We start from the raw sequence: 72,089 nt of genomic DNA, 5'->3' as shown, positions 1-72,089 counted from the left end.
GGAGCACCAAATATTTTCCCTCTGCAAACAAGATGTGCGTAGAATATTACATGACTACATGGTTTCTAAGAACATGTACGACAAGCCATCATTTTCTCATAAAAATATAAATAATATATTGCATTGGAGAACCAATTAGGAGACCACACCGCCATTTATGTTGGCCCCTTCATCTTCTTGGACCATACATTGCACCAATCTGGAAAGTCCTAACACTGTAACACATGCATCCTTTTTCATGTCCTCCTTTCCCCCGCGACTAAGCTATGTCCTATGAAAGATCGAGACCCCAAAGGGTTGATATGATACACTTAGACACACGTGCGCACAATGAGAGAGAGAGAGGGGGAGGAAGGAAGGGAGCAACGGGGGGAATATACATGTTGGGGTGTGTGTGGTTGCAATCTTCTTAGTCTATGCCTCTATCTTTTCACTAGACATCCTAGGGCCGGGGGGGGGGGGTAGCGGCCCACCTCAGTGGTGCATGTAGCTCCACCAATGATTTTTTCCCTTACATAGTTGAACCTATGGATGGCACATCAGCGATTATTTCTCTGTGGATGCATCTCAACAATTCTTCTTGAGAAAACACCCCCTTCTCCATTGGTGAGAGAGTGATACGTCTCCGTCGTATCTATAATTTTTGATTGTTCCATGCCAATATTCTACAACTTTCATATACTTTTGGCAACTTTTTATACAATTTTTTGGGACTAACATATTGATCCAGTGCCCAGTGCCAGTTCCTGTTTGTTGCATGTTTTTTGTTTCACAGTAAATCCATATCAAACGGAGTCCAAACGTGATAAAAACTCATGGATATTTTTTTGGAATATATGTGATTTTTTGGAAGAAAAATCAACGCAAGACGATGCCCGAGGGGGCCACGAGGTAGGGGGTGCGCCCCAGGGGGTCAAGCGCGCCCTGGGAACTCATGGCCACCCCATAAGGCGGTTGATTCCCTTCTTTCGCCGCAAGAAAGCTAATATCCGGATAGAGACCGTGTTAAAATTTCAGCCCAATTGGAGTTAGGGATCTCCGGGAATATAAGAAACGGTGAAAGGGTAGAATCTGAGAAGGCAGAGACAGAGAGAGACAGAGAGACAGATCCAGTCTCGGAGGGGCTCTCCCCCCTCCCATGCCATGGAGGCCATGGACCAGAGGGAAAACCCTTCTCCCATCTAGGGAGAAGGTCAAGGAAGAAGAAGAAGAAGGGGGCTCTCTCCCCCTCTCTCCCGGTGGCACCGGAACACTGCTGGGGCCATCATCGTGCGACGGCAATCTACACCAACACCTCTGTCATCTTCACCAACATCTTCATCACCTTCCCCCATGTATCTACAACGGTCCACTCTCCCACAACCCGTTGTACCCTCTACTTGAACATGGTGCTTTATGCTTCATATTATTATCCAATGATGTGTTGTCATCCTATGATGTCTGAGTAGATTTTCGTTGTCCTATCGGTGATTGGTGAATTACTATGATTGATTTAATTTGCTTGTGGTTATGTTGCTGTCCTTTGGTGCCCATCATATGAGTGCGCGCGTGGATCACACCATAGGGTTAGTTGTATGTTGATAGGACTATGTATTGGAGGGCAAGAGTGACAGAAGCTTCAACCTAGCATAGAAATTGATGCACACGGGATTGAAGGGGGACCAATATATCTTAATGCTATGGTTGGGTTTTACCTTAATGAACGTTAGTAGTTGTGGACGCTTGCTAATAGTTCCAATCATAAGTGCATAGAATTCCAAGTCAGGGATGACATGCTAGCAGTGGCCTCTCCCACATAAAACTTGTTATCGGTCTAGTAAAGTAGTCAATTGCTTAGGGACAATTTCACAACTCCTACCACCACTCTCCACACTCGCTATACTAACTTTATTATTTCTTTATCTAAACAGCCCCTACTTTTTATTTACGCGCTCTTTATTATCTTGCAAATCTATTCAAAAACACCTACAAAGTACTTCTAGTTTCATACTTGTTCTAGGTAAAGCGAACGTTAAGCATGTGTAGAGTTGTATCGGTGGTCAATAGAACTTGAGGGAATATATGTTCTACCTTTAGCTCCTCGTTGGGTTCGACACTCTTACTTATCGAAAGATGCTACAATTGATCCCCTATATTTGTGGGTTATCAAGACCTTTTTCTGGCGCCGTTGTCGGGGAGCAATAGCGTGGGGTGAATATTCTCGTGTGTGCTTGTTTGCTTTATCACTAAGTAATTTTTATTTGTTGTTCTAAGTTGTTCTCTATCTTTAGTTATGGGTAGGAAACGCAAAATACCAAAAAAATAGTTGTAACTGCTACACCAATGGTTGAAGAACCACTCAAAATCTATCACACTCCTAAAGCTTTTTACTTGGATCATCTTCGATCCCTTTGTGCTCGTGCTGAAACCCCAACTAGCTTAGTTGAGGGCAAATCTTTAGAAGAGCATGCTTGTTATGTGCGATGCCGCTTATCTCAAAAAAGGGAACTTTTACTGGATCAAATTCATCGTTTGCAGTGCTATGCTTGGAATTTATGTGAAATATATGGTGTTACTTGTTGTTCTGAAAACCCTAAGAAACACCTTCCCTACCAATGTGAGTTTAGCGATAATGGAATCGTATCTTCGTATGCTAAGGGTGTTTATAATTACTATGATGTTCAACAAATTGAAGAATTTGTTGCTTTTAAGGGTGCTTATGAAATTGCTTCTTTGATTGAAAAGTATGATGCTATTCTTTACAAATCTGAAAATTTTGCCATACTTAAATATTGTTATGATAATTATGCTTCTAATGCCTATGTTAAACCATATACTGAGGACTCCTCCACTGTCCAAGAAGAGACTAATATTTTGCAGGAGTCTATGGAAGAAGAAATTAATGACATTGTGAGCTCATTGGATGAAAAAGATGAGGAGGAGAGCGAAGAACAAAAGGAGGAAGAGCGGATTGATCACCCATGCCCACCTTCTAATGAGAGTAACTCTTCAACTCATACATTGTTTAATTTCCCTTCGTGCTTACCGAAGGATGATTGCTATGATGACTGTTATGATCCCGTTGATTCTCTTGAAATATTCCTTTTGATGATGCTTGCTATGCTTGTGGCCAAGATGCCAATATGAATTATGCTTATGGAGATGAACTTGCTATAGTTCCTTATGTTAAACATGAAATTGTTGCTATTGCACCCACGCATGATAGTCCTATTATCTTTTTGAATTCTCCCAACTACACTATATCGGACAAGTTTACCCTTGTTAAGGATTATATTGATGGGTTGCAGTTTACTATTACACATGATGATTTCTATAGATATAATATGCATGTGCTTGCTGCTCCTACTTGCAATTATTATGAGAGAGGAACTGTATCTCCACCTCTCTATGTTTCCAACACGATAGAATTGCAAGGATCTATTTATACTATGCATTGGCCTTTACTTTGTGTGCATGAATTGTTCTTTTATGACATGCCTATGCATAGGAAGAGAGTTAGACTTCGTTGTTACATGATATATGTTACTTTGTGCTCACTAATAAATTACAAATTATGGTTAATTAAAATTGGCTTTAATATACCTTGGGATCCGGGTGGATTCATTACTTGAGCACTATAGGCCTAGCTTAATGGCTTTAAAGAAAGCGCTGCCAGAGAGACAACCCAGAAGTTTTAGAGAGTCATTTATTTCTATCGTGTGCTTTTATAAGGTTTAAAAATAAAAATAATGTGCCAAGATTTGCCTTTAGGATGTTTACAGTGCTTGTTGGTTTGTACGGTGCAGGACAGAAACTTTAGCTGTAGTGCGCGATTTTACATTTTTTTACTGGAACATCAAACGGTTCTGAAACTTTTTGCACTGTCTTTTTATACAAATTGTTTATTTTTCCTAATTTTGGTAGAATTTTTGGAGTACCAGAGGTATGGTGAACGTTCATATTACTACAGACTGTCCTGTTTAAGACAGATTCTGTTTTTGATGCATAGTTTGCTTGTTTTGATGAAACTATCGATTTATATCAGTGGATTAAGGCATGGAAAAGTTATATTACAGTAGCTATAATGAAAAAACAAAATATGAATTGGTTTTCAACAGTACTTAGAGTAGTGATTTGCTTTATTATACTAACGGATCTTACCGAGTTTTCTGTTGAGTTTTGTGTGGATGAAGTGTTCGAAGATCGAGGAGGTCTTGATGCGAGGAGAAGAAGGAGAGGCAATAGCTCAAGCTTATGGATGCCCAAGGCTCCCCAAGTAAATATTCAAGGAGACTCAAGCGTCTAAGCTTGGGGATGCCCAAGGCTCCCCAAGTAAATATTCAAGGAGACTCAAGCGTCTAAGCTTGGGGATGCCCCGGAAGGCATCTCATCTTTCTTCACCAAGTATCGATATGTTTTCGGTTTCGTTTCGCTCATGCGATATGTGCAATCTTGGAGCGTCTTTTGCATTTAGTTTTCATTTTTTTTCTTTTATGCACCATGCTGGTATGAGATAGTCCTTGGTTGATTTATAAAATGCTCATTGCACTTCACTTATATCTTTTGAGTACGGCTTTATAGAATGCTTCATGTGCTTCGCTTATATCATTTGAAGTTTGGATTGCCTGTTTCTCTTCACATAGAAAACCGCCATTTGTAGAATGCTCTTTTATTTCACTTATATTTGTTAGAGCGTGGGCATATCTTTTGTAGAAAGAATTAAACTCTCTTGCTTCACTTATATTCATTTAGAGAGATGACAGGAATTGGTCATTCACATGGTTAGTCATAAAATCCTACATAAAACTTGTAGATCACTTAATATGATATGTTTGATTCCTTACAATAATTTTGAGATATAAAGGTGGTGATATTAGAGTCGTGCTAGTTGAGTAATTGTGAAATTGAGAGATACTTGTGTTGAGGTTTGCAAGTCCCGTAGCATGCACGTATGGTGAACCGTTATTTAACGAAGTTGGAGCATGAGATATTTATTGATTGTCTTCCTTATGAGTGGCGGTTGGGGACGAGCGATGGTCTTTTCCTACTAATCTATCCCCCTAGGGGCATGCGTAGTAGTTCTTTGCTTCGAGGGCTAATAAACTTTTGCAATAAGTATATGAGTTCTTTATGACTAATGTGAGTCCATGAATTATACGCACTCTCACCCTTCCATCATTGCTAGCCTCTTCGGTACCGTGCATTACCCTTTCTCACCTCGAGAGTTGGTGCAAACTTCGCCGGCGCATCCAAACCCCGTGATACGATACGCTCTATCACACATAAGCCTCCTTATATCCTCCTCAAAACAGCCACCATACCTACCTATCATGGCATTTCCATAGCCATTCCGAGATATATTGCCATGCAACTTTCATCATCATCATATACATGACTTGAGCATTTATTGTCATATTGCTTTGCATGATCGTAAGATAGTTAGCATGATGTTTTCATGGCTTGCCCGTTTTTTGATGCCATTGCTACGCTAGATCATTGCACATCCCGGTACACCGCCGGAGGCATTCATATAGAGTCATACCTTTGTTCTAGCATCGAGTTGTAATATTGAGTTGTAAGTAAATAAAAGTGTGATGATCATCATTATTAGAGCATTGTCCCAGTGAGGAAAGGATGATGGAGATTATGATTCCCCCACAAGTCGGGATGAGACTCTGGACGAAAAAAATTAAAAAAAAAGAGAGAAAAAAGGGGGAAAAGAGAAAGGCCAAAAAAAGGAAGGCCCAAAAAAAATGAGAGAAAAGAGAGAAGGGGCAATGTATCCTTTTACCACACTTGTGCTTCAAAGTAGCACCATGTTCCTCATATAGAGAGTCTCTTGAGTTATCACTTTCATATACTAGTGGGAATTTTCATTATAGAACTTGGCTTGTATACTCCGATGATGGGCTTCCTCAAAGACCCGAGGTCTTCATGAGCAAGCAAGTTGGATGCACACCCACTTAGTTTCCAGTTTGAGCTTTCATACACTTATAGCTCTAGTGCATCCGTTGCATGGCAATCCCTACTACTCGCATTGACATTAATTGATGGGCATCTCCATAGCCCATTGATTAGCCGCGTTGATGTGAGACTTTCTTCCTTTTTGTCTTCTCCACACAACCTCTATCATCATATTCTATTTCACCCATAGTGCTATGTCCATGGCTTGCGCTCATGTATTGCGTGAGGGTTGAAAAGGCTGAAGCGCGTTAAAAAGTATGAACCAATTGCTCGGCTTGTCATCGGGGTTGTGCATGATTTGAATGCTTTATGTGATGAAGATGGAGCATAGCCAGACTATATGATTTTGTAGGGATGAGCTTTATTTGGCTATGTTATTTTGATAAGACATAATTGCTTGGTTAGTATGCTTGAAGTATTATTATCTTAATGTCAAATGATAGACTATTGCCTTGAATGACTCGTGTCTTAATATTCATGCCATGATTAGATATGTGATCAAGATTATGCTAGGTAGCATTCCACATCAAAAATTATCTTTTTTATCATTTACCTACTCGAGGACGAGCAGGAATTACGCTTGGGGATGCTGATACGTCTCTGTCGTATCTATAATTTTTGATTATTCCATGCAATATTCTACAACTTTCATATACTTTTGGCAACTTTTTATACTATTTTTGGGGATTAACATATTGATCCAGTGCCCAGTGCCAGTTCCTGTTTGTTGCATGTTTTTTGTTTCGCAGTAAATCCATATCAAACAGAGTCCAAACGGGATAAAAACTGTCGGGGATTTTTTTGGCATATATGTGATTTTTTGGAAGAAAAATCAACGCGAGACGATGCCCGAGGGGGCCACGAGGCAGGGGGCGCCCCCAGGGGGTTAGGCACGCCTTGGGCCCTCGTGGCCACCCTATAAGGCGGTTGATGCCCTTCTTTCGCTGCAAGAAAGCTAATATTCGGATAGAGATCATGTTAAAATTTCAGCCCAATCGGAGTTACGGATCTCCGGGAATATAAGAAACGGTGAAAGGGCGGAATCTGAGGAGGCAGAAACAGAGAGATACAGAGAGACAGATCCAATCTCGGAGGGGCTCTCGCCCCTCCCATGCCATGGAGGTCATGGACCAGAGGGGAAACCCTTCTCTCATCTAGGGAGAAGGTCAAGGAAGAAGAAGAAGAAGAAGAAGAAGGGGGCTCTCCCCCCTCTCTCCTGGTGGCACCGGAACACCGCCGGGGCCATCATCGTGCGACGACAATCTACACCAACACCTCCGTCATCTTCACCAACATCTTCATCACCTTCCCCCATCTATCTACAGCGGTCCACTCTCCCTCAACCCGTTGTACGCTCTACTTGAACATGGTGCTTTATGCTTCATATTATTATCCAATGATGTGTTGCCATCCTATGATGTCTGAGTAGATTTTCGTTGTCCTATCGGTGATTGGTGAATTACTATGATTGATTTAATTTGCTTGTGGTTATGTTGCTGTCCTTTGGTGCCCATCATATGAGCGCGCACGTGGATCACACCATAGGGTAAGTTGTATGTTGATAGGACTATGTATTGGAGGGCAAGAGTGACAGAAGCTTCAACCTAGCATAGAAATTGATGCATACGGGATTGAAGGGGGACCAATATATCTTAATGCTATGGTTGGGTTTTACCTTAATGAACGTTAGTAGTTGCGGACGCTTGCTAATAGTTCCAATCATAAGTGCATAGAATTCCAAGTCAGGGATGACATGCTAGCAGTGGCCTCTCCCACATAAAACTTGCTATCAGTCTAGTAAAGTAGTCAATTGCTTAGGGACAATTTTGCAACTCCTACCACCACTCTTCCGCACTCGCTATACTAACTTTATTGTTTCTTTATCTAAACATCCCCTACTTTTTATTTACGCGCTCTTTATTATCTTGCAAACATATTCAAAAACACCTACAAAGTACTTCTAGTTTCATACTTGTTCTAGGTAAAGCGAATGTTAAGCATGCGTAGAATTGTATCGGTGGTCGATAGAACTTGAGGGAATATTTGTTCTCACTTTAGCTCCTTGTCGGTGTCAAAACCAGCGGATCTCGGGTAGGGGGTCCCGAACTGTGCGTCTAAAGCGGATGGTAACAGGAGGCAGGGGACATGATGTTTTACCCAGGTTCGGGCCCTCTTGATGGAGGTAAAGCCCTACGTCCTGCTTGATTATTCTTGATAATATGAGTAGTACAAGAGTTCATCTACCACGAGATCGGAGAGGCTAAACCCTAGAAGCTAGCCTATAGTATGATTGTATGTTTTTCTACGGACTAAAACCCTCCGGTTTATATAGACACCGGAGGAGGCTAGGGTTACACAAGGTCGGTTACAAAGGAGGAGATATCCATATCCGTATTACCTAGTTTGCCTTCCACGCCAAGTAGAGTCCCATCCGGACACGGGACGAAGTCTTCAATCTTGTATCTTCATAGTCCAACAGTCCGGCCAAAGGATATAGTCCGGCTGTCCGGAGACCCCCTAATCCAGGACTCCCTCAGTAGCCCCTGAACCAAGCTTCAATGACGATGAGTCCGGCGTGCAGTGTTGTCTTCGACATTGCAAGGTGGGTTCCTCCCCCGAATACACCATGGAAGAGTTTGAATACAAGGATAGTGTCCGACCCTGCAAAAATAAGTTCCACATACCACCGTAGAGAGAATAACATTTCCACAAATCTAATCTGCTGACATGTTTTGGCAGCATGACATCACGCCACGGCCTAGTAATTATTTGAACCTTTTTTCTTTAACCAGCCCCGCACATAACGCGAGGCGGTTTCTTGACACGTCTTGTCAAAGCAGAGATTGTGTTCCCTTTATTACGGGATTCTCATTAATACGGACGTGGGTAACCCAACCGTGCCTAGGACTCCTAGATCTTAGGCAAGTCCCAAACGGCCACGAGGAGGACGCTTGATATTCACCCTCTTTATAAAGGGACAAGGCTTTTACTTTTTCCCTCTCGTGCTCAATTGAATCCTTCCCCCCGCCTCGAGTTCTAACACCCAAAGCCCAGGTCAGGTGCTTCGGACCTTCAATCATGTCCGGATCCAGCCTTCAAGGCCGGTGGATGCCTTCCTCCGTCATGGAGGAGGATATCAAGAAGTTGAGGGAGGCCAGATATCTGACCGCCGAAATTTCACATAGGCTGCCCGCCCGAGGGCAGGTCGTCCCTACTCCCGAACCCAACGAGAGCGTTGTGTTCGTCTCCCACTTCCTCCAAGGACTAGGCCTCGCTCTGGATCCCTTCGTTAGGGGTCCTATGTTCTATTACGGGCTGGATTTTCATGATCTGGCCCCGGATTCCCTTCTTCACATCTCGTCATTTATTGTCGTTTGTGAGGCCTTCCTCCGCATTACCCCTCACTTCGGCCTGTGGCTCAAGACCTTCGATGTGAAGCCGAAGATGGTCGAGGGGCAGTACGCAGCGTGCGGAGGTGCTCTAATAAGCAAAAATTGTTGACGCTCCATGGCCAAAGGGTTCCTTTCCAGAGGTGTCCGGATTGTGGCAACGAGAGTGGTTTTACGTCACAGCTCCCCGAAGTGCCAAGTGGGTAGCTGTCCCCACCTTTTGCTCGGGCCCTCCACCACAACTAATGTCATGGATCAGTAGGGGGCTGAGCTGGGGTCCAACCAAGGACGTGCCAATACTGCAGAGCCGTATTCGAGATCTCTTCGAGGGAGATTTCAGTCTGGTTATGGTAATGCAAGTTATGCTGGTTCGTCGAGTCCAGCCTTGCAAACGCCATCCCCTCCGCATGTGGGAATTCAACCCGGAAGGACCGTGCACTATTCAGAATTTCCTCGGCATGACGCACAAGGAGATGTACAAATCTTTCTTCGGACCCCAAATAGAGTGTTCGGACACTACCGAGGACGTGGGCCTGAGCAGCAACCACACTGCTGCCCAAGTAAGTAATCCCATGGCCGAACACACTGTCCTTTTATTTATCATGACATCATTCTGAAGAATCGCTCTTTGACCAGGACTGGATAACAAAGGCGAAGATGATCCGGTGTTCGGCCCCCTTCCTGAAGGCTTGGACAATCCGGTGCTGCAAAAGATGCTCGAGCCAGCACCTTGTCTGGTGCCCTCAAAGGAATATGAAGGGGGGAATAAAGAGGGCGGAAGTGGGCCTCCATCACTACCTATTCCAACCGAGGGAATGAGCGCCTCCGCGAGGGAGGATAACCAAGGGGAAGAATCTGACATTCTCTCTCCTCGGGGAAGGAAGAGGACTACCTCTGAAGATCCAGAAACCAAGGTTTCCAAACGGGAGAAGAAATCTCCGCCAGAGGGTCCTGCCTCGGAGGGTGTTCTTGCCGCACAATGTCCGCGCGGGGATCAGCCCTCTAACGAGCTGTAAGTAATCAAAAAGTACTTAATAGTGAAGATATCCTACCATACTTCTGAGGAAAATAACCGAAGCATTTATCTTGCAGCTTGGATCTTAGCCCTTCTCAGCAGAGCTCGTATTCGGAGGATATTCTTCCAGAGATGATGGAGAGCGAAACGCCTCCCCCTACCACACCGCCTCACGAGGCGGGCGACCCCGAGGTGTCGTCGCGGAGGGTTTCTCCTGATCTGGCAAGGCCAGAAGGTAATCCTACAGCCACCCGAAGTCCCCAGTATCCGGCTCTTGAAGAGAGCAATCAAAAGAGTCCGGCACCATCTGGTATGCGGTCGGACGTACTGAGGGATCTGCTAGAGCGAGCGACTATCTCAGAAGAGCAGCGTACGTTGATGGGTACAGTGATTGAAAGGATTTCGTCCACCGAAAGCGGGTTGCATGAAGCCTTTATGAGTCTACTGACGGGTTTTGAGGTACGTGAAATGATGTACATTATTGATAGTACCGCACATTTTGAGGTGTGCCCTGTGTAGATAGTAGCCCCTGAGACTCTGGTTGTCGTCGAGAGTGGCGGCAAACAAAGGATCGTAGTCCCAGGTAATAACCAGACCGCCTTTATGTGCAGGTGATTGAAGCTCCGGTGGCTAGCCGGACTGATGGGTTTGCCGAACTAAAGCGGCAACTGGATGCGGTAGATGTCGACATCGTGCTTGTTAACAGGCGGCTTGACGAGGCACGGGGTAGGTGATTTTTCTGGTGAATGTCACAAAGTAAGAGTAGCATGATGGCAGTATCTTTAATATGTTGTGACTGCAGATGGAGCTGCCGTCGTGGAGACCCTTCAGGCGGAGCTTGACCGAGCCAAGGAGCAAGCAAGGAGTAGTAATGCGGCCGCTTTAAAGGCGGTCAAGGAGTTAAGGGCCGAACAGGCCGCACATTGCGGGAGCAAAGAAAAAATTGCCAAGATGGTTGTGGAGTTAAAAGATGCTGCTGACCGTTACCGGCTTCTCGAAGAAGAAAACCGGGTGAAGGCGACGGACCTGGAGAAGGCTCGGGTGGCTGCCAAGGAGGCTCGCTCCAAAATTAGAGCGACGAAGGAGGAGTTGAATCAAGCTACGGATATTGTTTCTGGGAAGCCCTTCTTGTTGCGGACGAAGTTTGGAGATCCGAAATATGCTCCTCTGGACCGGCTATGGAGTTCTGCGGATGAGTACATGGATTCGGCTGCAAGTGTTGCGGATGCGACCGAGTACTTCAATGATCAGAAAGGTCCTGAAGTGGAGAAGCTGTTCTGGTCATAGTTTCACGCTCCAGTCCGTCCGCTGTTGCTGAATGAGCGATTGACCGGTTGGGCCGAGCTCCATAGATTATCCGGACTGGCCATGAGGTCTGTTGTGGATCATTTGTGGCCAGGAGGGCCAATGCCGAATAGCTACTTTAGCTTAGTGCAAAAATTCCTTGGCGCTGTGCCACACATCGATGTTGTAAAGAGGTCGGTGTGCATAGAAGGCTCGCGGATGGCCCTTGCCCGGGTCAAAACATACTGGGCGGAGCTGGATGCCACCACTGTTGCGGCACAGGGTTTGGCCATAGGCCGAGTGGCTGCCGAGCACTACTTTGAAGAAGTTCTTGAAGGCGCTCGTTCGATAGAGGCTCAGTGCTCGAAGAATATTATGTTTGAATGACATGTATTCCCATTGTAAAAACAATGTTTTATTGAATTTATCAAGGCTGTATTTATACTTTTGCCCAAAAGTGCTATGATGCCTCTTGTGCGTCCGTTTATGTATATATGTATATAACCTGAAAGATTGCGGTCGCCAGCTTCAGCCCCCACGCATATAATGCGAGGGTGTTCGCAGAAGACACATGTTCACACTTGATCCAACGTCTTGGTCCATTAAGGAGGTGATAGCGCAGTGAACTAGGCAACCAGACTATAATGCTTTAACACTTTCACTTAGCCAGAGGAGTTTGACAATGGGGCTACTATATAGCCCCTGGTGGCTCCGCACTCATCCGAATTCGGGGTGCGTACATGCCTGGCCGGGAAATGGTCCTTCGTTAAAGTGGAGGAATCCCGAAGATTCAGCTAGGTCATCGAGTGGTTGACCAGTCTCACGCTATATCATGACAGTCAGTTTTTGGCTTTCTCTACTGAGGTGCTCGTCCGGATGAACCAGGGCACAATCGCAGTAGTTCTCCTGGTGCCGCCTTAGCCAATAGAGCGGAACGTAAGGTAGCAAAACACAGGAGGCGGACAAACCCAACATTTGACCAAAGACATGATTCGGATCTGATGCATATAAGGCCAAACTCGCGACGCCGAACACTCCCTAAGGTATTCGGTCTTTATGGAGGAAACCGGGCTTAAGGAGTGCCCTTTGTAATAAGCCCCTGGTGTCCAGGTACGTGCAATATTCTGACGTGGACACATGCCAATACGTCAGCATCCTTCTCAATTGTATTGAGAATCCGAGGGATGTGTATCAACAAGAGACAGTAAAATAGGTTTACGCAGGGTCTTAATCTAAAAAGAATCCTTGGAACGGGTCCCTGCTGCACGTCTGCGCCTGTGTCTCCGTTGTGCCGTATCCTGGACGGGTGTAGCAGAATGGTCATCTGTAAAAGAGAGGAACTTAGTTGAAAAGTTGTCGTGCAAAAAGGTAGGTTATACTAAAGAAACTATATACAGTTCAAGATGAGTAAAGTTGAGCCTAACTGCCACTTGTTTGCGCGCGTTGAGCCCCTTGTATTGTAATAGGGGTATAGCCATCAAACCTATATCAATTACATATAGCTGCGCCGGACTCGTCTAACCGCGTCCGTGGTCTTAACGACCTGTCAGATGCTTTAGTTGGTGAGGCCGTTTAGTGTGCGGCTGCCAAGGCAGCCGCATGGTCTTCCGCGCACAAGGAGCGCTCAATTTTTCCATTTACTGTAATGATGCCGCATGGACTGGGCATCTTAAGCATGAGAGAAGCATAATGCGGTATTGCATTAAAGCGAGCGAAAGCTTCGCGTCCGAGTAGTGCTTGATAGCCACTTTGGAATGGAGCGATGTGGAAGGTTAACTTTTCGCTGCGGAAGTTATCGGGAAAGACGAATATAACCTCTAGTAGCAGGGAGCCCGTGCAATGGGCTTCTGGGTCTGGCGTTACTCCTTTAAAGGTAGTATTGCTATGGCTAATTTTTGCTGGGTCTATCCCCATGTTGCGGACCCTGTCTTGATATATCAGGTTTAAACTGCTGCCGCCGTCCATCAGGACTCGTGTGAAGTGGTATCCGTCAATTATTGGGTCTAATACCAAGGCAGCCCATCCTGCATGCCGGATACTTGCCGAGTAATCCCGATGGTCAAAGGTGATCGGTTGGGTCAACCCGTGGCAGAACTCTGCGGTGATAGGCCCTCAGGCATGTGTCTCTAGGAGTGCCGCTTTGTTTCTCCCCTTTGTCACGTGTAACACATTTATTGTTTTGACTTATGGTGGGAATTTCTTCTGTTCCCCAGTGCTTTGCTTGCGAGGCTCGTCCTCGTCTTCGCTTCGTGTATCCTGCCCCTTATGTTCGGCGTTGGGCTTGCCGGACTGCTTGAAGACCCAACATTCTCTATGGGTATGATTTGCAGGTTTATCGGGGGTGCTATGGATCTGACATATTTGGTACAGAATCTTGTTTAGGCTGGACAGTTCGTCTATGTTGTCTTTGAAGGGCAGCTTTTGCTGACCTGGCCGAGAGCTTCTGAATCTGGCATTTACCGTCGTGCTCTTCGACTGTCTTCTTTATTCCGGCGCTTTTTTGCTGCGTTGTGATTTCTCGTTTCCGTCCCTGACTTCGGATGTACTTGGGTCGCTGGTGCTGCATCGGGCTAACCAGCTGTCCTCGCCCGCACAAAAGCGGGTCATGAGGCTTGTTAATGCTGCCATTGTTCTCGGCTTTTCTTGGCCGAGGTGTCTGGCAAGCCATTCGTCTCGAACGCTGTGCTTGAAAGTTGCTAAGGCTTCGGCGTCTGGACAATTGACTATTTGGTTCTTTTTAGTGAGGAACCTGTTCCAAAGCTTTCGGGCTGACTCTCCGGGCTGTTGAGTTATATGACTTAAATCATCTGCATCCGGTGGTCGGACATAGGTCCCTTGAAAATTTGCCCGAAAAGCGTCTTCAAGCTCTTCCCAGCTTCCAATGGAGTTTTCGGGGAGGCTTTTAAGCCAGTGTCGAGCTGGCCCTTTGAGCTTGAGGGGTAAGTACTTGATGGCGTGGAGATCGTATCCTCGAGCCATATGGATATGGAGGATGTAATCCTCAATCCAGACCCTAGGGTATGTTGTTCCGTCATACGCCTCTATGTTTACGGGTTTGAATCCCTCTGGAAATTCGTGGTCCAGCACCTCATCGGTGAAACATAGGGGGTGTGCGGCACCCCTGTATTTGGGTGTACCGTGGTGTTCGGATGTTTGTTGTGTTGCATTGCATGCTGGAGCGCGCTTGCGTGGCCCGTATATGGATCTGGTTGCGCCGTCCTTTTGATGCGAGCCCTCGCGTTGACCACGTACTGGCTTATGTGCGGCATCGTTTGCCGCTCTATGTTGGCCCCGAGGTCGTCTATCCGACCGGATGGCCATTTTTTTTAATTGCAGGGGATCTAAGGCCTCCTCATCGAATTCAGGTAGCAACTTTCGCTTTGGGTAGCTCTTGGTGTGGCGATTACCGTTGTATGTCGCTGCAGTGTTGAGTACTTCACTCCATCTGATTCTGAGTGTGTCTTGTGCATCCCTAAGCCTTTGCTTCTGCTTTTTTAGACTCCTCCCAATGGCAACAAGCCTTTGATGGGCATTTTGTTGCTTCGGGTGCGTGTCCGGTGTGATGTCGTCCGGACTGTTATCTTTGACGGAGCCGGCTTGTTGGGTTTGATTCTCTGCGTTGCCGTGGTCAGGCAATGGTTCACCCTGCTCTATCGCTGGGTCTATATGATCATTGTTTCTGCCGAGGCGGGATTTGGAGCGGCGCTTACGCCGCCGCTTTGACTGCTTCTCGAGGGAACAACCCATCGCTGCGTCCTTTCGTTCCTCATCGTCGTTTTCTTTGGGCGTGTCCACCATGTATACATCAGATGATGAAGTGGGCGTCCAGTGCCCTGTGGGCAGTGGTTCCTGTTTGTCTCCTGCATTGTCATCCATACCGTCGATGTCTTCAGAGTCGAAGTCGAGCATGTCGGTCAAATCGTCGACAGTGGCTACTAAGTGGGTGGTGGGTGGGCGGCGAATTTCTTCGTCATCCACATCCCAATTCTGCCGGACATGGTTCGGCCAAGGCTCTCCTGACAGAGAGAGAGACCTTAATGAGTTCAGTATGTCGCCGAAGGGCGAGTGCTGAAAGATATCCGCGGAGGTAAACTCCATGATCGGCGCCTAGTTGGATTTGATAAGCACGGGCGCAGGCGGTTCGGAGTCTGTAGCCGGGGAAGAATCCAGTAGTTCGGCGTCATGGCTCCCGTGAAGGGTAAGATCGATCATCGGCTCGATCGCCGCTGAGAATACGGCCTCCGTGGCGGGGTCTATCCACCCGTCCATAGATGGCGCAATTGGCTCCGAATTGAGGGTTGGAGCGGTTGCCGGCGCGATCTCCTGAACACTGTCCGATGGTAGAGCTAAATCATGCTCATCGTGACCGTGTGGCACACTAGGCACAGGCTCGAATCCGTCGAAGATCAAGTCTCCACGGATATCGTCCGTGTAGTTTAAGCTTCCAAACCTGACCTGGTGGCCAGGGGCGTAACTCTCGATCTGCTCCAGATGGCTAAGCGAGTTGGCCCGCAGTGTGAAGCCACCGAATACAAAGATCAGTCCGGGGAGAAAAGTCTCACCCTGGACTGCATTGCTATCGATGATTGAAGGAGCCATCAAGCCTAATGATGACGACACAGAGGAACTCTCAATGAAAGCACCAATGTCGGTGTCAAAACCGGCGGATCTCAGGTAGGGGGTCCTAAACTGTGCGTCTAAGGCGGATGGTAACAGGAGGCAGTGGACACGATGTTTTACCCAGGTTCGGGCCCTCTTGATGGAGGTAAAACCCTACGTCCTGCTTGATTATTCTTGATAATATGAGTAGTACAAGAGTTCACCTACCACGAGATCGGAGAGGCTAAACCCTAGAAGCTACCCTATGGTATGATTGTATGTTTTTCTACGGACTAAAACCCTCTGGTTTATATAGACACCGGAGGAGGCTAGGGTTACACAAGGTCGGTTACAAAGGAGGAGATATCCATATCCGTATTGCCTAGCTTGCCTTCCACGCCAAGTAGAGTCCCATCCGGACACGGGACAAAGTCTTCAATCTCGTATCTTCATAGCCCAACAGTCCGGCCAAAGGATATAGTCCGGCTGTTCGGAGACCCCCTAATCCAGGACTCCCTCACTCCTCATTGGGTTCGACACTCTTACTTATCGAAAGAGGCTACAATTGATCCCCTATACTTGTGGGCTATCAGAGAGCCATCAGAACGTGCCTATATTTGCACTGCTCATTTTCTGAGAGAGAACCACCTACACATGTGTTGAGACCAAGACATTCCAATCCAACCATAAGAATCTTGATCTCTAGCCTTCCCCAAGTTGCTTTTCACTCAAATCATCTTTCCACCATAGCCAAATCTGTTAGAGAGGGAGTTAAGTGTTGGGGAGTGAGGGAGTCCTGGGTTAGGGGGTCTCCGGACAGCCGGACTATATCTTTTGGCCGGACTGTTGGACTATGAAGATACAAGATTGAAGACTTCGTCCCGTGTCCGGATGGGACTCTCCTTGGCATGGAAGGCAAGCTAGGCAATATGGATATGTAGATCTCCTCCCTTGTAACTGACTCTGTGTAACCCTAGCCCCCTCCGGTGTCTATATAAACTGGAGGGTTTAGTCTGTAGGACAACATACAATCATACCATAGGCTAGCTTCTAGGGTTTAGCCTCTACAATCTCGTGGTAGATCAAATCTTGTAATACTCATATCATCAAGAACAAACCAGCAGGACGTAGGGTATTACCTCCATCAAGAGGGCCCGAACCTGGGTAAACATTGTGTCCCCTGCCTCCTGTTACCATCCGCCTTAGACGCACAGTTCGGGACCCCCTACCCGAGATCCGCCGGTTTTGACACCGACATTGGTGCTTTCATTGAGAGTTCCACTGTGTCGTCACCATAAGGCTTGATGGCTCCTTCGATCATCGGTAGCGATGCGGTCCAGGGTGAGGTTTTCCTCCACGGACAGATCTTTGTATTCAGCGGCTTCGCACTGCGGGCCAATTCGCTTGGCCATCTGGAGCAAATCGAGAGCTACGCCCTTGGCCATCAGGTCAGATTCGGTAACTTAAACTACACTACCGATATCCGCGGATACTTGATCTTCGACAGATTCGAGCCCGTGTCAGGTGCGCCGCACAGTCACGACGAGCACGACGTAACTCTATCGTCGGACAGTGTTCGGGAGATCGCATCTGCAACTACTCCGGCCATCAATTCGGAGCAAATCGCGCCATCCGAGAGCGGAGGGATAGACCCCGCCATGGAGGCCACACTCTCAGTGGTTATAGAGCCGGATATTGACTTCACCCCTTCCGAGAGTCGTGTCGCCAAACCACTGGATTCACCTCCGGCCACGGACTCCGAGCCGCTTACATCTGTGCCCGTCGAATCTGACTGGGCGCCGATCATGGAGTTCACCTCCGCGGATATCTTTCAGCACTCGCCCTTCGGCGATGTGCTAAACTCATTGAGGTCTCTCTCCATGTCAGGAGAACCTTGGCCGAACTATGTCCATCTAGAATGGGATGCGGACGATGAAGAAATTCGCTGCCCACTCACCACCCACTTAGTAGCCATTGTCGACGATTTAACCGACATGCTCGACTTCGACTCCGGAGACATCGATGGTTTGGACGACGATGCAGGAGACGAGCAGGAACCACTGCCCATAGGGTGCTGGACCGCTACCTCATCATATGATATATACATGGTGGACACCCCTAAAGAAGGCAATGGCGACAAGACAGAGGAGGATGACCCCTCCAAGAAGCAACCCAAGCGCCGACGTCAGCGGCGCCGCTCCAAGTTCCGCCACAGCAAAAGTAGTGATACCGGCACAGGAGATAATAACACTCCGGATAGTGCCGAAGACAACCACAATCCCCTCCAGCATGATGTAGAGCCGGAGGATGAACAAGCCAGCCCTCCAGAGCAGGCATCAGATGGAGAACCGGAGGAGGACAATTACATGCCTCTCTCCGAAGACGAGGCGAGCCTCGGCGACGAAGAATTTATCGTGCCTGAGGACCCCGCCGAACAAGAGCGCTTCAAGCGCCGGCCTATGGCCACATCAAATAGCCTGAAGAAAAAGCAACAACGGCTTCAAGCTGATCAAGACTTGCTAGCAGACAGATGGACCGAAGTCCTTGCAGCCGAGGAATATGAACTCGAGCGTCCCTCCAAGAGTTACCCAAAACGTAGGTTGCTACCTCACCTCGAGGAGGAAGCATTGAAACCTCATTCACCAGTGTACGATACGGCTGACCGGCCACTGCGTGGCCGAGCCAGAGAGGCGTTTCAGCCTGAAGTTCAGCCTGCACCCCGCCGCCACTCAATCAAAAATACCAAGGCCCGGGGCAACACACGGGACCTGCGAGACGTATTGGACAGTAAGACAAAACTTGCAAGGTCAATATACAGGTCACGGGCACGCGCGCCAACACGGGACGATTATCGTCGCGCCGGATACACCAAAAGCAAATCCGGCCAGGCCGAATACAGAAGACAAGACTCATATGAACTGCGTCGGGATATAGCCCGGCACAGAGGCGCCGCACACCCCCTATGCTTCACTGATGAAGTTATGGATCACGAATTCCCGGAGGGTTTCAAACCCGTAAATATCGAATCATATGATGGTACAACAGATCCCGCTGTATGGATTGAGGATTTCCTCCTTCACATCCACATGGCTCGCGGTGATGATCTACATGCCATCAAGTAGCTCCCACTAAAACTCAAAGGACCAGCTCGGCATTGGCTGAATAGCTTGCCAGCAGACTCCGTCAGCAGTTGGGAGGATCTAGAAGACGCATTCCTTGACAACTTCCTGGGCACTTATGTGCGACCACCGGATGATGATGACTTGAGCCATATAACTCAGTAGCCAGGGGAATTGGCCAGACAATTCTGGACACGATTCCTGACTAAGAAAACCAAATTGTCGACTGTTCGGATGCAGAGGCCTTAGCGTCATTCAAGCATAACATCCGCGATGAGTGGCTTGCCCGGCACCTCGGCCAAGAGACGCCGAAGTCCATGGCAGCCCTCACGACACTCGTGACCCGCTTTTGCGCGGGCGAGGATAGCTGGCTGGCTCACAGCAACAACACATCCAGGAATCCGGGAACCCCGGATAACAAAGATGCCAACGGCAAACTACGATGCAACAAACACAAGCGCCGCAAATATGGTGATAAAACCAATAATACGGCACTTAAGGTCGGGTTCAGGGTCCCAAAGCCCGGTCAGCGGAAAGGGCCACCCAAAAATACAAATCCGGGTCCATCTAGTCTGGACCGCATACTCGCTCGCCAATGCCAAATTCATGGCACCCCAGAAACGCCAGCCACCCATACCAACAGAGAATGTTGGGTCTTCAAACAAGCCGGCAAAGCAGGCGCCAAACACTAAGAGGGGTCTCAAAGCGACGATAGCGACGAAGAGCCCAGATTTCCGAACACAGGAGGGCAAAAGAAACTCCCCCCCCATACTCAATCGGTGAATGTGGTAAATACGACCCAAACTGCCCACTTTGACCAGATATACACCCTTAAGGATGGCGGCTCAACAGAACCCGCCGTCCCACAATATAAGCTAGGGCCAGTCACCTTCAACCGCACGGATCATCCAGTCAACGCCAACCGGGGCAATCCAGCCGCACTAATCCTCGACCCAATAGTAAATGGGTTCCACCTGACTCGAGTCATTATGGACGGAGGTAGCAGTTTAAATCTGCTTTACCAGGATACAGTGCGCAAGATGGGCATCGATCAGTCAGCGATCAAGCCCACTAAGGCCACTTTCAGAGGTATCATACCAGGTATGGAGGTTAGCTGTATAGGCTCCATTCCCCTCGAGGTAATCTTCGGATCACCAGAAAATTACCGTACCGAAGAGTTAATCTTTGAGATCGCCCCTTTCCGCAGTGACTATCAAGACTGCTCGGGTGAACTGCGTTCGCTCGATTCAACGCGGCGCCACATTATGCCTACCATAAGCTCAAAATGCCCTGTCCATGCGGTGTCATCACAGTTCATGGCAAGGCCGAATTTTCTTTCGACGCCAACAAATACATCACTGCCTTAGCAGTAGGAACACCGGGCAGCACCTGGCAGCCGAACCTCGAGTCGACACCTAGGCTCCTGGACACCGTCAAGGGGCTCCGAACCACTTTGCGGAAGGATACTCCGGCCCGTCCAGGGTTTAATTAAACACTCCGGCAAAGGCCACGACAGGCCGAACTTAGCGGCTCAAACCGCCCTCCGGCATGCAAAAATTTCTTATATTTCCTTCGCAGGTTCACCTTTGCACCGACCAGGACGGACTCCACAGAGGCAGCTCGAAGGCGCCTGGGATCCTTAGACATTCCCCACAGCAACCGCCCGGCTACAATACGGACCCGCACTCAACCTCTTCCCCCTGGTCACAGCAGGTTCCGCTATCACAACTCCTTTTTATCACATTACTTGTACCATACGCATAGACGTATTATTTATACAACATGTGGATTCATATGATGTATACATGCTGGTTATTTCTTATCGAAATCATTTCGTCAAATGGCATTCGAACATAGCGGTACGCCCTAAATATGCCAGGGGCTTCGTCTTCCCCGTAACACAGCAATAAAAGTCCGAACACCTTCACGGAAGTTCGGCACCCCGAACTTATAGCATTATATGCATCAGCTCCGAATCATGTCTTGGGTCAATAGTTGGGTTTGCCCGGCTCCTATGTTTTGGTACCTTACGTTCCGCTATATCGGCTAAGGTAGCACTGGGAGAACTACTGTGATTGTGTCCCGGTTCTTCCGGACGAGCACCTCATTAGAGAAAGCCGAAAACTGACTATCATGATACGGCGAGAGCTGGTCAGCTGTTCGAGTGGTCACAAAATCTTTAAGGGTTCCCGCACAATGCCATAACCAATGCAGCGTGCGATGGATCGGTTTTTTTCTTCGATCAGGCGCTTATAGAGCCCCTAGTACGGTCTTCCAAACACAAGGGGCTGCGCCGACCATACTAAAGCTCCTCTGGCTAAGTGAGAGTGATAAAGCCCTATAGGCCGATTGCCTGGTTCGTTGTGCTGAGCACCTCCCTTGGAGGACCCAAAACTGGGATAAAGAGTGCTCAGGTTTATCCCGAACACCCCCGTACTCCTTACGTGGGGGCAGAAGCCAACGACTGGCCAACTCTCAGCCTTAATATACAAACGGCCGCACATGAGGGTAAACTTTTATATAACAGTCGACATATCAATGACCTTGTTTAAACATTACAACGGACAATATGATCCGCATTTAGGGAAATATAATGTCCTTGGTACATAGCTCCGCTGCCAGGTAGGATCCTTTCAGGACACTCTTATAATATGATTCGGGCTTGCGGTGCTCCTTCCCCTCCGGCGGTTCTTCGGTCACCAGCTTTTCGACATCCATCTTCCCCCAGTGCACCTTTGCAAGGGCGAAGGCCATTCACACTCCTTCTATACAGACCGACCTCTTGATGACGTCAAGTCGAGGGCAAGTGCTTATAAGTCGCCTTACGAGCCCGAAGTAGCTGCTTGGAATCGGTTCGGCAGGCCATAGCCGGATAACCACATCTTTCATGGCTAGTTCCGCCGCCTTATGCAGTTCAATCAGCTGTTTCAGTTGATCGGCAAAAGGCACTGGATAATTCGGCGCCAAATACTGAGACCAAAAAAGCTTATCGGTGGTGTTCCTTCCTTCGGCTCGGTAGAAGTGAGCGGCATCTGATATACTGTGCGGCAGCTCAGCAAATACACCTGAGAAGTCCAGACTCACAATCAGAACATAGTTTTTCCTTCAAATATTTTCTTTACATGGGAAAAGCTTACCTGCCGCGATCTTCCTTGCTTCTTGGTTCCCCTACAGCGCGCTTTGGGTTTCCCCCTGGGCGTCGCTCATGGCTTGGCGCGCCTTGGTGAGTTCGGACTCTTTCTCCGCTAAACTCTGCTCCAAGGCCTCGCATTTACTTACGGCCTCTTGTAGCCCCTGATCAGCTCTAATAACTCTGGCTTTGTGTTTCTCACAAAGAGCCCGCTCCATGGCCGCCTTTTTCTCAGCCTCGGCAACGGCCCTTTTGAGGGCCTCGACTTCGGTCATAACTCCCAGCACAAATTATGCAGCTTATTTCATACTGAACATTTATCTCGCAATAAACGCACATAATACTGATGCATACCTTGTTTATCCCTCAACTACATATGCAATCGGCCAATCTCTTCTCTGGCCCACTCCAGACTTTGATTCAGTCCGGCGATCTCCGCAGTGTGAGAGGCAGCAGCCGCTACAGGTATCTGCTTGAAACATGAGAGAAATCAATGTCATTTAGTGAGTCTTCCTGAGATCATGAATTCGATCCCCTGTCCAGTTTTTTCTTTCACCGAACAGTGTATCAGGGGCTACCATCTATACTATGACACTCCTCGATAACTCATATAACATACCTCAAAGCCTTTTATAAGACTGATACATGCTTCATTCAGTCCACTCTCGGTCGACTGAATTTTCTCAATCACCGCTCCCATCAGGGCATGGTGTTCATCAACGATGGAGGCATCTCATAGCGCCACCAACAAAGCATCCGACACTTCTGGATGGACAGAGGTTGCCGGCGGAATCTTTTTCCCAATGTCTCCGGCCCCTGCGGTTCGACCTCTAGGCGCCGCCTTCATGGTTTTTTCCTTTTCTCCTTGGCCGGGGTCCTTTTGGGATGAGGCCTTGGTGTTTGGCACCTATTTGGAGAAACGGTCCTTCGGGGGCGTCCCGCTCTCCACAGCGTTTGAGCTCAGCAGGTCCTCCGATGAGGATTGTTCGGTACGAGACCTCGCCGGACTACAAGAAATATACGGCTTAAGTTAAAATACTAAGCCAGGATGAGTCCGGACGCTTAAACGTATTCGGATTTTATATACTCACGAGTTCACCAGGGGCTGGGTCCTGGGATCCCATGCCGGGTCGCTGTCGGCGGCGGCAGGAGACTCCTCTTGACGAGGAATCTTTCCTCTTTTGGGTAGTTCGGCCTCCAAGTATGCGGAGGCCGTCCTCTTCCTTCCTCCCTCCGTAGAGGATTCATCTTCCTCCTCCTTTTCGTCCTCTTCGAAGATGGAATGGGCATCAGAGCCTTCGGGTATTGTGCCCGAAGTGCCGCGATGACGAAGGCCGCCCCGGGTCTTTTTAGTCTCCTTTTCGGCCGTCTTCTTCGGCACCTTGTAAAGCGCCGGGACCAACATCTTCGTCAGAAGTGGGATGGCCGGGTCTTCGGGCAGCGGGGCCGGACAATGGATCCGCTCCACCTTCTTCGTCCAGCTCTGGGAAAGTTGAATAAACACACGTCAAGCGCGTCCATTGGGTCATGCGGATGGAAAAGTTTGATAGACTCACCGAACTTGCAGGGCGAGACAGTCGGTACCCGCGGTCTTCGGCGGAGTCCGGCCACGATTTGCTGGACTTAAAAAGCACCTTCCAAATTTCCTCGTGTGACGAGCCGAAGAGCCTTCGCAAGGTTTGGTGCCTGGCCGGATCAAACTCCCATAGATTGCGAGTCCGGTGTTAACAAGGCAGTATCCGGCGGACTAACATCACCTGGACTACGTCGATGAGTTCAATGTTCTTATCTCACATATCTTTAACGTGCGTCTGGAGCACCGACAGTTCGTCGGACGAGGACCAATCCAGTCCTTTCTTGACCCAGGACGTAAGCCGCAGAGGGGTGCCGGATCAAAACTCGGGAGAAGCGGCCCGCTCCTTGCCGCTCGGCTCAGTGATGTAAAACCACTATTGTTGCCACTCCTTGACAGAATCATTAAAGGTTCCTATTGGCCATATGACATTGGGCATCTTGCTCACCATAGCGCCCCCGCACTCGGCGTGCTTGCCGCCCACCACCTTGGGATTCACATTAAAGACCTTCAGCCATAAACCGAAGTGTGGCGAAACGCGGAGAAAAGCCTCGCACACGACAATGAATGTCAAGATGTTGAGGAAGGAATTAGGGGACAGATCGTGAAGATAGATCCCATAATAGTACATGATACCGCGAACGAATGGGTGGAGGGGAAATCCCAGCCCACGGACAAAGTGAGGGAGGAATACAACCCTCTCGTGGGGTTCCGGAGTGGGGACGATCTGTCCCGCCATCGGGAGATGGTGGCCGATTTTCTTGGCCAGATACCCGGCCTCCCGAAGCTTTTTGATATCCTTCTCTCGGACGGTAGAGGCCATCCATTTGCCTCCTGCTCCGGATCCAGACATCTTTGGAAGACCTCTTATGGGTAGAGGGGGTGAACGCTCGCGCGTTGGAGCCTGAGCAGAATGGAATGAGTTGGGAAGAAGGTATGGGTGAAGAGGGTGAATTCTTGTCCCTTTATAAGGGCGGAAGAGGCGATGTGCCTCCCCCTCGCTTGGTAAAACCTCTTATTCCTCAAGCGTCGTAAGTAATGGCGCGGATGGGTTACCCACGTCCGTATTGATGAGAATCCCGTAATAAGGGGGGCACGATCTCTGCTTTAACAAGACGTATCAAGAAAACCGCCTCATGTTATATGCGGTGCTGGTTGAGAAAAACGGTTCGAATAATGACCGAGCCATGACATGACGCCGTGCTGTCAGAACGCGTCAGCAGATTAGATTTGTGGAAATATTATTCTCTCTACGGTAGTATGTGGAACTTGTTTTGTAGAGCCGGACACTATTCTAGTGTTCAAAATCTTCTATGGAGTATTCGGAGGAGGAACCCGCCTTGCAATGCCGAACACAATACTGCGCGTCGGACTCATCATCATTGAAGCCTGGTTCAGGGGCTACTGAGGGAGTCCTAGGTTAGGGGGTCACCGGACAGCCGGACTATATCCTTTGGCCGGACTGTTGGACTATGAAGATACAAGATTGAAGACTTCGTCCCGTGTCCGGATGGACTCTCCTTGGCGTGGAAGGCAAGCTAGGCAATACAGATATGTAGATCTCCTCCCTTGTAACCGACTCTGTGTAACCCTAGCCCCCTCCGGTGTCTATATAAACCGGAGGGTTTAGTCCATAGGACAACATACAATCATACCATAGGCTAGTTTCTAGGGTTTAGCCTCTACGATCTCGTGGTAGATCAACTCTTGTAATACTCATATCATCAAGAACAATCAAGCAGGACGTAGGGTATTACCTCCATCAAGAGGGCCCGAACCTGGGTAAACATCGTGTCCCCTGCCTCCTGTTACCATCCGCCTTAGACGCACAGTTCGGGACCCCCTACCCGAAATCCGCCGGTTTTAACACCGACAGGGAGACTATCATTTGAAGCACAAGAGCAAGGAGTTCATCATCATCACACCGTCTATTACCTTTTGGAGAGTGGTGTCTTCTAGATTGGTTAGATGACGCTTGGGAGCCTCTGACAAGATTGTGGAGTTGAACCAAGAAATTTGTAAGGGCAAGGAGATCGCCTACTTCATGAAGATCTACCCGATAGAGGCAGGTCCTTCATGGGCGATGGCATGGTGGGATAGACAAGGTTGCTTCTTCATGGACTCTTCATGGGTGGAGCCCTTCATGGACTCGCGCAACCGTTACCCTTTGTGGGCTGAAGTCTCCATCAACGTGGATGTACGATAGCACCACCTATCAGAACCACGCCAAAAATCTCCGTCTCTACATTGTGTTTAACTTCTCCAAACCCTTCCCTTTACCTTCATATGCAATCTTTTACTTTCCGCTGCTACACTCTTAGAATTGCATGTGTAGGTTGATTGCTTGACTTGTTCTAATTGCTAAGATCTACCAACACTTAAAATTAGGAAAATGATAGATTTTTATTTGGTCAAGTAGTCTAATCATCCCCCCCTCTAGACCTACTTTCGATCCTACAAGCCCCATGGTAGTTTTTGTAGAGAACATGGTTTGGACAGCAAGAAGTCTCTCGTGGAGATAAGAAAAGTATGGATTAAAACGAATATCCAGTTCGACTCCCGAGCTCATTTACACCCTATGAATAATAAATTCAAACAAAATACTAGAAAATTTAGAAAAAAATTATGGTGAAAGTGTTGGGGAACGTTGCAGAAAACAAAAATTTTCCTACGGTTTCACCAAGATCCATCTAGGAGTTCATCTAGCAATGAGTGATTGGATTGCATCTACATACCTTTGTAGATCACCCGCGGAAGCGTTCAAAGAACGGGGATGAGGAAGGCGTACTCGACGTGATCCAAATCACCGGAGATCCTAGCGCCGAACGGACGGCACCTCCGTGTTCAACACACGTATGGTCAGCGTAACGTCTCCTTCTTCTTGATCCAGCAAGGGGGAAGGAGAGGTTGAGGAAGATGGCTCCAACAGCAGCACGACGGCGTGGTGGTGGTGGAGCTGCAGTACTCCGGCAGGGCTTCGCCAAGCACTATGGAAGAGGAGGATGTGTTGGAGAGGGAGAGGGAGGCACCAAAGGCGTGGTTTTAGAGGCACTCCTTCCCCACTATATATAGGGAGTCCAAGGGGGGGGGGCCCTAGGAGATACAATCTCCTAGGGGGGGTGCGGCCAAGGGAGGAATCCCTCCTCCCCATGGCACCTAGGAGGTGCCTTCCCCCTTTGGGACTCTTCCCTTCCTTGAACCCTAGGCGCATGGGCCTCTTGGGACTGGTGCCCTTGGCCCATATAGGCTAAGGCGCACCCCCTACAGCCCATGTGGCCCCCCGGGGCAGGTGGCCCCACCCGGTGGACCCCCGGGACCCTTCCGGTGGTCCCGGTACAATACCGGTGACCCCGAAACTTGTCCCGATGCCCGAAATAGCACTTCCTATATATAATTCTTTACCTCCGGACCATTCCGGAACTCCTCATGACGTCCGGGATCTCATCCGGGACTCCGAACAACATTCGGGTTACTGCATATACATATCCCTACAACCCTAGCGTCACCGAACCTTAAGTGTGTAGACCCTACGGGTTCGGGAGACATGTAGACATGACCGAGATGATTCTCCGGTCAATAACCAACAGCGGGATCTGGATACCCATGTTGGCTCCCACATGCTCCTCGAAGATCTCATCAGATGAACCACGATGTCGAGGATTCAAGCAACCCCGTATACAATTCCCTTTGCCAATCGGTATGTTACTTGCCCGAGATTCGATCGTCGGTATCCCAATACCTCGTTCAATCTCGTTATCGGCAAGTCACTTTACTCGTACCGTAATGCATGATCCCGTGACCAGACACTTGGTCACTTTAAGCTCATTATGATGATGCATTACCAAGTGGGCCCAGTGATACCTCTCCGTCATACGGAGTGACAAATCCCAGTCTTGATCCGTGCCAACCCAACAGACACTTTCGGAGATACCCGTAGTATACCTTTATAGTCACCCAGTTACGTTGTGACGTTTGGTACACCCAAAGCACTCCTACGGTATCCGGGAGTTACACGATCTCATGGTCTAAGGAAAGGATACTTGACATTGGAGAACTCTAGCAAACGAACTATACGATCTTATGCTATGTTTAGGATTGGGTCTTGTCCATCACATCATTCTCCTAATGATGTGGTCTCGTTATCAATGACATCCAATGTCCATAGTCAGGAAACCATGACTATCTGTTGATCAACGAGCTAGTCAACTAGAGGCTTACTAGGGACATGTTGGTGTCTATTATTCACACATGTATTACGATTTCTGGATAACACAATTATAGCATGAATAAAGACAATTATCATGAACAAGGAAATATAATAATAATGCTTTTATTATTGCCTCTAGGGCATATTTCCAATAGTCTCCCACTTGCACTAGAGTCAATAATCTAGTTACATTGTGATGAATCGAACACCCATGGAATTCTGGTGTTGATCATGTTTTGCTCTAGGGAGAGGTTTAGTCAACGGATCTGCTACATTCAGGTCCGTATGTACTTTACAAATATCTATGTCTCCATCTTGAACATTTTCACGAATGGAGTTGAAGTGACGCTTGATGTGCCTTGTCTTCTTGTGAAACCTGGGCTCCTTGGCAAGAGCAATAGCTCCAGTGTTGTCACAGAAGAGCTTGATCGGCCCCGACGCATTGGGTATGACTCCTAGGTCGGTGATGAACTCCTTCACCCAAATTGCTTCATGCGCTGCCTCCGAGGTTGCCATGTACTCCGCTTCACATGTAGATCCCGCCACGACGCTCTGCTTGCAACTGCACCAGCTTACTGCCCCACCATTCAAAATATACACGTATCCGGTTTGTGACTTAGAGTCATCCAGATCTATGTCGAAGCTAGCGTCGACGTAACCCTTTACGACGAGCTCTTCGTCACCTCCATAAACGAGAAACATTTCCTTAGTCCTTTTCAGGTACTTCAGGATATTCTTGACCGCTGTCCAGTGTTCCTTGCCGGGATTACTTTGGTACCTTCCTACCAAACTTACGGCAAGGTTTACATCAGGTCTGGTACACAGCATGGCATACATAATAGAACCTATGGCTGAGGCATAGGGGATGACACTCATCTCTTCTATATCTTCTACCGTGGTCGGACATTGAGCTGAGCTCAATTTCACACCTTGAAATACAGGCAAGAACCCCTTCTTAGACTGATCCATATTGAACTTCTTCAATATCTTATCAAGGTATGTGCTTTGTGAAAGACCTATGAGGCGTCTTGATCTATCTCTGTAGATCTTGATGCCTAATATATAAGCAGCTTCTCCAAAGTCCTTCATTGAAAAACTCTTATTCAAGTAGGCCTTTATGCTGTCCAAGAGTTCTATATCATTTCCCATCAAAAGTATGTCATCTACATATAATATGACAAATGCTACAGAGCTCGCACTCACTTTCTTGTAAACGCAGGCTTCTCCATAAGTCTGCGTAAACCCAAACGCTTTGATCATCTCATCAAAGCGAATGTTCCAACTCCGAGATGCTTGCACCAGCCCATAAATCGAGCGTTGGAGCTTGCACACCTTGTCAGCATTCTTAGGATCAACAAAACCTTCCGGCTGCATCATATACAATTCTTCCTTAAGGAAACCATGAAGGAATTCCGTTTTGATGTCCATTTGCCATATTTCATAATCATAGAATGCGGCAATCGCTAACATGATTCGGACGGACTTCAGCTTCGCTACCAGTGAGAAAGTCTCATCGTAGTCAACCCCTTGAACTTGTCGATAACCCTTAGCGACAAGCCGAGCTTTATAGATGGTCACATTACCATCCGCGTTTGTCTTCTTCTTAAAGATCCATTTATTTTCTATGGCTCGCCGCTCAACAGGCAAGTCAGTCAAAGTCCATACTTCATTTTCATACATGGATCCTATCTCGGATTTCATGGCTTCTAGCCATTTGTCAGAATCCGGGCCCGCCATCGCTTCTTCATAGTTCGAAGGTTCACCGTTGTCTAACAACATGATTTCCAAGACAGGGTTGCCGTACCACTCTGGTGCGGAACGTGTCCTTGTGGACCTTCGAATTTCAGTAGGAGCTTGATCAGAAGTATCTTGATCATTATCATTAACTTCCTCTCTAGTCGGTGCAGGCACCTCAGGAACATTTTCTTGAGTTGCGCCATTTTCCGGTTCAAGAGGTAATACTTCATCAAGTTCTACTTTCCTCCCACTTACTTCTTTCGAGAGAAACTCCTTCTCTAGAAAGGATTCATTCTTAGCAACAAAGATCTTGCCTTCGGATCTGAGGTAGAAGGTATACCCAATAGTTTCTTTAGGGTATCCTATGAAGACGCATTTCTCCGATTTGGGTTCGAGCTTTTCAGGTTGAAGTTTCTTGACATAAGCATCGCATCCCCAAACTTTTAGAAATGACAGCTTAGGTTTCTTCCCAAACCATAATTCAAACGGTGTCGTCTCAACGGATTTCGATGGAGCCCTATTTAAAGTGAATGCGGCAGTCTCTAAAGCATAGCCCCAAAAAGATAGCGGTAAATCGGCAAGAGACATCATAGATCGCACCATATCTAATAGAGTGTGATTACGACGTTCGGACACACCATTACGCTGAGGTGTTCCAGGCGGCGTGAGCTGTGAAACTATTCCACATTTTCTTAAGTGTGTGCCAAACTCGTGACTCAAGTATTCTCCTCCACGATCTGATCGTAGGAACTTGATTTTTCTGTCACGTTGATTCTCAACCTCACTCTGAAATTCCTTGAACTTTTCAAAGGTCTCAGACTTGTGTTTCATTAAGTAGACATACCCATATCTACTCAAGTCATCAATGAGGGTGAGAACATAACGATAGCCACCGCGAGCCTCAACACTCATTGGACCGCACACATTAGTATGTATGATTTCCAATAAGTTGGTTGCTCGCTCCATTGTTCCTGAGAACGGAGTCTTGGTCATTTTACCCATGAGGCATGGTTCGCACGTGTCAAATGATTCATAATCAAGAGACTCTAAAAGTCCATCAGTATGAAGCTTCTTCATGCGTTTGAGACCTATGTGACCAAGGCGGCAGTGCCACAAGTATGTGGGACTATCATTATCAATCTTACATCTTTTGGTATTCACACTATGAATATGTGTAGCATTACGCTCGAGATTCATTAAGAATAAACCATTCACCATCAGAGCATGACCATAAAACATATCTCTCATATAAATAGAACAACCATTATTCTCGGATTTAAATGAGTAGCCATCTCGTATTAAACGAGATCCTGATACAATGTTCATGCTCAAACTTGGCACTAAATAACAATTATTGAGGTTCAAAACTAATCCCGTAGGTAAATGTAGAGGTAGCGTGCCGACGGCGATCACATCGACCTTGGAACCATTCCCGACGCGCATCGTCACCTCGTCCTTTGCCAGTCTCCGCTTATTCCGCAGCTCCTGCTTTGAGTTACAAATGTGAGCAACTGCACCGGTATCAAATACCCAGGAGCTACTACGAGTACTGGTAAGGTACACATCAATTACATGTATATCACATATACCTTTCGTTTTGCGGGCCTTCTTGTCCGCTAAGTATTTGGGGCAGTTCCGCTTCCAGTGACCACTTTCCTTGCAATAAACGCACTCAGTCTCGGGCTTGGGTCCATTCTTTGGCTTCTTCCCGACAGCTTGCTTGCCGGACGCAGCAACTCCCTTGTCGTCCTTCTTGAAGGCTTTCTTACCCTTGCCCTTCTTGAACTTAGTGGTTTTATTCACCATCAACACTTGATGTTCCTTCTTGACTTCTACCTCTGCTGATTTCAGCATTGCAAATACTTCAGGAATGGTCTTTTCCATCCCCTGCATATTGAAGTTCATCACAAAGCTCTTGTAGCTCGATGGAAGCGACTGAAGGATCCTGTCAATGACCGCGTCATCCGAGAGATTAACTCCCAGCTGAGTCAAGCGGTTATGCAACCCAGACATAGTGAGTATGTGCTCACTGACAGAACTGTTTTCCTCCATCTTACAGCTGAAGAACTTGTCAGAGACTTGATATCTCTCGACCCAGGCATGAGCTTGAAAAACCATTTTCAGCTCTTCGAACATCTCATATGCTCCATGTCTCTCAAAACGTTTTTGGAGCCCCGGCTCTAAGCTGTAAAGCATGCCGCACTGAACGAGGGAGTAGTCATCGGTACGTGCCTGCCAAGCGTTCATAACGTCTTGTTCTGCAGGGAGAACAGGTGCGTCACCTAGCGGTGCTTGTAGGACATAATCTTTCTTGGCAGCTATGATGATGATCCTCAGGTTCCGGACCCAGTCCGTGTAGTTGCTGCCATCGTCTTTCAGCTTGGTTTTCTCTAGGAACGCGTTGAAGTTGAGGACTACGTTGGCCATTTCATCTACAAGACATATTGTAAAATTTTAGACTAAGTTCATGATAATTAAGTTCATCTAATCAAATTATTCAATGAACTCCCACTTAGATAAACATCCCTCCTGTAATCTAAGTGTAACATGATCCGAGTTAACTAGGCCGTGTCCGATCATCACGTGAGACGGACTAGCCAACGTCGGTGAACATCTTCATGTTGATCGTATCTTCTATACGACTCATGCTCGACCTCTCGGTCTTTTGTGTTCCGAGGCCATGTCTGTACATGCTAGGCTCGTCAAGTCAACCTAAGTGTTTGCATGTGTAAATCTGTCTTACACCCGTTGTATGTGAACGTTAGAATCTATCACACCCGATCATCATGTGGTGCTTCGAAACAACGAACTATCGCAACGGTGCACAGTTAGGGGGAACACTTTCTTGAAATTATTATGAGGGATCATCTTATTTACTACCGTCGTTCTAAGCAAACAAGATGCAAAAACATGATAAACATCACATGCAATCAATTAATAATAGTGACATGATATGGCCAATATCACATAGCTCCTTTGATCTCCATCTTGGGGTTCCATGATCATCTTGTCACCGGCATGACACCATGATCTCCATCATCATGATCTCCATCATTGTGTCTCCATGAAGTTGCTCGCCAACTATTACTTCTACTACTATGGCTAACGCGTTTAGCAATAAAGTAAAGTAATTTACATGGCGTTTCTCAATGACACGCAGGTCATACAAAAATAAAGACAACTCCTATGGCTCCTGCCGGTTGTCATACTCATCGACATGCAAGTCGTGATTCCTATTACAATAGCATGAACATCTCATACATCACATATAGATCATTCATCATTCATCACAACTTTGGCCATATCATATCACAAAGCACTTGTTGCAAAAACAAGTTAGACGTCCTCTAATTGTTGTTGCAAGTTTTACGTGGCTGAAATAGGGTTCTAACAAGAACGTTTTCTTACCTACGTGAAAGCCACAATGTGATTTGTCAACTTCTATTTACCCTTCATAAGGACCCTTTTCATCGAATCCGCTCCAACTAAAGTGGGAGAGACAGACACCCGCCAGCCACCTTATGCAACTTGTGTATGTTAGTCGGTGGAACCGGTCTCACTTAAGCGTACGTGTAAGGTTGGTCCGGGCCACTTCATCCCACAATACCGTTGAAGCAAGATGAGACTAGTAGCGGCAAGAAAGTTGACAACATCAACGCCCACAACAAATTGTGTTCTACTCGTGCAAGAGAACTACACATAGACCTAGCTCATGATGCCACTATGGGGGAACGTTGCAGAAAACAAAAATTTTCCTACGGTTTCACCAAGATCCATCTAGGAGTTCATCTAGCAACGAGTGATTGGATTGCATCTACATACCTTTGTAGATCACGCGCGGAAGCATTCAAAGAACGGGGATGAGGAAGGCGTACTCGACGTGATCCAAATCACCGGAGATCCTAGCGCCGAACGGACGACACCTCCGTGTTCAACACACGTACGGTCAGCGTAACGTCTCCTTCTTCTTGATCCTGCAAGGGGGAAGGAGAGGTTGAGGAAGATGGCTCCAACAACAGCACAACGGCGTGGTGGTGGTGGAGCTGCAGTACTCCGGCAGGGCTTCGCCAAGCACTATGGAAGAGGAGGATGTGTTGGAGAGGGAGAGGGAGGCACCAAAGGCGTGGATTTATAGGCCCTCCTTCCCCACTATATATAGGGAGTCCAAGGGGGGGGGCGCCGGCCCTAGGAGATCCAATCTCCTAGGGGGGGTGCGGCCAAGGGAGGAATCCCTCCTCCCCATGGCACCTAGGAGGTGCCTTCCCCCTTTGGGACTCTTCCCTTCCTTGAACCCTAGGCGCATGGGCCTCTTGGGACTGGTGCCCTTGGCCCATATAGGCCAAGGCGCACCCCCTACAGCCCATGTGGCCCCCCGGGGCAGGTGGCCCCACCCGGTGGACCCCCGGGACCCTTCCGGTGGTCCCGGTACAATACCGATGACCCCGAAACTTGTCCCGATGCCCGAAATAGCACTTCCTATATATAATTCTTTACCTCTGGACCATTCCGGAACTCCTCGTGACGTCCGGGATCTCATCCGGGACTCCAAACAACATTCGGGTTACTGCATATACATATCCCTACAACCCTAGCGTCACCGAACCTTAAGTGTGTAGACCCTACGGGTTCGGGAGACATGTAGACATGACCGAGATGACTCTCCGGTCAATAACCAACAGCGGGATCTGGATACCCATGGTGGCTCCCACATGCTCCTCGATGATCTCATCGGATGAACCACGATGTCGAGGATTCAAGCAACCCCGTATACAATTCCCTTTGACAATTGGTATGTTACTTGCCCGAGATTCGATCGTCAGTATCCCAATACCTCGTTCAATCTCGTTACCGGCAAGTCACTTTACTCGTACCATAATGCATGATCCCGTGACCAGACACTTGGTCACTTTAAGCTCATTATGATGATGCATTGCCGAGTGGGCCCAGTGATACCTCTCCGTCATACGGAGTGACAAATCCCAGTCTTGATCCGTGCCAACCCAACAGACACTTTCGGAGATACCCGTAGTATACCTTTATAGTCACCCAGTTACGTTGTGACGTTTGGTACACCCAAAGCACTCCTACGATATCCGGGAGTTACACGATCTCATGGTCTAAGGAAAGGATACTTGACATTGGAGAACTCTAGCAAACAAACTATACGATATTATGCTATGTTTAGGATTGGGTCTTGTCCATCACATCATTCTCCTAATGATGTGATCTCGTTATCAATGACATCCAATGTCCATAGTCAGGAAACCATGACTATCTGTTGATCAACGAGCTAGTCAACTAGAGGCTTACTAGGGACATGTTGGTGTCTATTATTCACACATGTATTACGATTTCCGGATAACACAATTATAGCATGAATAAAGACAATTATCATGAACAAGGAAATATAATAATAATGCTTTTATTATTGCCTCTAGGGCATATTTCCAACAGAAAGATGCTTGAGTGTGTGAAAACTGTGCCAAGTTTCAGCTCATACAGACATCTGAGTAGCTCTCAGCAAAAATAACAAAATCAGGTCTGAACAGTGTAAAACAGTAAAGTTTTTCACATACCCCAAATTTGTCTTTTTTCGGAGAGATCGTGAGATGTTGAAACACGCTGAATTTTCGCACGGATATCAAGAACTCGAGTATCTTTCACCTATTTTTTCTTTACTATTTTTGGTGAATTTAATGTTCACTCCCGGACTCATCTGATCCCGGGAGCAAAAACGCCTCGTCCGGATTATAGATCATAGGATGTGTTTGGATAATGTGTTATTGCTCTATGGGTCAAGGATATCCATTTGTATGTGGATCGCAGTCGTTTGGTTCATGGGCGAGTATGGACAGGGATGGCCAGATGCTCGGATTATTCGTCCAAAATCAGGCTCTATGCGTCCTCGAAAATCTAGCGGATATGGGCATCCCCAGCATGCCCTGTGAGAAGACAACCCTACCTCTTTTCCTCTTTCCATCTTTCTTCTCTCCCGTGGCAGCGGTAGCGGCAAATCGAAGCTCGACGACGACGGTGAGTATGCATCGACGGCAGGAGATCGAAGCCCGGCGACGACGTGAGTGCGCACCTCCCTTATCTTGCCGGCCCTGCTTCTCTCTGTCAGCAGAGGTCATGGCGGCGGCGAAAAACAGGTGAGTGTCGCTCGGCCTTCGTAGCCCTGCAGATGGCTATCCCCAACCACAACCCATATCCATTACTCATCCCTCTAACCAAACACTCCAATGGCTATCCCCAACCATGATTCATCCTTCAAACCAAACAAAACTTGGGCTAACCTCACTCACCCAACCAAACAGAAAAAATGGCTATCCATATCCAGCTGGATGGGGATACCATAGCCACTCTAGCATATCCCTCTAATCAAACACATCCATAAATTACGAAATGTAGAGATAAGGCAGCATACTCGAACGGTCGCCAACACCCTAGTGTGTGTTCAATGATCGTAGGTCCCCACCTATTGAACTGTGGAACTTTTGAAGCCTTTGAAGTTGGTTTAGCTTGCTTAAGTATTATTTTATGTAGTTTTTTTTTCACCAGATAAATGTTGAGATGACGAAAGTAGAGCCAGAGGCGAAGAACTTCAACGTCGATGGATATCTTTTTATCGTTCGTGATTATTTCAGCTTCCTCAATGGATGTACTCCCTATGTAAACTAATATAAGAGCGTTTAGTTTACAGAGGGAGTACTATGTTTACTCTCCCAGCAAAGTCATATAGTTTGCTCTCATTTTTTGGATTTGGCAGAAGAACAAAAATGAGCAGTCTATTGAGCATAGCAGAGTACTCTGTTTCCTTCTTGTGCGAGGCGGCAGAACTCTGCTACGCCAATCCACTGTTTGAGGAAGTAGCACGGACACGTGAGTTTGAGAGTTTCTGAATCCAATTTAGTTAACGAGTTGTGGTGTCTGAGGTGTTGCCGCTTTGCAGTGATAAATATAGGTCTTCGTCAGTTCGTCCAGGGCCATGTCAATATCAACATTCAGCAGACCATTCGATTATTTATTGTGCTTAAACAGAATGGAAAGGCTACAAAGCTAATGAGATACTAGCACACGGTAGCTGCATACATAAGGCGGCCGGCTGGCCGGACGATCGATCACTCGACGGGGAACATGACCTCGTTGGTGCGCAGCGGCGGGAGCGTCCACGGCGGGTTGTAGCGGGAGAGCACGAAGGGGCCCGTGACGGCGTGCCCGTCCTTCTCCAGCGCGGCCTTGAGCCCCTCCGCCTTCTCCGCCACCACCTTCTCCCCGGCCAGGCCGCTGAACCTCACCACGGCGTACTTGCGCTCCCCCACCTCCCGCAGCACCACCCGCTCGTCCGTCGGCCGCGGCGCCTCCTCCGCCTTGGCGTACTTGGACGGCAGCAGGAACTGCATCGTCACCTTGCCCGCGTGCTCCTCGCGGCCCTCGGCCGTGAGGACCGGCACCGTCATCGCCACCGGCTCCGGCTCGGAGGAGGTGATCACGGGCGCCGTCATGGCGATCGGCTCGGCCTCGCCGCCACCGCCGGAGGAGGTGATGACCGGCGCCGTCATGGCGATGGCCTCCGGCTTGGTGTTCTGCGGCTTGCCGAAGGCGCCGATGTAGTTGGCGAGGACCTGGAACCCGCCGTCGCGGTCGCCTTTCATCTCCTTGGGGTCGTAGGTCACCTCGGCGGCGACGCACGGCGGGTACTTGCGGATCTCGTAGCCGTCGCCGGCGTGGAGCACCTCGTGCTTGGGCGTCTCCACGATGATCTTCCCCAGCATCAGCTTGCCCATCGCCAGACCCATGGCCGGCGCCGGTCGCGGCGAATGGCAACAGCCAACAGGGGCGGCGAGGCTTGTTCGATGGAGCGCTCAACAGAGGTCTCTGAGCTTCGTTGGGTGAATGTTGATTTGGCTCGGCGGCGCTGGGGCTTAAGAACCAGCGAGAGATTCGGACGAGTGGACGAGGTATGGTGCGTGAGCTGCGGCGCGCGTTGCTCCACGGAGGCGTTTTCGATTTCGGCACATTGTTTGAGGAATTTTCGTCTTGTACGCACGTTCCTTCTCCTTTCTTCTTCCTTCCGTTTTTGGCTTAGAGAGAAAGTTCCGCTGGCCGGCTTTGACTTGCACGCCATGTTCCGACGAAGAGGGGAGGGCTGAACGTCGACTTGCAAGAAATTGGAGCAAACGGCAAATACACCTCTTCATACCAGCCAGAACACCGGTGCAATTAGTGGACCGCCGAATATTCAGCCTCTAAAGTTTAAGGCCCCGTTCGGGAATTCATCAGCTCCTAGATTTTGTGGAGCGGCAGTTTGCTCGCTCCCAGATTTCATACTGCAGCTCCGTCCGCTCCCGGAACGAAACGTGGAGCGGAGTATTCCCGAACGGGGCCTAAATCCAACGGTGAAACTATAAAACACATCACAAAATTACGACACCAGTTATGTATATAAAGATAAGCAGTCATGAAAAGTCTTGATTAAAAATCAATATGTTAAGCTATCTCAGCTTATTCTATGAGTTGTTTCAAGTTGTCAATGTCTCTGTTTTAAAAAAGGAAAAGTTGTTAATATGGAAGTGCACCAAGAGATTGCGAACGTTGTGGCACGGTTTTGGTGGGGAGAAGACGGGCACAAGCGGAAGGTGCATTAGACAAAGTGGCTAGACATAGTGGTACCCGAAGTGTGCTGGTGGCATGGGCTTTCAGAGACCTCTAATTGTTTAGTAATCAGTATATGCTTACGAAGCAAGGGTGGAGGCTGCTATAAGGATTAAGGGGTTGTTTGGATTACGCCCAGTACGGCCACGCCAAATCAAGGGAGGGCCAAAATTTTGATGGAGCAATCGGCCGCCCGCATCTCGCCCGCGCGTGGGTGTTGATTCTGAACTGGGCTACCAAGATATTGGCGGGGCAACGGAAGCTGGGCCATGATCCAAACATCCACCCATGCAGCCAGTCAACGCCAAGATTTTGGCGTGGTAGCCATCGACCACGATCCAAACGGCCCCTAAGCTCTCTCTTACTTTTGAATGAGGACTGGAAATGGTGGTTCTCTCTGAATTATCCTCTCATCCACCCTCACAGCGAGTCTGGATTACAACGAGTTTGACATTCGAATCCAGGCCAGAACCTTTCTTTCCTCCTGGCCAAGTAAGAGTGGAACAAAGCAGAAACTATACAGCTAAGCGGTCGAACATGTTACACACCCTTAACGGGCCCAGTTCAGGTCTCCACACCATTGGGGTAGCCTGGCTTGTCGAGTGGACGATCTCAAGGCCCACAAGTTGAAGCTTTCTCTTTTCGCTTGTCATTGCTCTTCCTATAGCTTGAGCTGCAAGCATCCCCCCATCTTGAGTTGTGACTTGTCCCCAAGACGGCACCCTGGGAAACCTTTGCTTGAGCTCAGCCAAGTCCTCCCCGTAGCTGCATCAAGAGGTGAATCATTCCATTCCAACACTTGAGCAATGGTCTGATCCCCTGCAAGACGCACACGTTGTTGCAAAACCTTGACAAACACTCAAAGAGAAGAATTAAACAAAGGAAAATTCTTGTGTACCTGATAAGGTGGTTTCACACACTTCTTGAGATGCAAAATATGGACAACAGGATGAACCATACTGACTACTGGGAGATGCGTTATGTAAGCAAGTTCTCCAATTCACTCGGTAATAAGAAAAGAGAATTAAAAAAACTTTTTATTAATTGTGTGTTCTACTGCAGTTTGCACATATGGCTGAAGTTTCAAGAACTTTCTCTCCTGTGGCAAAACCCTCTCAGTTCTATGCTTGTCAGCTTGATTCTTCATTCTTTGTTGAGTTTCATTCTTTGTTCAGTTCTCGGGAGATGTTACCTGGCAGTGGCGGAGCCAGGAAAAAATTATCAGGGGGGCGAGGGCTGTTAGAACAGGTTGGGGAGGGCCAAATCACTAGAAGTCTGTTTTTAGCAGCAAAAAACTCACTAATTGTGCATTGTTCATTAGATGATTAGCAGCAAATATGAGATGTTAGGGGGGGGGGCAGGGCCCCTGCTGGTCCCCCTGTCTCCGCCACTGTTACCTGGTAGACTGATTAACCACTTCTCTGTATTCCAACCATCATGGGATATCAGCAAGAGCTACAGTATCAAAAGAAACAAACTTCAAAGTATCTAGGACTATGACCATACATAACTTTAAAGGGTGATTTATAAAAATTCTCACACATAAAGCTATTTCAAATATTTCTTGGGTTGAGCACTAATAAGGCATCAGGAAGCATTACACTTGTTGATTAACCCACTCATTTTTTGGTTTTCTGTTTATTTATTTTTCATTTTGCTTTTCCTTTTTCTTTTCCAAATGTGTGGAATTTTTAAAATGCATGAATTTTTTTAAATCCAAAAAATGAATATTTGATTTTTTTCAAATTCATGAACTTTTTTTAATTTGTGAATTTTTTTACTCATGGACTTTTTCATTTGTTAATTTTTTTTGAACTCGTGAACTTTTTTCAAATCCATAAACTATTTTTGAACCCATGGTTTTTAAAAAATTTGTGAACATATCCAAATCCATGAACATTTTTTAAGAATTCTGCTTTCGAAAAACATACTTTCTCGAAAAGTCAATGGTCGACTGTGACCAGTCAACTGCGAACCAGGCAACTAGAAAACGGGAGAACCTGCGCATCGTGAGCGAACTGCTCGCCTTGTTGTTGGGCCCGCGGGGCTGAATCCTCTATCTGGGCCCCCCCTATATTCCATTCTCGCTGAAGGCGAGAGTGTAGGAACCCTGGCAATATTTGGAGCTTCAGCCGCCCGTTACTGTATATTTTACAAAAGGACGCCTGAAGCGTCCCCGCGCTGAGCCGGCCCATCTAGTATTTTTTTCAGTGTTTTAAATTAAATCTTCAAAAAATGCTGGAGGAGTGAGTCCAACACACAACCTCAAGTCTCGACGAGCGCTGTGGTAACCACATGGCCAAATAAGGAGACGTGTTTAGTTATATCTTTTGTTCTTTGTTCTTTCCTTTTTTCTTTTTATGATGAACTTTATTCAAATTCGAATTTTTATTCATATTGATGAACTTTTTGCTCAAAATTGCTGATATTTTTATTTAATGTATGAACCTTTTTTCAAATTAGATCAACTTTTTTCAAATTCAATGAACTTTTGTTTTCAAAATCCATGATTTTTTTTTTCAAATCAATGAACTATTTTTCAAATTTGATGAACTTCTCAAACCAATAAACTTTTTTTAAATTCATGAAATTTTTCCAAAATCCATGAACATTTATTGATTCACAGCCTTTATCATTTTTTCCGATTTTTGTTTATTTTTTCCCTCGAAAGTCAACAGTTGAGCACATGGGCTGGTCCACGAGGGATGGCGCCATTCCTGGTGCTTAGCACGCTGAATAGAAGCTCCCAGGAACTCGAGAGCAACTAGTTAACGAGTGATCCTTCGGGAGCCTCCCAACGATCAGCGTCACTTGGCGTGTTCTTAGCCATTCGTCACATGTCACGCTCTGAACGCTCCCAATTTTGTATTTTTTATTTTTTCACACGCGTTCTCGACTTTTTAAATGATTTTTTCTGGTTTTTTTAACGTTTTGGTTTTCCACCGGTCTTCCTTTTGCGTAAAAAACGCGTTTTTTTTTTCGTGAAAGTCACGGTTTTGCTTCTGTAAGAGGCACGACTTTGCTTTCGCGAGAGCCATGGACGTGCCTCTCAAAAACGAAAAAAAACACGTTTTCTGTTTTTTTCTTCCTTTCGCGAGAGTCACGGTTTTGCTTCCGTGAGAGGCACGGATGTGCTTTCACGAGAGTCATGGTCGTGCCTCTCGGAAACGGAAAAAGGCGTTTTCTATTTTTTTTACTTCCGGCAGAGTCACGGCCGTACCTCTCGGAAACGGAAAAAAATGCGTCTTCTGTTTTTTTTCCTTTCGCGAGAGTCACGGTTTTGCTTCCGCGAGAGGCACGGTTGTGCTTTAGCGAGAGCCACAGCGTGCCTCTCAGAAATGAAAAAAAACGTGTTTCTGTTTTTTTCTTTTGCGAGAGTCACAGTTTTGCTTCCGTGAGAGACACGGTTGTCTTCTCGCGAGAGTTACGACCATACCTCTCGAAAAGGAAAAAAAATGTGTTTTCTATTTTTTTCCTTTTGCGAGAGTTACGGTTTTGCTTCCGCAAGGGGCACGATTGTGCTTTCGCGGGAGTCACGGAAAGGGAAAAACACATTTTTGTTTTTTTTCTTTCGCGAGAGTCACGGACTCACGGTTATGCTTCCACAAGAGGCACGGTTGTGCTTTCACGAGAGTCATGGCCGTGCCTCCACGGAAACGAAAAAAAACACGTTTTCTTTTTTTCCTTCCGCGAGACTCACAGTTTTGCTTCCGTGAGAGTCACAGTTGTGATTTCGTGAGATGCACGGGCGTGCCTCTTTTGGAAAGGGAAAAAGCCCGTGCTCCCGGTTCGGTTTTTTCGTCCGATTATTTTTGTAAAAAAAAGTTCATCAAAACCTATCAACATGGAATCTAGTTTTGAAGATCTCGAGGCGAGGAATCCAACAGTGAAAGCGGTTCGAGATTTAAACGCACGGTTTGAGAGAAAAAACGTTTTGAATAAACGGATTAAAAAAAAGGAAAACTTCAGGTTGCGACAAGTGACGCGCTATATGTGCGCCACTTGTCGCAACCAGGGGAGTTGGAGTGATCTTTGCAATGAGTACTTCTCAACTAGTAATTTCACAGGAATCCACGCTCAAGGGGAGACTGAGATGGGCCGACCAAGGACCGCGGCAAGCCGAGCGTCTTTTTTTTTCTGTTTTTCCTTACGTTTTTTGTTTCATTTTTTGCTTCACTTTTTAAATATTTTTATATGTTAAAATATTAAAAATATATATTACAAAAAACACTCTATAACAAACATTTGGTAAATGTTGACCAAGCATTTGAAAAAAAGTTAAATGTGTATAGAAGAAATGTTTATCACGTATACAAAAAATGTTTAAAATAGGTGGATAAAATTAATCATGTATTCAAAAAAAATTAATCAAGCATTTGAATTTTTTCGAACAAGTATTTGAAAATGTAGATCAAGCATTTGAAAAATGTTAAGTGTGCATCCAAAAATGTTGACCATGTATTAAAAATTATGATTTTTTTAACATGTTATAAAAATATTAACCAAGTATTTGAAAAAAATGTTGGACAATATTTGAAAAATGTTCATCAAGCATTTGAAAAATGTTGATCAAGCATTTGAAAAATGTTAAATGTGTATATAAAAATTGTTGACCATGTCTTAAGAGCTGATGAATTTTTTCATTATGTATAAACATGTTAATCAAGCATTTGGAAAAAATGTTGAACAAGTATTTGTAAAATGTTGCTCAAGCATTTGACAAATGTTAAATGAGTATATAAACAATATTAACCATGTATTAAAAATGATGATTTTTTTATATTGTATAAAAAATGTTAATCAAGCATTTTAAAAATGTTAAAAAAATATTTGAAAAATGTTAATCAATCATTTGGAAAATGTTTAATGTGTATAGGAAATTTTTGACCACGTGTTCAATATGTTTTTAATATTGCATTCAGAAAATATTAATCAAGCATTTGTGAAAATGTTGAATATGCATAGAAAAAATGTTGACAATGTATTGAAAAATGTTAATCTTACATTTGAAAAATGTTAATCAAGCATTTGACAAAGTGTAAAGTGTGTATAGCCAAAAATGTTGACCGTATGTTCAAAAAATCTTAATTTTGCTTTTGAAAAATGTTAATCAAACATTTGAAAAATGTTTAAAATGTTTATAGAAAATTGTTGACCATGTATTAATAAAATATTAAATTTGTATTGGCAAATGTTAAACGTGTATTAGAAAAATGTTGTTGATATATACACAAAATGTAGAATGAAAAACAAAAGAAACAAAGAAAACTGAAATAGAAACACAATAAACCAAAGAAATTGTAAAATGAATATAAAATCAAATAAACAAGTGTAGAAATAATGAAAACAAAAAAAATGAGGAAGAAAAAAGAAAAGAAACAAAACAAAACAGAAAAAAAAACCATTGAAAACAGAAGAAATAAATGTAAAAAAAATGACAAAAAAGCGGAGAAGAAAAAAGATAAGAAAGAAAACAAAACAAAAAAGGTACTAAAGACAACCGAATAAAACAGAAGAAAATGGAGAAAAAAGAAAAAAAAGTGTATAACGAGCTCTTCTCCTTCTAGTAGGTTGCCCATGTAATTTGACACGAACTCAGTGGCTATTAGTGTGACGAAGCTGCGAGGAGGTCCCAGGTCCGACCTGTTGGAAATATGCCCTAGAGGCAATAATAAAAGCATTATTATTATATTTCCTTGTTCATGATAATTGTCCTTTATTCATGCTATAATTGTGTTATTCGGAAATCATAATACATGTGTGAATAATAGACACTAACATGTCCCTAGTAAGCCTCTAGTTGACTAGCTCGTTGATCAACACATAGTCATGGTTTCCTGACTATGGACATTGGATGTCATTGATAATGAGATCACATCATTAGGAGAATGATGTGATGGACAAGACCCAATGCTAAACATAGCATAAGATCGTATAGTTCGTTTGCTAGAGTTTTCCAATGTCAAGTATCCTTTCCTTAGACCATGAGATCGTGTAACTCTCGGATACCGTAGGAGTGCTTTGGGTGTACCAAACGTCACAACGTAACTGGGTGACTATAAAGGTATACTACGGGTATCTCCGAAAGTGTGTGTAGGGTTGACATGGATCAAGACTGGGATTTGTCACTCCGTATGACGGAGAGGTATCATTGAGGCCACTCGGTAATGCATCATCATAATGAGCTCTAAGTGACCAAGTGTCTGGTCACGGGATCATGCATTACGGTACGAGTAAAGTGACTTGCCGGTAACGAGATTAAACGAGGTATTAGGATACCGACGATCGGATCTCGGGCAAGTAACATACCGATTGACAAAGGGAATTGTATACGGGGTTGCTTGAATCCTCGACATCGTGGTTCATCCGATGAGATCATCGAGGAGCATGTGGGAGCCAACATGGGTATCCAGATCCCGCTGTTGGTAATTGACCGGAGAGCGATCTCGGTCATGTCTACATGTCTCCCGAACCCGTAGGGTCTACACACTTAAGGTTCGGTGACGCTAGGGTTGTAGGGATATGTATATGCAGTAACCCGAATGTTGTTCGGAGTCCCGGATGAGATCCCAGACGTCACGAGGAGTTCCGGAATGGTCCGAAGGTAAAGAATTATATATAGGAAGTGCTATTTCGGCCATCGGGACAAGTTTCGGGGTCACCGGTATTGTACCGGGACCACCGGGTGGGGCCACCTATCCCCGGGGGCCACATGGGCTGTAGGGGTGTGCGCCTTGGCCTGAATGGGCCAAGGGAACCAGCCCCAAGAGGCCCATGCACCTAGGGTTAAGGAAGGGAAGAGTCCCAAAGGGGGAAGGCACCTCCGAGGTGCCTTGGGGAGGAGGGACTCCTCCCTTGGCCACCGCCCCCCCTAGGAGATTGGATCTCCTAGGGCCGGCGCCCCCCTAGGCTCCCTATATATAGTGGGGGAAGGAGGGCCTCTCAATCCACGCCTTTGGTGCCTCCCTCTCCCTCTCCAACACATCCTCCTCCTCCATAGTGCTTGGCGAAGCCCTGCCGGAGTACTGCAGCTCCACCACCACCGCGCCGTCGTGCTGCTGTTGGAGCCATCTTCCTCAACCTCTCCTTTCCCCTTGCTGGATCAAGAAGAAGGAGACGTTACGCTGACCGTACGTGTGTTGAACGCGGAGGTGCCGTCCATTCGGCGCTAGGATCTCCGGTAATTTGGATCACGTCGAGTATGCCTTCCTCATCCCCGTTCTTTGAACGCTTCCGCGTGTGATCTGCAAAGGTATGTAGATGCAATCCGATCACTCGTTGCTAGATGAACTCCTAGATGGATCTTTGTGAAACCGTAGGAAATTTTTTGTTTTCTGCAACGTTCCCCAACAGTGGCATCATGAGCTAGGTCTATGCGTAGTTCTCTTGCACGAGTAGAACACAATTTGTTGTGGGCGTTGATGTTGTCAACTTTCTTGCCGCTACTAGTCTTATCTTGATTCAGCGGTATTGTGGGATGAAGCGGCCCGGACCAACCTTACACGTACGCTTACGTGAGACCGGTTCCATCGACTAACATGCACAAGTTGCATAAGGTGGCTGGCGGGTGTGTGTCTCTCCCACTTTAGTTGGAGCGGATTCGATGAAAAGGGTCCTTATGAAGGGTAAATAGAAGTTGACAAATCACGTTGTGGCTTTCACGTAGGTAAGAAAACGTTCTTGCTAGAACCCTATTTAAGCCACGTAAAACTTGCAACAACAATTAGAGGACGTCTAACTTGTTTTTGCAGCAAGTGCTTTGTGATATGATATGGCCAAAGTTGTGATGAATGATGAATGATATATATGTGATATATGAGATGTTCATGCTATTGTAATAGGAATCACGACTTGCATGTCGATGAGTATGACAACCGGCAGGAGCCATAGGAGTTGTCTTTACTTTTTGTATGACCTGCGTGTCATTGAGAGACGCCATGTAAATTACTTTACTTTATTGCTAAACGCGTTAGCCGTAGTAGTAGAAGTAATAGTTGGCGAGCAACTTCATGGAGACACGATGATGGAGATCATGATGATGGAGATCATGGTGTCATGCCGGTGACAAGATGATCATGGAGCCCCAAGATGGAGATCAAAGGAGCTATGTGATATTGGCCATATCATGTCACTATTATTATTTGATTGCATATGATGTTTATCATGTTTTTGCATCTTGTTTGCTTAGAACGACGGTAGTAAATAAGATGATCCCTCATAATAATTTCAAGAAAGTGTTCCCCTGAACTGTGCACCGTTGCGACAGTTCGTTGTTTCGAAGCACCAAGTGATGATCGGGTGTGATAGATTCCAACGTTCACATACAACGGGTGTAAGACAGATTTACACATGCAAACACTTAGGTTGACTTGACGAGTCTAGCATGTACATACATGGCCTCGGAACATAGAAGACCGAAAGGTCGAGCATGAGTCGTATAGAAGATACGATCAACATGAAGATGTTCACCGATGTTGACTAGTCTGTCTCACGTGATGATCGGACACGGCCTAGTTAACTCGGATCATGTTATACTTAGATTACAGGAGGGATGTCTATCTAAGTGGGAGTTCATTGAATAATTTGATTAGATGAACTTAATTATCATGAACTTAGTCTATTTTTTTACACTATGTCTTGTAGATCAAATGGCCAACGTAGTCCTCAACTTCAACGCGTTCCTAGAGAAAACCAAGCTGAAAGACGATGGCAGCAACTACACGGACTGGGTCCGGAACCTGAGGATCATCCTCATAGCTGCCAAGAAAGATTATGTCCTACAAGCACCGCTAGGTGACGCACCTGTTCTCCCTGCAGAACAAGACGTTATGAACACTTGGCAGGCTCGTACCGATGACTACTCCCTCGTTCAGTGCGGCATGCTTTACAGCTTAGAACCGAGGCTCCAAAAGCGTTTTGAGAGACACGGAGCATATGAGATGTTCGAAGAGCTGAAAATGGTTTTCCAAGCTCATGCCCGGGTCGAGAGATATCAAGTCTCCGACAAGTTCTTCAGCTGTAAGATGGAGGAAAACAGTTCTGTCAGTGAGCACATACTCACTATGTCTGGGTTGCATAACCGCTTAACTCAGCTGGGAGTTAATCTCTCGGATGATGCGGTCATTGACAGAATCCTTCAGTCGCTTCCACCGAGCTACAAGAGCTTTGTGATGAACTTCAATATGCAAGGGATGGAAAAGACCATTCCTGAGGTATTTGCAATGCTGAAATCAGCAGAGGTAGAAGTCAAAAAGGAACATCAAGTGTTGATGGTGAATAAAACCACTAAGTTCAAGAAAGGCAAGGGTAAGAAAACCTTCAAGAAGGACAGCAAGGGAGTTGCCGCGCCCGGCAAGCAAGCTACCGGGAAGAAACCAAAGAATGGATCCAAGCCCGAGACTGAGTGCTTTTATTGCAAGGAAAGTGGTCATTGGAAGCGGAACTGCCTCAAATACTTAGCGGACAAGAAGGCCGGCAAAACAAAAGGTATATCTGATATACATGTAATTGATGTGTACCTTACCAGTACTCGTAGTAACTCCTGGGTATTTGATACCGGTGCAGTTGCTCACATTTGTAACTCAAAGCAGGAGCTGCGGAATAAGCGGAGACTGGCGAAGGACGAGGTGACGATGCGCGTCGGGAATGGTTCCAAGGTCAATGTGATCGCCGTCGGCACGCTACCTCTACATTTACCTTCGGGATTAGTTTTAAACCTTAATAATTGTTATTTAGTGTCAGCTTTGAGCATGAACATTGTATCAGGATCTCGTTTAATTCGAGATGGCTACTCATTTAAATCCGAGAATAATGATTGTTCTATTTATATGAGAGATATGTTTTATGGTCATGCTCCGATGGTGAATGGTTTATTCTTAATGAATCTCGAGCGTAATGCTACACATGTTCATAGTGTGAGTACCAAAAGATGTAAGATTGATAATGATAGTCCCACATACTTGTGGCACTGTCGCCTTGGTCACATAGGTGTCAAACGCATGAAGAAGCTCCATGCTGATGGACTTTTAGAGTCTCTTGATTACAAATCATTTGACACGTGCGAACCATGCCTCATGGGTAAAATGACCAAGACTCCGTTCTCAGGAACAATGGAGCGAGCAACCAACTTATTGGAAATCATACATACTGATGTGTGCGGTCCAATGAGTGTTGAGGCTCGCGGTGGCTATCATTATGTTCTCACCCTCACTGATGACTTGAGTAGATATGGGTATGTCTACTTAATGAAACACAAGTCTGAGACCTTTGAAAAATTCAAGGAATTTCAGAGTGAGGTTGAGAATCAACGTGACAGGAAAATCAAGTTCCTGCGATCAGATCGTGGAGGAGAATACTTGAGTCATGAGTTTGGCACACACTTAAGAAAATGTGGAATAGTTTCACAACTGATGCCGCCTGGAACACCTCAGCGTAATGGTGTGTCCGAACGTCGTAATCGCACTCTATTAGATATGGTGCGATCTATCATGTCTCTTGCCGATTTACCACTATCTTTTTGGGGGTATGCTTTAGAGACTGCCACATTCACTTTAAATAGGGCTCCGTCGAAATCCGTTGAGACGACACCGTATGAATTATGGTTTGGGAAGAAACCTAAGCTGTCATTTCTAAAAGTTTGGGGATGCGATGCTTATGTCAAGAAACTTCAACCTGAAAAGCTCGAACCCAAATCGGAAAAATGCGTCTTCATAGGATACCCTAAAGAAACTATTGGGTATACCTTCTACCTCAGATCCGAAGGCAAGATCTTTGTTGCCAAGAATGCATCCTTTCTAGAGAAGGAGTTTCTCTCGAAAGAATTAAGTGGGAGGAAAGTAGAACTTGATGAAGTATTACCTCTTGAACCGGAAAATGGCGCAACTCAAGAAAATGTTCCTGAGGTGCCTGCACTGACTAAAGAGGAAGTTAATGATGATGATCATGAAACTTCAGATCAAGTTGCTACTGAACTTCGTAAGTCCACAAGGACACGTTCCGCACCAGAGTGGTACGGCAACCCTGTCTTGGAAATCATGTTGTTAGACAACGGTGAACCTTCGAACTATGAAGAAGCGATGGCGGGCCCGGATTCCGACAAATGGCTAGAAGCCATGAAATCCAAGATAGGATCCATGTATGAAAACGAAGTATGGACTTTGACTGACTTGCCTGTTGAGCGGCGAGCCATAGAAAATAAATGGATCTTTAAGAAGAAGACAGACACGGATGGTAATGTGACCATCTATAAAGCTCGGCTTGTCGCTAAGGGTTATCGACAAGTTCAAGGGGTTGACTACGATGAGACTTTCTCACCAGTAGCGAAGTTAAAGTCCGTCCGAATCATGTTAGCAATTGCCGCATTCTATGATTATGAAATATGGCAAATGGACGTCAAAACGGCATTCCTTAATGGTTTCCTTAAGGAAGAATTGTATATGATGCAGCCGGAAGGTTTTGTCGATCCTAAGAATGCTGACAAGGTGTGCAAGCTCCAACACTCGATTTATGGGCTGGTGCAAGCATCTCGGAGTTGGAATATTCGCTTTGATGAGATGATCAAAGCATTTGGGTTTACGCAGACTTATGAAGAAGCCTGTGTTTACAAGAAAGTGAGTGGGAGCTCTGTAGCATTTCTCATATTATATGTAGATGACATACTTTTGATGGGAAATGATATAGAACTCTAGGACAGCATTAAGGCCTACTTGAATAAGAGTTTTTCAATGAAGGACCTTGGAGAAGCTGCATATATATTAGGCATCAAGATCTATAGAGATAGATCAAGACGCCTCATAGGTCTTTCACAAAGCACATACCTTGATAAGATATTGAAGAAGTTCAATATGGATCAGTCTAAGAAGGGGTTCTTGCCTGTGTTGCAAGGTGTGAAATTGAGCTCAGCTCAATGTCCGACCACGGCAGAAGATATAGAAGAGATGAGTGTCATCTCCTATGCCTCAGCCATAGGTTCTATTATGTATGCCATGCTGTGTACCAGACCTGATGTAAACCTTACCGTAAGTTTGGTAGGAAGGTACCAAAGTAATCCCGGCAAGGAACACTGGACAGCGGTCAAGAATATCCTGAAGTACCTGAAAAGGACTAAGGAAATGTTTCTCGTCTATGCAGGTGACGAAGAGCTCGTCGTAAAGGGTTACGTCGACGCTAGCTTCGACACAGATCTGGATCACTCAAAGTCACAAACCGGATACGTGTATATTTTGAATGGCGGGGCAGTAAGCTGGTGCAGTTGCAAGCAGAGCGTCGTGGCGGGATCTACATGTGAAGCGGAGTACATGGCAGCCTCGGAGGCAGCGCATGAAGCAATTTGGGTGAAGGAGTTCATCACCGACCTAGGAGTCATACCCAATGCATCGGGGCCGATCAAGCTCTTCTGTGACAACACTGGAGCTATTGCACTTGCCAAGGAGCCCAGGTTTCACAAGAAGACAAGGCACATCAAGCGTCGCTTCAACTTCATTCATGAAAATGTTCAAGATGGGGACATAGATATTTGTAAAGTACATACAGACCTGAATATAGCAGATCCGTTGACTAAACCTCTCCCTAGAGCAAAACATGATCAACACCAGAATTCCATGGGTGTTCGATTCATCACAATGTAACTATATTATTGACTCTAGTGCAAGTAAGAGACTATTGGAAATATGCCCTAGAGGCAATAATAAAAGCATTATTATTATATTTCCTTGTTCATGATAATTGTCCTTTATTCATGCTATAATTGTGTTATCCGGAAATCGTAATACATGTGTGAATAATAGACACCAACATGTCCCTAGTAAGCCTCTAGTTGACTAGCTCGTTGATCAACAGATAGTCATGGTTTCCTAACTATGGACATTGGATGTCATTGATAACGAGATCACATCATTAGGAGAATGATGTGATGGACAAGACCCAATCCTAAACATAGCATAAGATCGTATAGTTCGTTTGCTAGAGTTTTCCAATGTCAAGTATCCTTTCCTTAGACCATGAGATCGTGTAACTCCCGGATACGTAGGAGTGCTTTGGGTGTACCAAACGTCACAACGTAACTGAGTGACTATAAAGGTATACTACGGGTATCTCCGAAAGTGTCTGTTGGGTTGACACGGATCAAGACTGGGATTTGTCACTCCGTATGACGGAGAGGTATCACTGGGCCCACTCGGTAATGCATCATCATAATAAGCTCAAAGTGACCAAGTGTCTGGTCACGGGATCATGCATTATGGTACGAGTAAAGTGACTTGCCGGTAACGAGATTGAACGAGGTATTGGGATACCGACGATCGGATCTCGGGCAAGTAACATACCGATTGACAAAGGGAATTGTATACGGGGTTGCTTGAATCCTCGACATCGTGGTTCATCCGATGAGATCATCGAGGAGCATGTGGGAGCCAACATGGGTATCCAGACCCCGCTGCTGGTTATTGACCGGAGAGCGATCTCGGTCATGTCTACATGTCTCCCGAACCCGTAGGGTCTACACACTTAAGGTTCGGTGATGCTAGGGTTGTAGGGATATGTATATGCAGTAACCCGAATGTTGTTCAGAGTCCCGGATGAGATCCCGGACGTCACGAGGAGTTCCAGAATGGTCCGGAGGTAAAGAATTATATATAAGAAGTGCTATTTCGATCATCGGGACAAGTTTCGGGGTCACCGGTATTGTATCGGGACCACCGGAAGGGTCCCGGGGGTCCACCGGGTGGGGCCACCTATCCCGGGGGGGCACATGGGCTGTAGGGGTGTGCGCCTTGGCCTGCATGGGCCAAGGGCACCAGCCCCAAGAGGCCCATGCGCCTAGGGTTAAGGAAGGGAAGAGTCCCAAAGGGGGAAGGCACCTCCGAGGTGCCTTGGGGAGGAGGGACTCCTCCCTTGGCCACCGCCCCCCTAGGAGATTGGATCTCCTAGGGCCGGCGCCCCCCTAGGCTCCCTATATATAGTGGGGGAAGGAGGGCCTCTCAATCCACGCCTTTGGTGCCTCCCTCTCCCTCTCCAACACATCCTTCTCCTCCATAGTGCTTGGTGAAACCCTGCCGGAGTACTGCAGCTCCACCACCACCACACCGTCGTGCTGCTGTTGGAGCCATCTTCCTCAACCTCTCCTTTTCCCTTGCTGGATCAAGAAGAAGGAGACGTTACGCTGACCGTACGTGTGTTGAACGCGGAGGTGCCGTCCGTTCGGCGCTAGGATCTCCGGTGATTTGGATCACGTCGAGTACGCCTTCCTCATCCCCGTTCTTTGAACGCTTCCACGCGTGATCTGCAAAGGTATGTAGATGCAATCCGATCACTCGTTGCTAGATGAACTCCTAGATGGATCTTGATGAAACCGTAGGAATTTTTTTGTTTTCTGCAACGTTCCCCAACACGACCCCCCCACGCGCTCCCTTTTACTCAATTTTTAAAAAAAACGCTAATGGGCTGACCCGATTACTCTAGAGATCTCTCACTAAATGTGAGACTACCCCGATTACTCTAGAGATCTCTCACTGAATGTGAGACTACCCCGATTACTCTAGAGATCTCTCCCTGAATGCGAGACTACCCCGATTACTCTAGAGATCTCTCGCTGAATGCGAGACTGCCCCGATTACTCCAGAGGCTTCAACAAGAGATCCATACGTCTCGCTGAATGCGAGACGTAGCTCTCGCGTCTATCAGGCGTTGAGGTGGAGGTCTTCTTTGGACGGGCGAAAGCCTTTGTAAGGCTGGAAAGGGTATAAGATCCGTTCTTGTCCTCCCCCCTTCTCCATTTTCTCAAAGGCTTGTTCTAAATTTCTTCGAACAATAGATAGCATTTGCTATTTTTAAAGAAGAGGAAAAACTTGGGTGGTGACTACGCAGTAGACATAATTTTGTAGCTTTATTCAGAACCGAAAGCTTAGAACAATTGACTAAGCCACCTTGAAACAAGTATCAAATCAAACATGAACGCAAAGAAGATAATGAAATAAATCCGTGTCTGGTAGTACATTATACTTGTGGTACATATGGGCACGTCAGGTGTCCCATACAATATCTCACTTCTCTGTCGACGAACTTGTCAAGCATTGTGTAGATGTTGCTTCAGTAGCACTTGGGAAAGTCCTCGGGAGGCGGAGGAAGGATATTCGGGGCCGCACCATTGAGCACCTCGAACACCATTGCCAGCCCCAACGGCAGGTGCGCGTCCAAGTGACAGTGCATGAACCACATACCTACAGCCATGGCGATAGGTTAACAACTTAACATACACAGTCCGAGGCTAGCATCAAAGCATATGAAACAGACAACTAATTTCACATAAACTCACCTGGATTGTTGGCCACGAACCGTATGACGGTCCACCCGCCGCCGGGCACGATGACGGTGTTGCGCACGCGCGGGTTCACGAGGTTGAACGTGGCGTTGGGGTCGAAGCGCCCCAGCCCCTGCGCGAGCACGAAGAAGTTGAAGCCGTGCAGGTGGATCGGGTGGTTCTCCGTGCCGAGGGCGCTGCTGTACGCTGCACTCTGCAGCACCACCTCCACCACGTCGCTGTAGTTGAGCCTCTTCACCGACGTGGCCTTCCGGATCCCCGGCAGCGGCGGCGGGGAGCTCGGGAAGTCCTCCGTGTACACGCCCGGGACGCCGTCGAAGGACGCCTGCAGGAGCGACGCGTTCCTCGGGAACTGGAACGAGTTCCTGTTCATGAACGCAACCAGCGCGAACCCCCCGCACCTCGTCTGGTCCGACGCGCACGGCGCCTGGTCCACCCCGAACTCCACCAGCATGCTGTGGTCCACCGTCGTTGGCAACGGCGGGTCGACCGGCCGGACGAGGCCCCTCAGAGACCAGTAGAACCTGCCGGCGGTGACCACGTCGGTGGGGGCGGGCATGGCCGGCATGGAGGGGGCCGTGCCGTTGGCCGCTCCCGTGTACGTCACGATGCCGGTGACGGTGCCGTTGTTGAACCGGATCTGGACGGTCTTGCTCTCGAGCACGTTGGCCGCCATGTAGTACCGGCCGCCCGGCGCCGCCGAGGTGGCCATGAGCGCGTCCACCGTCTGGCCCGGCGCGATGACGATGACGTCGGTGGCGTACGGCTCGGTGTAGCTCGCGTCGATGGCGACCACGGTGAAGTTGTGGCCGGCCACCTTGAAGAAGAGCTCGACATTGACTGCGGCGTTGATGATGCGGAGGAGGTACGTCTGGTTGTACTCCACCTCCACTTCGAAGATACCAGCACCTAGTTTTGTTCAAAATATACACAAAGGCAAATTTTCAGTCGCATATATTGCTGTGATTCGACGCGATTATGGAAGCATTTTCACTTGTAAATTGGGTTGTACGTACCTCTGCAGGGGGTCTGGTCTCCCGGCTTGCCGTTGATGGTGAGCGCGTCCGACACCTCCGGCCCTAGGCCGGTCAGGTGCGCGTCTTTCTCCACGTCGTCCACGTTTTTGTTCCACCACTCGCCTGCCAAAGAAAGAATTGCATGTGAAGACTTGCAACATGTATGTTTGCAGTGTACGTTAACACGCGTATGTATGTATACCTAGTATGATTGGAATTTCGCCGTATGGTGCTGCGTAAGGGTAGCCGTCGGTGCCATTCCTGGGCTTTATGATGAGCGCGCCGTAGACGGTGGCGCGGAGGAGCGAGGAGTGGGCGTGCCACCACAGGGTGCCCTCCTGCCCGGTGATGTTGAAGCGGTACGTGAAGTTGCCGGCGGGCTGGATGGGGCACTCCGTGATCATGTGAGCCCCGTCGGCCCACCCGCTCAGCAGCTGAAATATGCCGTGCCTTTGCAACGATGATGGCCACCCGTAAGTTCGACGTACATCGTGAAACGTAAAGAAGTGCTCCCTTCGATCCATGTTACTTATCGCTTAAACGGATGTAAAACCATGTGCTAGTGAATCGTTACCAGTGGAGTGATAATGGGTACGGCGAATCATTCACGACGTGGACGACCACCGTGTCGCCCTCGGTGGCCTCGATGGTCGGCCCGGGCATCTGCTCGTTGGCCGTGTAGATCACGCTGTCCATGCAGAGCTGGGAGATGTTCATGCCGCCCACCTACGTGTTGCCATACATGCATCGGTACACACACAAGTTACAAAGATGGAACATCGCCATGGTTGGGCACATGAATATGCTACTAGTGGAACGACTTACTACACAACTAAATATGCGGTTGAACTAAGGCTTGAAAACTGCAGATGATAATGATATCAAGAAAGGGTGCAGGAAATTTACAGTGAAGTTGTGCTCCACGACTGCGGCGCTCGCCATGGCCGCGCAGAGAGCCAGCAAGAGCGGCACGAGCATGGCTGCTCCCTCCATCACCCCAACTCCTGAGCAGCAAGCAAGATCAGTTAGCAAACTACAAAACTGTAAGCTTGGTCGTCCTTCTATATATAGAGATATAGCCACTTGTTATCTACACGTACGTACGTACTTATCGTTTGCGGAACTAATCGGCAATGGAACAAGTCTTGCAACCGACGATCATCGATCCAATGATCCTCTTGGCGTGTGAGCTCGCGTTAACGATGTAATCCGACTGCGACGACGACATATAATAACCGTGGCTTGCACCTGGTCGGACGTAGCTTAATCGCGGAAGTACCCGTCATTTTGTTGATAGCGGCTGCAATTTGTGTTCCAGACTACTTCACAAGGAAATTTACACTAAATACAAACGGCGTAGCTCCAAGGTCAACCCTCCGTAGCAGGCTCTCAAAGAATGAGGGGGCAATGGATTGATGCCGAGAAAGATTTCTTCTTATTACGTGACGATTTCAAATGCTCAAGAGTAGCCGTCACCTCCCTATGTATTCTGCGTGATTTGACTTAATCATGACCATTTTATATTGCCTCCAGAAAACAAGTCTTATCATCGTGTGGTTTACCCAAACCGCAGAACATAGACGTCAGTTGTATCTTAAACACAACACCTAATTAAATGTTGGGATCCAAATGTGAATAGTGTCTACAACTTTGTCTTTTTTTGTTTCTCTCTGTTATATCAAATATGGATTCGAAATTCTCTTTGATTGTAGACATATATCATGTCAACATTCGCACAAAGAAAATCAGAGATTTTCAAAACCTTTTAGAAGTGCTACCATGAGATGGTAGCATGGTAGAACCTAATGTGTGGTTTCACGTGATATTCGCCCACAAAATGTTGATGTGCAACCCTAATTTTTTTTGGTAAATAGAATTTTATTCGTATGTCATAACATCATTACATCGCAGTTTAAGTTGATCTATGATACATGCAAGTGCATCCAAATGCCACTGTCGAGTTCACATTCCCACACGCAAAGTGGGCAAGCTCGCGAGCAACTAAGTTACACTCGCGTTTAGCCTCGTGGATTCGAAAATCTGGTAACAAGGAAATCGAATACCGTGCCTCTCGATGGTGATCTCAAAGAATTGTCTAGTCACTGACGCGGTCGGATTCCACAACAACAGGCATCCACACTCAATATGTCACCAGGGAAATTCCTTCAGCACATGCTAGGATCTCTATCTCCTGCACACATGAGCATTGGCAAATGAAGCGCCAATAGGATAGGAGAGAACATCACCTTGCCAATTCCAAACAAGCATGCCTAAGCTTTGCATGTTTCCTAGACAAAACTCTCTCAAAATAGGCTTTCGCCCCGCTCTATATATAAAGCACCGACCAAAATCAATATGGTTAATATTAAGCTTTGCCTAGCTGTCCGGCGGGCATTCCCATACTCTATCTCAATTGTACAAACATGACCACCACATGCCTCTTCAGCACTAATCTTTTTTCCTTCTGATATATTTTTTGTGTGGAATTTTCCATTTTTTTTGAAACAGAGGCAAAAGCTTTGCCTTTTTCATTAATAGAGAAGAAGATAGTTGCCCGGTTAATTACAGGAAAACCGTGCGAAAACCGGTACATCAAGGGTCAAACCCACACACAGACCCGACAAGCCAACAAAGACCCCGCAGATGGCGCGCTACAAAAGCCATCCCGCGAAACAACATGCGGACTACTCCCAGAATAATAAGCACAGGAGAGGAAGGCACATACTAATGGCTAACATCATGACATGCAGTCCCCACGCCCGAGGCGACGCCTGCCAGTTGGTTGACATTCTTGATCTTCGCTGCATTGACAAGGTGAATCAGCCCTTGGGTGATTGCAGGCACGGCAGAAAGGCTTTTGACCAGCTCGATGAAGACGTGTAAAGTGTTTTGGCCCTCAAATGCCGATGCGCATCCCTTTGCAACGCCCCACACCTCATTGGAGGCAGAAGTAGGAAGGCTAAGCTCGGTGGCCACCTTGTCATACAAGGCCATAGACTTGACCGACGCATGCTGCCCTGTAGACTCCACGTCAGCAACATACCTTGAGGGCGCCAACCCAACCTTGTCGCCAATGTCATCAACACCTTTGCTCCCATCTTTTGGTAGCGTCAAACCATGAACGGAAGTGCCTAAGGAGCAAGGTCCCTGCAAGGAGGCTGGGCTCAACCCACGCTCACCATCAGACACCTCCGCCTGCTCCAAGAGGTCGGACGCACGTGCCAACCACAGGCACAAAGAGTCCTCCAGCTTGCGCAGCGGGCGGAGCGCAAACTCAACCAAGCTTTGCAGCTCCGCACGAAACGAGACAAGCATAGCATCATCAGATGTCGCAACACCCCGATCAACAGAACCTTCGCTTGGAGCTTCAACAATCCTTGCAGACTCAGGAGCTTGCACACACACTGCGGGAGCAACAACCGAAGCCCAAGAGCGCCCATCTGAGGAAGGGCAAGGCGGAGCTGGGGGGTCACGCACACAGTGGCGAATAGCTTTGACGGAGGAGTGACGCAGAGAACAGTCCCTCTCACGGTGTCCAGAGCGAAGACAAGTGAGGCATCGAAACGGGTCGCGGCAGGACGCAACCTTGTGGTCCGGAGCCAAGCAACGGAAACATCGACCACGGGTTCTCCTCTTGAATGTGTCGGCTTGCACAGACCTCGCATCATGAAAGGTCGGGGACGTGGAAGACTTGCTGCAAGGCACATGACAACGGGGACGACGCCTTCGTCCGACGTAAATCCAGGAACCATCCCCGGGTTGTGTGACCACAGCTTCCGCCTGATCGCAAGGATACAAGCAAGCAGTCGACGCACCGACCGCACCAGAGCATGAGCCTTCGACAACAGACGTTGCCGTCTTCGGTGGCGCCAGGTCCCCTTTGCCAGAATCGCTGTTGTCACGATCCTTGCCTGAACCCTGGCCATCTACATCGACCAGAGATGCCCACGGCCCCGCATGAGCAACATTGGCGTCAACAGAGCACAGGGAATACTGGGAGGCAGCCGGCGGCGACCGTGGAGCAAGCTCCTCCTCTCCGTCGTCGTCGTCGTCCTCCTCCTCGCCAGCGGAGCTCCAGAGGGGCGGCGGTGGCACTACCGACATCACCAGATCGGGCGGATGTTTGCCCACATCCTTGAGAACAGAGCAACAAGGCAAGCGCTTCATGGTGTAGGGAACGATGGCCGGCGGCAGATGGGCCAGCTCCACAGTCCCCTCGCCATCGACGGCGGAGCACCGGGAGCCAGGCCTGGCCCCGAGCAGCACCCCCATCACATCGCCAGGAGCATCGCTCCGGACAGCCGGAGGCGACCGAGAGACGGGATCCAGATCCGCCTGATCTGGATCGAGCGGGGGAGGGGCGATGGGGATCGACGCCGGTGGCTCCGGCGGCTGGTTGGAGGAGGCGCCGGCCAAGGTGGCGGGCGCGGCGGGTGACGGAGCTGGGAAGCTCGTCGCTGCAGCCGGTGTGGTCGCCGCTGCAGCCTTCTGGGAGCGTGAGTGGGAGACCTGCGCACTCCGCCGGCCACCGTTCTCCTGCCGCATCCTACAGGCTGGGGGTAGCGGCCGCGAGCGCGGGAGCACACGAGGCGCCGGTAGGGTGGCCGGCGGGGCCGGGGTGGCCGCCGCCGGTGGGGGCTGGTGGAGGGGCACGGGGTCGGGGTCGCGAGAGAGCCGTTGCATCGCTATCCTTTTCTTTATCGATTTCATTTGACGACTGAGCCTTCGGGGGAATGGAAATGGGCGAGGCCTCGCACCCGGGGCATCCCGGAATTTTCCATTTGATATCTACTATTGCACCAACTTTAAGATTTCGGGGTGACGACCAGTAGTTATTGTGAAGCATCTCCTTTCCCATGCGCCATGTCTGATTGCGCAAGTGCCATGTACGCCATAACAATTGAGGGATCCATGCACCCCCATCCTTAGAAACAAGTATAGTAGCATAAGAAGCCACTCCAGAACAAGGCAAATAATGTGAAAGAGATAATTATATCCTATATTATTATAGATAGGACTCTTAGGGTGTCCCCAATATGTGAAAAATTGGGTCTCAAGCAAAAAAAAAAAACAATCCCTAAGGTTTGGCCACAAACATTGTGAGAAGGTTTTTAAGCCAATTTTGCAAAGACTGGGCATTTGTGCTATGGCCAAGCCAGAAGAGAATATAATACACTATATGTATTGTAGCGGCATCTTTTCACTCATAGGTGAGTTCCTCTATTGAATAGGTGGTTGCCCCATTATTGTATAAGCCCATCTTAAGATCCAAGGGAGGTCTTATATTGTAGGACTTTCGGTTTGTTATATCAGACGAGGTCGATAGACCTTAAGGCCAATTTATAAGGAATAAAGACAGAAGGCACCCTTATCGTAAACCAAGGCAAGTGATTTCTCTCACGAAAACATATTAAATGGTAGTTCACTACATGTAAATATATATTTAACCCTTACAGTTTACAAAAACATAGATTATTTGAAGAATCACGTCTTATATTTGATGCATATGATACACCTTAGATACATATTGGGACCTTATGTGTACCATTCGGTTAATGTTAGGACACATACTATAGGCGAACCATTTTAGCTAATTTAGTGTTTGTCATTATTATAACGTCATCTTGTATATGTAGAACTAGAACCAAAACAAAAGTGCACTCTACTCTGCTTCTTGAATGTATCTTTATTTACGTGTAAGACTAGATAAAAATGTATGCTAACACTACTAATATAAAAAAATCAAAATTGATAGTCTTGTTCGTGTTACTAGCACGGTCCATTGTAGAATATGATTTCAGATTCTATCTTTTGTTTATGAAAAGGGTTGAAACACTTAAATTATGTTAATGAACTAGGGAACTCGAAGACCATGTAAACCAACATAACTTATATTTATGTTTGTTCGAAACTATCGCGTTAATTAAAGATCATGTCAATGCACTGGACAACTTAGATTGTGACACGGAAGAAATACAAGCTCTTTAATTCAAATTGTATCTTTGCATGACCTCGGTAACTTGGGGTCGAAATTAGATCCACAAAGTTGATTTCGTCGGTACTGAGAAATTCTCCTCTCGGCCACTTGTTACAGGTAAACTTGTGGAAAAGAACAAATGAAGGTATGTTTTAGTCTTTGCTATACTTTTCTGCAATAAGGAAAGTCAAAAAGAAACCTGGTGTATATCATCTTTATTTTGTATATCATATTTAGTTTCAACAAAGCATATAACATGATTGTGTTTAGGGAGAACAAAGTACGATGTAGTTATGTTTATGTTTGGTTTACAATCAATAATGTTTTTTTATTATGGAATGTCCTTTTTTGCTGAGACGGAAGGCCCTTCTGTTATTGTGAATGGAAGGGTGATGTTCTTTTTGAGAAAAACAAATGTACATGTAAGGTGGGTGCTTGAGTTTCAAATGTGTATGTACTAGTTCATCTTGAATGATTCTAAAAAAAGTTAATAAATTTGTATTCACGTTCAAACATATTGGTCTACAAATTTTCATGCGAAAATACGGTCAATACGCCATGTAAAAGAACAAGTATTTTCTTAGAATGAATGGTTGTTTAGATTATATTCTGAATATTTTTATATCGTTAAATTAGTGACAAAATGATGCCAACAAAGTGACAACTGGCAAGATGACCAGGTCTTGAAATGACTCAAAGGATGTTACTGCAGGTACATACAAACTAACAAACACAACAGGATATTAAAGTTATAGAGGTGTTATCGCCTAGTCAACCTCTGTACTATAACATAGTAGAATAAATGGTGTTGTAGTTTTTTTTTGAGTAAACGTAGTATTGTAACTTCAATTTGATTACCCACAAGAAAACAGATGGAACATTCCTAGAAGGTAAGGCCCTTGGCACTTTTTTCATAAACAAATAGGGCGTGGAACGGAGGTTGCAACTACAGAGTCAAACCCGAACATGTTGGCCGGGGATGGAGAGCTTGTCATACAAGCAAACCTTGGTTCACAAGTTTCTACTTTCTAGGGACATGACAAAACTATAATTTATCAAAGGAGGACAAGTGCATACAGTTTTCACACCTTCGTGGTGATTTCTCTTCTTCCCTCCAAAAAAAAAAAAAAAGCAATTGACGACGCAATTTCATCATAGTGAATCAAGATATGTGTGAAAAGATAACTAAAAAGGCGACCTAAACTTAGCTGTAAAAACACAGAGTTCCCTAAACCATGGTATCCTTTTACTCCCCCCTTTATATTTTTTGTTCCCTTTTCAAAAAATATCATTTTATCCTTTTTATTTTTTATTATAGGTTGTATATTTGGACTTGAATATAGCGGATGCTAACTAATTTCATGTTGATAGCACCAAACTTATTTAAATATTAATGAACATTCAAATAACAATTTAGGTGGGTGCACGAGGAGCATCAGATTGTAGGAAACTTCAGTATTCGCATGTAGACATCTTATATATTGTTATTGTACCACAATGCTAGTATGGTATTGATACTCTCTCTTTTTCTATGTATGCACGCGTGCGTTAGGCTAGTCGTAATAGAAGTATCATAAGCGGTATCATGCATGCCAACTAGACTTTTTATTTTTAATCATGTATCACACAATTAAATGAGCAAAAGAGGAGGTGGTATCATATTAAACGTTGCCAAAAAAAGCAGTATCATGCATGCCAACTATACCACTATTTCTCTAACCATCCAACCACAGGTTGGTTCGCTAATAATACCACGCACTATGAAAGTAATATCATACATTAGTATCATGCATGCTATTAATATATGATACTCCCGATTACACGCAGCCTTAGGAAGCTACTGGTGTGTTGACCCGCAAAAAGAAGGAAGCTATTGGTATTCTCTTTTGATCCTTTCTATTCTTTCCTATATAAACTAATATAAGATTTTTTAGATCACTAAAGTGATTTAAATATCCTAAATTGAATGAGCCGAGAGCGAATACTATGTTATGGGGGCAAACATTGCAGGGACGACTACCCATACCAAATTTCAGGAGCAGAGAGCCCCGCTCCCCGAGTCGCTCCCGCGGGCGACTCCGGGAGCCAACCCCAGCGCCACCCCCTCCCTTCCTCGCCCCGGCTCCCCTCCCCCGCCGCCGCCGGTGGCGTCGCCGGCCAAAGGCTGCGCGGCGTAGGCGGCGGCGGGGCGCCTTCTTCCCGCGCCTGGGGTCTTGCGTCGCGGGGCGTGGTCCTCCTGGGCGGCGGCGGCGGTCGTCGGCTCTCCCTCGTGCTCGGCCCCTTCCCTTCGGCGTCCTGGCGTCCCAACGGTGCCTCCCGTCCTCCCCCCATGGCGGATCCGGGGTGGGTGTGCGGGGCTCTTGCTGGCGTCGGATCTGGGTGCCTCTGCCCAGATCCGGGAGGTGGCGGCGGCGGATGCCCTTGGGGGTGGCCGATGGCCGGGCTCAGGTGGTGGCGTGGCGGCAGGCAGCTCGGCTGCTCCGTGTGGGGGGCGGGGTGCTGGCCGGCTCTGGCCAGGGCGCGGCGGCGCGTATGTGGTGGAGGTGGCGGCGCAGGTGTGGTGGTGCGTGGGGCGGCGCATGTGGAGCGACCGGTGCGCTGGCTGATCTGGTGGCTGCGTGCCCGGCGGACTCAACGCCTGGAGTCCGGCGGGCGGCGCGGGATGGGCAGTAGCCTGGTATGGCTGCTGCTCCGGCCGTGGAGGGATCCACGGTAGCTTGGCGTGTCGGCTACGGCGGCGGCTGGCATTCTCGGCGTCTGTTCGTCCGTAGGCGGCGTGCGGCGGCCTTCGATGCCTCTCCCCGTCGCCCACGCACCACTTCCGTCGAAGGACTGGGCTTTTCTCAATTGTGGTACATCGCCCGTCTCGCGTCCGGCAGCAGGACCGTGCCCGTCTCGCGCTCGGCAGTAGGACCGCGCCTGTCTCGCGCCCGACAGCAGGACCGCGCCCGTCTCGCGCCTGGCGGCAGGACCGCGCTGGTCTCGCGCCCGGCAGCAGGACGGGCCGATGGCGGCTAGTTGGGGGCAGCTCAGGGGTGCGAAAGGCGGGACCTTTTCACCTGTCTCTATAGGTGGTGTGGCGCTGGGTAACTGGTGAGGTGGCGTCGAGGTTTTGGATGCCGGGGTGGCGGCCCTGGTGGTGGTGTCGCGGTGCTCATGGGCAAAGCCCGTGCCTTGGTGCTGCCCAGTGACCATGGTCGTGTGGGCGGCATGGTCGCCGGGGTGTGGCGTTCGGTGGCGGTGAGTTTGGGCCGGGGTGAAAACCTGTCCTATCTTCGGACGGACCGGCGGCGGCGAAACTCGCTCCCTTCTTGAAGGCGTCGTCGCGGTCATCATTGCCCGTCGTGTTGCTCTAGGGGAAACTCTGACTCTCAGGTCGGGCCGTGGCGGCGCTCCGGTGTCGTATCCTTCCTGAAGGCACCGCCTTGAAGCCCACGGTTCGTCATATGCAGCTTCATCTTTTCGCGGTGTCGTGTTCACGGTCGAGGACCCGACTGCTCTTGTAGTTTGGGGTGGTGTTGCTGTACTCAGCGCTTATGTATCTTGCCTTGGGTGTGTGCGTGTGTTGTGGTGGCGTGCATTTGTGTCGGGGTGTTGTTGGTCGATGCTTTATATATAAAACGGGGCGAAAGTCTTTTTCGATAATACTATGTTATATATTCTCATACTTGTATTCTGTCAACATCGTATTGATGATTTGTATTCACAAGACGTCAAGGCCAATGCAGCCTATAGCCTAGGAAACCCGCGTGGATGGTTACGCATGAACAGCGCAACGCGTTACCGACGACGGCATTTGCTGAAAGAAACACGAGGCAAGTCGGCAGCAAAGTCGTCACTAACACGACTTTGTCCTTTGGTGACGAACTCTCATTCAAGTTGTTGCCCTCCAGGCAAGCCAAGCAGCCAATCTGCCGATGCATGTGTAGCATCTCATCCAGCTCGCTACTCCCTTCGTTTCTAAATATAAATCCTTTTTACAGATTTCAACAAGTGCCTACAGACGAAGCAAAATGAGTGAATCCACACTTTAAAATATGTCTACATACATTCGTATGTTGTAGTCCACTTGAAATATCTAAAAAGACTTACATTTAAGAACGGAGGGAGTAGATAATAGATACTCTCTGGTTCAATCAACGTATTGAAATTCAAAGATCGCCAACGTCATGCACTCCAATCAGTACAATATGCAATCCTGTAAGTATCTACATACACCGTCAGAAGGATACGAACCTCTGAAGTTCAATCGTCGGCATATATTTACACCAAAGGAAGAGAACGTCATGCATGCACTCCGACCAGCACGGTATGCAACCATCATGTGTATAGTATCTACACCTCCAGTAGGAAAAGAACCTCTGAAATTGAATAATCATTGGTATTTACACCAAAGAAAGAGAACGTTGTTACACCAAACCCAATTCATGCACACGTTCACCGTAGACACGCGCGGCAAATCAACCAACGGCCCTGCACACGTATACAATCCGATCCGTCGCCCCTCGCGTTTTTTCACACACACAAAGAACAAATAATTCTGTAAATTTGCACGCAAGATCATGGTGAAATCGCGCCGGAAACTTGCGTGCGTGCCCTAGCACACGGGCAGATCCGCCGGCGGCGGCGGCAGCATGGAGTCGGCCGTCGTCCCGTTCTCCACCGCGAACACCATCCCGAGCCCCATCGGGACGTGCGCGTCCAGGTGGCAGTGGAAGAACCACATGCCTGCAAGCCCAAACACCGAATCATTAACACTGTTAGAATCAAGGCCCATATAGTTTGGGCTGAAATAGAGGGACGGAGAAAGTACCTGGGTTATTGGCGACGAAGCGGATGACGGCCCAGCCCCCGGCGGGCACGGCGATGGTGTTGCGGGCCACGGGGTCGACCAGGTTGTAGGCGCTGGCGTTGCCGGGGGCGAAGGTGCCCAGCCCCTGCGCCAGCACGAAGAAGTTGAAGCCGTGGAGGTGGATCGGGTGGCTCTCCGACGGGAACACCATCGGGTTCTGCAGCACGACCTCCACCGTCGAGTTGTACGGCAGGCTCCTCACCTTGGTGCCCTCCACCATGGCCGTGCCGTTGGGCGGCACGCCGTCGGGGAAGTCGGCCGTGTACACCCCGGACGCGTTGCCGAACTGCGCCTCCAGGAGCGACATCTGCGTCGGCAGCCGGAACGACACGCCGTTCATGGCCGCCGCGAACGCGTTCACGGAGCAGTTGGTCTGGGCCGCGTCGCACGGCAGCTGGCCCAGCCCCAGCTGGATGGTCATGTTCACGTCCACCGGCGACGGCACGGCCGCGGGAACGCCCCGCAGCCCGGAGTAGAAGTCGTTGGCCGCCGTCGAGTCCGAGTTGTTGGGCATGGCCGGCATGGCGGGCGTGGCCGTGGCCGACGTGCCGTTGTAGAGCAGGATGCCCGTGGCGAGGGAGCCGCTGTCCGAGGCGTCCGTGGTGGCCGCGGGCGACAGCGTGTGGTGCGGCTCCACCGCCATGTAGTAGCTCCCCGGCGCGGCGGCCGTGTAGACGAGCGCGTCCACGGTGTTCCCCGGCGCCAGCACCAGCGTGTCCGTGGTGTAGTTGGCGGTGTAGCACGCGTCCACGGCCACCACCGTGAAGTTGTGGCCAGCCACCTTGAAGAAGAGGTGCGTGTTGAGCGCCGCGTTGATCACCCGGAGCAGCACCGTCGTGTTCGGCTGCACCACCGCCGTGAACGTCTCATCTATCGTACGAACCAAATGAATCATGTCACACATCACCATCAGCTGTAAATTTCACCTGAAGTTACAGAACTGACGGTAATACATACTTGCGCACTGGTAGAGCTGGCCTGTGAGGCCGTTGATGGTGAAGGCGTCGGAGTGGCTGGGCAGCTGGCCGGCCATGACGGCGTCCTTCTCGACGTCGACAACATTCTGGCTCCACCACTCGCCTGTCCCGACCCTCATCCACAACCAGGATATGCCAAATTAAAACCTCCCCATCCATCCATCCATCAATATAGAACTATCAGACAATGGACAGGAATGGGATCTGCGTGGTGATTGATTATGATTATACCAAGTACGACGGGGACCTCTTGGTCCGGCGCCGGGAAGGGGTAGGCGGTGCCGTTGCGGGGGCGGATGATGAGGGGCCCGTACACGGTGGCGCGGAGGAAGGAGGAGTGCGCGTGCCACCACAGCGTGCCCTCGTGCCCCGTCACGTTGAACCGGTACGTGTAGGTGCCGTTGGGCTGGATCGGGCACTGCGTCACCATGCTCGGCCCGTCCGCCCACGGCGTCAGCTTCTGCAGAATGCCGTGCCTGCCGCCAAAGATCAGTTAAATTCAAATCCCCAGCACCACACCAATGATAACACATGGCGGCAGACTCAAGTGCCGACCACACTTGTCCTTGCCAGAGGAAAAAAGACAGCGTGAAAGACATAAACAAATATGTTTGAATGTTTGTCTAGTACAGTGGCCGGTAAGTTTAGCTGTTTTTTGTGTGATCCTTTTGTCTACATTTTGTTGTAAACTTGTAGTACTATTGGCGACATTTGCAAAAAAAACTTGTACTGATAACGAGACTTGGCCGTCTGAACACTGCGGTGAGCACACTTGGAGGGTGTTCAGATGAGGTCGCCTACAGTGAACGGCGGTGCCTCGGAAGGTAGGGCGTCATTTTCAGAACCTTCCCTTTCGGCTTAGAGATATGGGCACACGGCCACACGGGCGCTAAGATAGTCAGACAAACTAATCCGAGAAACTAAACTGCCTGTCAGGCTGACACCTCAACAGTCCTGCGAACTAGGTAGATGCCACCTTGATTCAAAAACAAGAGGCTAGATGACACACAGCGTGTGCCCCACGCCGCCGTTGGAACGGTTGCAAACGGCTCTATGTTGGCTCTATGTTTTTCGAAGAACAGAGTTTCAGAGACTGAAAGTTTTCTGTAGCTGGGGTGTAAGGATTTTACCAGTGGATGGTTAAGTTGTACGGCGACGCGTTGATCACGTCGACGACGACCTCGTCGCCCTCGAACACGTCTATCGTCGGGCCTGGCAGCTGGCCGTTCACCGCGATGATGTCCGTGCTGTTGCACAGCTGGTTGATTTTCATGCTCTGTACCTGGTGGCAGCATTGCAGAGGAACAACGGCGTCAGACAAGGGTTTGTAGGACTGTATGCACGATTGCGAAGCAGAAGATTTTGCGGCATATACATGAAAAACAGGTATAGAACTCTCCTACAGAACTATCAACTATCCTACATAAACTATCAACTTTATCTACATTTTCAGGTCTATCGGCTATCCATTCTCTGTTTTCTGAACATATAAGTTGACTCTGAAATCTTAATAGCCACTGTAAGTCAAGCATGTAAGTTGCCGCTAGCCGGCGTATGTGAGCATATACGTATGGACACGGCGAAGTTTCTCTAGTTCTCCTATATTGCGAAAACTTCTATATCTATGAACTTGAGATGAACTGAATGAATAAAAGCTCTTATGCATGGACGGACAGAAGGTAGAGAGAAGTACTGTGAAGGTGTAGTTGGCAGTCGCCGCGTCGGCCACGGAGCTGGCCAGAAGAAGAACCCCGAGCGCCAGCCACAAAAGCTGCGCCATGGAAGAGGAAGAAGACCGAGGTTGAAGACGATTCACCAGCGGCGGTGTCAGAGAGAGGGAAAGGCAAATCTTTCTTTGGCGATCTTGGGCCAGGCAACTTGTATCGCTCAAGTCTTCCAAGAAACACGATAGGTATATATACTATAGGGATGCTTTTGGGCTCCTCCTCCGGGAGGAATCACTTGTAGCTCAGTCCGACTGGCATATTTGCCCCCCTCTTTTCCCATTAAAATTCGGGCGACGCGACGTAAAGCTTCTAGCGATGTCGCGCGCTCACACGCTCGTAATCTAGGTGTCCCGGTGGGTCTGATGGGGAGGTTTTCATGCCACTCGGCCTGTCGACCAGCCTCTGACTAATTAGCTCCTTCGTGGATGGCTTTGATTTGCACTGCCGAAATCAATCCTGGGCTGGTCTATATCCAAGGAGCACCGTCGAATCATCTTTCCCGGCTGGCATATGGCGACGCGTCGGCGAAAAATGCCGTTTTCATCGGATGCAATCAGGAGTTTTACTTTTGGGCGCCGGATATATTGTTTTCTGACGAACTGTCATGTTAGCTAAATAATTGGATGGGAAAAAATTTCTGCATTCCAAAATGGACTAATCACATGTCTCAAAGTGTCCCTGCTGATCCCTCATTTGTGTCAATAAAAGTATCTCTCAAAGCTGAGGTGTAGTAGCGTACAAGCCCGAGTATCCCATCCGCACCTGAACTAGCAGCTTAGCCACTGAGGGGTTTGAAGTATCATCATCTAAACAATAATTTGATCCGACGCTCAATTATCTATGCCAGGAGGCGGTTTGGTCCCCAAATGGCCGAATCCAGAGAGCACTTGCATTGACACACATTCCGCCGGATGCGCTTAACACGTCGGCAGCGGACAAAAATGGAGGATTATGCCCACAAGTTATGCCTTTCTGAACCAGCAAAATCCCCTGTGGGGCTGCATGCAGGAACACGCCCAACCCTAATTGGACGCACGCACGCATAACCGAACAACGGTCGTCCAACCGTGTAGATAAGCAAGCGGCGCATCCAGCATAAGATGACACCGGAGGGGAAAGGGACCTGAAGATGGGTTTGGAGGGCAAAGCCATCATGTGGCGGGTTGATCGCGCAAGCCTATCTTGACGGGATAACGCGCTGATGTACATGCATAGGGGCAGGAGCTCATGGGGAACGCACAGATGGTGTTTATCTTGCGGAGACCTAGCTAGGTTTTTCGTTTTTTTTGCATGTACGCCGGGCCGGGCCGGGAGCATTCGGAGGTCCCAGCAGCGGAAGAGCCGTTTTGATTCTGGAGGCGTGGACGCGACGGGGACGGCTCACCTAATGCGGAGGCTATCCACCCGCAGTGTCAGCAAGGCCGGCGTTGCCTGGACCGGCGGGAAGGGAGATCGTCTGATGTTGGTTTACGGACCACAGGAGCAGCAGCAGTGGTGGGCGATTGCTTCTCGCAAAGTCCCAAAACATGTGGCACAATAGTGTAGCGATAGAATATAGTTCATAGTGCATATATAGATGCACCGATTCGATCATCCCCAACTTGCGAGTTATTTACGCATAACCACCACACTTGAGACTAGGGTAACAACTTGATACCACATTTGAATCAGGACACAAAAAACCATCGAAAATGAGCCTAATACGTAACGTGGAGCACTGATGCTCGAATTTGGTCGCGAAAACAGTGAAACCGACAGGTAGGGCCCACTGCCAGGCTGACATGGCGAAGACCAAAAACTTTGACCAACTGATGTGGCAAATGACGTGGCAGAGGAGGCGTGGGTCCCACATGTCAATGAGTCTGTTTATTATCTTCCTCCCTTAGGCGCCGGTCTTTTCCTGTAGCCGCACGGCGGGCTTGTGCGCAGCTTGCTCCGGCCGGCGGTGTGCCCTCCTTCCCTACTCGCCACCTCCTTAAGCTAGCTAGCAGCGCTGGTCATGGAGGAGACCCAGACCGCTTAGCAGACACCCGCCTCCCTGCTACCTCTTGAGCATGCGTTGGTTTTTTCTTAAAGAGGAAAGTATGATGCAGCAAAGCAGCGTAAGTATTTCCCTCAGTTTTTGATAACCAAGGTATCAATCCAGTAGGAGACCACCCGCGAGTCACCTCGTACCTGCACAAACAAATAAAAACCTCGCAACCAACGCGATAAAGTGGTTGTCAATCCCTTCACGGCCACTTGCAAAAATGAGATCTGATAGAGATAATGATAATAAGATAAATATTTTTGGTATTTTTATGATATAGATTGAAAGTAAGGATTGCAAAATAAAATAGATTGAAAACTTGTATGATGGAGAATAGACCCCGGGGCCATAGGTTTCACTAGTAGCTTCTCTCAAGATAGCATAAGTATTACGGTGGGTGAACAAATTACTGTCGAGCAATTGATAGAAAAGTGAATAATTATGAGAATATCTAGATATTATCATGTATATAGACATCACGTCCGAGACAAGTAGACCGACTAGAAAATAGCATAAGTATTACGGTGAGTGAACAAATTACTGTTGAGCCATTGATAGAAAAGTAAATAATTATGAGAATATCTAGGTATGATCATGTATATAGGCATCACGTCTGTGACAAGTAGACCGACTCATGCCTGCATCTACTACTATTACTCTACACATCGACTGCTATCCAGCATGCATCTAGAGTATTAGGTTCATAAGAACAGAGTAACGCTTTAAGCAAGATGACATGATGTAGAGGGATAAACTCATGCAATATGATATAAACCCCATCTTTTTATCCTTGATGGCAACAATACAATACGTGTCGTTTTACTTTCTATCACTGGGATCGAGCACCACAAGATTGAACCCAAAGCTAAGCACTTCTCCCATTGCAAGAAAGATCAATCTAGTAGGCCAAACCAAACTGATAATTCGAAGAGACTTGCAAAGATAACCAATCACATATAAAAAAATTCAAAGAAGATTCAAATATTGTTCATAGATAGTCTTGATCATAAACCTACAATTCATCGGATCTCGATAAACACACCGCAAAAAAAGTTACATTGAATAGATCTCCAAGAGAATCGAGGAGAACTTTGTATTAAGATCCAAAGAGAGAGAAGAAGCCACCTAGCTAATAATTATGGACCCGAAGGTCTGAGGTAGACTACTCACACATCATTGGAGGGGCCATGGAGTTGAGGTAGAGGCCCTCCGTGATCAGTGCCCTCTCTGGCGGAGCTCCGGAAAAAGGCCCCAAGATGGGATCTCTTGGGTACAGAAGGTTGCGGCGGTGGAAATAGGGTTTCGTGGTGCTCCTGGATGTTTTCAGGGTATGTGAACATATATATAGGAGGAAGAAGTAGGTCGGCTGAGCCACGAGGGGGGAGGGCGCCCCCCCCCCCCGCCTCGTGGCCGCCTCGTTGATTGCTTGACATCCACTCCAAGTCCTCTGGATCACGTTTGTTCCAAAAATCACGCTCCCGAAGGTTTCATTCCGTTTGGACTCCGTTTGATATTCTTTTTCTGCGAAACACTGAAATAGGCAA

At 47.6% G+C, this 72,089-nt stretch overlaps 3 protein-coding genes across 3 annotated transcripts; all 3 read right to left on the bottom strand.

Annotated features, from left to right (window-relative positions):
• Positions 1–36,987: 36,987 nt before the first annotated feature.
• LOC123062610 (heme-binding-like protein At3g10130, chloroplastic) lies at positions 36,988–37,955 on the bottom strand. The gene has a single exon (XM_044486196.1). The coding sequence runs from the start codon at positions 37,793–37,795 to the stop codon at positions 37,118–37,120; it is 678 nt and encodes a 225-aa protein (XP_044342131.1). The 5' UTR covers positions 37,796–37,955; the 3' UTR covers positions 36,988–37,117.
• A 15,558-nt stretch (positions 37,956–53,513) lies between these two features.
• On the bottom strand, positions 53,514–56,090 carry LOC123062609 (laccase-8). Its single transcript, XM_044486195.1, has 6 exons — positions 55,890–56,090; positions 55,558–55,709; positions 55,186–55,433; positions 54,984–55,106; positions 53,962–54,876; positions 53,514–53,866 (listed from the first exon to the last, which is right to left on the bottom strand). The coding sequence occupies exons 1-6, from the start codon at positions 55,974–55,976 to the stop codon at positions 53,736–53,738; spliced, it is 1,656 nt and encodes a 551-aa protein (XP_044342130.1). The 5' UTR covers positions 55,977–56,090; the 3' UTR covers positions 53,514–53,735.
• A 9,217-nt stretch (positions 56,091–65,307) lies between these two features.
• On the bottom strand, positions 65,308–68,935 carry LOC123062608 (laccase-7). Its single transcript, XM_044486194.1, has 6 exons — positions 68,483–68,935; positions 67,920–68,071; positions 67,021–67,265; positions 66,770–66,892; positions 65,774–66,682; positions 65,308–65,688 (listed from the first exon to the last, which is right to left on the bottom strand). The coding sequence occupies exons 1-6, from the start codon at positions 68,567–68,569 to the stop codon at positions 65,558–65,560; spliced, it is 1,647 nt and encodes a 548-aa protein (XP_044342129.1). The 5' UTR covers positions 68,570–68,935; the 3' UTR covers positions 65,308–65,557.
• Between the last annotated feature and the right edge of the window lie 3,154 nt (positions 68,936–72,089).

This window comes from Triticum aestivum, chromosome 3A, assembly GCF_018294505.1.
Source record: "Triticum aestivum cultivar Chinese Spring chromosome 3A, IWGSC CS RefSeq v2.1, whole genome shotgun sequence".
Lineage (NCBI taxonomy): Eukaryota > Viridiplantae > Streptophyta > Magnoliopsida > Poales > Poaceae > Triticum > Triticum aestivum.
Note: the sequence above shows the minus strand (reverse complement) of the source record. Positions and strands in the feature narration are given on the sequence as shown.

Coding starts and splice junctions, on each gene's coding strand:
- LOC123062610 (XM_044486196.1), bottom strand. CDS start 37,795: ATGGGTCTGGCGATGGGCAAGCTGATGCTGGGGAAGATCATCGTGGAG.
- LOC123062609 (XM_044486195.1), bottom strand. CDS start 55,976: ATGGAGGGAGCAGCCATGCTCGTGCCGCTCTTGCTGGCTCTCTGCGCG. Junction 55,434..55,557: donor TACCCATTATCACTCCACTG/GTAACGATTCAC, acceptor ATCGTTGCAAAG/GCACGGCATATTTCAGCTGC. Junction 54,877..54,983: donor AGACCAGACCCCCTGCAGAG/GTACGTACAACC, acceptor GAACAAAACTAG/GTGCTGGTATCTTCGAAGTG.
- LOC123062608 (XM_044486194.1), bottom strand. CDS start 68,569: ATGGCGCAGCTTTTGTGGCTGGCGCTCGGGGTTCTTCTTCTGGCCAGC. Junction 68,072..68,482: donor CTGCCAACTACACCTTCACA/GTACTTCTCTCT, acceptor TGCTGCCACCAG/GTACAGAGCATGAAAATCAA. Junction 66,893..67,020: donor AGAGGTCCCCGTCGTACTTG/GTATAATCATAA, acceptor GGGTCGGGACAG/GCGAGTGGTGGAGCCAGAAT.